The sequence below is a fragment of the Pinus tabuliformis genome, chromosome 9 (genome assembly GCF_031772625.1).
Source record: "Pinus tabuliformis cultivar Carrire ecotype Pingquan chromosome 9, CPIR1, whole genome shotgun sequence".
Taxonomy (NCBI): domain Eukaryota; kingdom Viridiplantae; phylum Streptophyta; class Pinopsida; order Pinales; family Pinaceae; genus Pinus; species Pinus tabuliformis.
Window position 1 is genome coordinate 251,473,794 of NC_142307.1, and position 72,089 is coordinate 251,545,882.

Genomic DNA, 72,089 nt, shown 5'->3' on the forward strand with positions numbered 1-72,089 from the left:
ACTACAGATGGACAACGTCGTGGAGGAGTACGAGGACATCTTCACCTCCCCCGCAGGGGTTCCTCTACACTGTCAGGTCAAGCACTCCATCGATCTGACCCCAGGCGCGCTGGTACCCAATGGACCAATTTATCAGCGCTCCGTTCTGGAGAATGATGAAATCAAGAGGCAGATTCAGGAGCTCCTGCAGAAAGGTCACATCCGTCCGAGTTCATCGCCTTGTGGGAGCCCGATCATGTTGGTACAGAACAAGGATGGGACGTGGAGACTCTGTATTGACTATCGGGCGCTGAACAAGATCACTGTTCATAATAGGTACCCGATCCTATGGATTGATGACCTCCTGGACCAACTAAAGGGGGTCAAATATTTGAGCAAGATCGATTTGAAGTCAGGATATCACCAGGTACCAATCGAACCCTCCTGATGTGTGGAAGACTGCCTTCAAATCCAAGGAGGGCCTTTTCGAATGGTTGGTTATGCCTTTCGGATTGACGAATGCTCCTGCAACCTTCATGAGGCTAATGGATGACATCTTGCGACCATTCACCAACTCATTTGTAGTAGTATACTTGGACGACATTCTGATCTTCAGCCAGAGTTTGGAAGAGCACCTCCACCACATCCGACAGGTTCTCCAAACACTGCGGCAACACAAGCTATGTGCCAATTTGGAGAAATGCACTTTTGGCATGACCCAGGTTCAGTATCTGGGATACATCATTGATGAACAGGGGGTGCATGTGGATCCAGCCAAGATCCAAGTCATTCAGGATTGGCCATCTCCAACCACTCTAACAGATCTTCGCAACTTTCTAGGTCTTACCAACTTCTACTGCAGGTTCGTGTTGGGGTTTTCTCATATTACTTGGCCCTTGAGTCAAGTCACTGAGGGAGGGGTGAAAGCAAAGTTCTTTTTGTCTGAATCTCAACAGAAGGCATTCATAGAGTTGAAGGATCGCCTCTACGCGGCACCAGTGCTCACATTACTAGATTTACAACAACCATTTGAGGTCGAGACAGATGCCTTTGACTATGCTATTGGGGCAGTCCTTACTCAACACGGGCATCCAGTGGCATATCACAGTGAAACACTTTCAGACACAGTCCGGAAGTACCCCACTTATGATAAAGAGATGTATTCCATTGTGCAGGCCTCCTGACAACGGAAGCATTACATTTTGGGGAAGGAAACGATCATCCACACAGACCACCGACCCCTGCAGTTCATATAGACCCAAGGGAAATTGCAGAATGATCGCCATCAGAAGTGGTCTACATACCTGTAACAGTTCTAGTTGAATATCAAGTATAAGAAGGGAAGCACCAATAATGTTGCAGATTACCTTAGTCGACCACCGATCATGGCGTTAACCACCGTGCTCAACTCTTATGGGAACGAGACTTCTGATTGGCCACTTCTCTACAAAAGCAACCCAGAATTTGGCCACACATACCAGACACTCTTGCAGGGTCGACATGTTCCAGATTTTCACCTCGAGGATGCCCTATTATGCCACCTGGGTCACCTTTGTGTTCCTTCAAGAGAGCGTGCCAATATGATTTGGGAAGCACACTACAGTCGGGCTGCTGGGCATTTCAGGGTCGAGAAAATAGTGGCAGTACTGCAAAAATTATTTCTATTGGCCGAATCTTCGACAGGATGTTGGGAAGTACATCAGATCATGTACTGCCTGTGCCATTGCCAAACTGACCATCAAGAAGCACGACCTCTATACCCCGTTTCCTACCCCTAGTCGACCTTGGGAATCCATCTCCATGGATTACATGTCAGGCCTTCCTTCCACTAAGCATGGAAATGACTGTGTTTTTGTGGTCGTCGACAGGTTCTCGAAGATGGCCATTATGGTGGCCTGCAAGAAGAATATCACAGCAAAAGCCACTGCTAAACTCTTCTTTGAACGAGTGTGGGTGCACTTTGGGATCCCACAGTCTATCATCTCAGATTGGGACAATTGGTTCCTGAGCACATTTTGGTCTAGTCTCTGGTCAATGTTGGACACCAAACTCACGAAGTCCACACCCTTCCATCCTCAAACTGATGGCCAGACAGAGGTTGTCAATAGGATGATTGTGCACATTCTGCGCATGTATAACTCAAAGCATCCACGCACATGGGACGAGAGCCTCCCCTATGTTCAGCACAGCTACAACCGAGCTCTTCACAGCTCCATTGGCCATAGCCCTTTTCAGGTGGGTTTGGGATTCCAACCACTATGCCCCATTGATGTGGCCATGCCACTTGCAGCTACTCACATAAATTCAGCTCATGTCCAGTCCGAAACAGATAAGGCCACCAGCTTCATTGAGCGCATCCAACATATTTGCTAGTAGGTCCATGAAGTTCTGGAGAAATCAAATGCCAAGTACAAGCAGCGACATGATCAACATCGGGTGCCACACAAGTTTCAGGTGGGCGACAAAGTCTGGTTGCATTTGTAAAAGGAATGCCTTATTGGAGCCTATCGGAAACTGAGACCACTCCGATATGGTCCTTACACCATTACTAAGGCTATGGGAGACAACGCATTTGAGCTCAGTATTCCCCCATTCCTTGGCCTACACCCAGTGTTCAATGTGGATCGCCTTCGGCCATACTTTCCACCATTGCTAGACACATCCGACATTGCAGAACATCTCACACCCACAGAATTAAATCGAGATTGCATGGAACAAGCTACAAATGATCGGATCATGGACACACAGATCAAGAACACTCACCAACAGAATATCCAACTGTATCAAGTTGTCAAAGCAGGCCAAATCCTTCACCAGGGCAAGTGGCTCACCAGGGAACAAGTTCAGCAAAAGTTTCCTCATCTCATGGAGGAACTCAACGCAATGGGGACCATTGCTTCCTAAAGGGGGAGGAATGATCCAGGTGGATATTGGTGGCCACCTGCCAAGTCCACCTGGACCCCCACCATTGTTTCTCTCAGCATTTTCAGTTTCCTTAATTGTAGCACAACTTACTATATCTAGCAGTTTTTTGGGTCCTGAACTTCCGGAGCCGTTTTGAGGCCCTAAACGACGTTTTTTGGGAAATCTGGGGAAACATGGGTCCATGGATTGATGTTGCCTCCCAAAGTGGTAGTGCTCGGATAGATCTTTCTAACGAGCTATTGTACGCGTCAAACAGAGATCGTATGCCAAAGTTACGACCACGGGAAGTTGGTGTACCAATTTACCCAAACGGGGCCCACCGTTTGGCGTTTCATCTTCTAGGGTTAGGTTTTGGAATGTTAATGGTTTTCAATTGTTTCTCAACAATAAATAGGCCTTCGAGCCTCAGTGTAACACAATTCAGAGGCATGTAGCCACCACATCTCTTCTCAGAGATAAGCTACCATCGCCCTAGCTAGTTTATTTCCATTATTGTTTGTAAGCATATTTCAGTATTTTACATTAATGAAATGAAGTATTATTTCCGCTGCATATCTGTGTTTATGGTTATCTCTGTAATTTGTTGCATTCCTGTTTAAGTCCGGATCATACTAGTCCTAGAAGCCTTGGTTGGAATAACACTTTGGAAGCCTAGTTGGGTTGAGTTACTAGTCCTAGAAGCCCTAGTTGGACAAATGCTTTGGAAGCCTGACAATAGTTGTGGGTTGAGTTACTATTCCTGGAAGCTCTGGTTGGAACAAACGCTCTAGAGCCCTGGACAACTTGGGTAGAGACCAATCTGGTGATGGTTAGCGATTTCTGACTGTGAGGTGGAATCATTCATTGTGGTCTGAGATGGCTTGGCCTCTGGTAGCCTTATTTTGGTTATGTTTGAATGGTTCCATGAGATCCCACATTCATCCTTGGAATATGGAACAAGGGTGATTGGCTAAAAGAAAGATTTGGCTCAATTGATCTATGGTCGGGTGGTTCCTCAAAGTCACTAACCTAGTCTGATTATGCATTCATTAATAATATCTATTTCTCCTTTGTATTTCATGTGTAAATGTATTGGTTTATATGTGGATTTTATGGTTGTTATATCCTTGTTATTTTTGTTGGTTATACATTGGTTATGAGGATGCTTTATGAAAAACTTCATGTATGGCTTCTCATTATGTCTTGATTAGAAAATGAATGTACAATGAATAGATGATAATGCATCTATTGTGATAGAGCAACAATGCAAGGCCTTGGTTGCATGCATTGCTTGTCATGGGGGTGGCTGAGGGTCCAGATCCGTAAATTGTCAAGTGGTCTCAAGGGTTGATCACCTGGAAGGGTTGGTTGGCTCTCGGAGGATCTGTAGCATTTGTGCAAGGTTAGTTTGGTTTCGTTATGTCCATTCCACTTCCTTAACTATTCTTGGGGAGTTGAATCACATCATAGTAGCCTCTCATCACATGTTTACCCTAGTGGACTGGTCAAATTGGGTAAATGTGGGAGGAGGGTATTATAGAGTGGTACCAGAGTCAGGATCACCCCTTAGAATGGATGGGCAGTGTGCATTGGTTGTGCATACATGTTGATTACATATGTGTTCCTTTTTCTTGTGGTCTATGTGATTATTTCATATGCATGGTGTTGGTCATAGTTACAGTGGTGTTACCATGTGAAAAATTGATGGTGTTATTGTTGGATGTGGTCGTCATTAGTGCATGTCAGTTGTGCATTGGTCTTGCATGCTAGTGCTTATATATTATTATGCATACATTGATATGGTTGTATTTATCATACATGAGTGCATGGTATTTGGTTGGTATGATTCGACATTGGTTAAATTGATATTATATGCTGATAATATTATGATTATACATTTGTTGTGTTAATCTAGTTGATCTTGTAGATGAGATATCCTCCCTAAACTAAACTGGGGTATGTTGGTAGTTTTATGATTCCGTTTAGCTGACATGATATACCTTGTAGGAAGGGAATATCAAAGATGACTAGCAATATGGTATACTACCGCTCACGAGCTTCTCCCTATCGATCAGATGAGCAACATGGTGAGGGATATTCTAGTGACATAGCAAACATTGAGAATTTTGAAGGAATAAATAAGGATTTGTAAAGAATATAATGAATGAATCATTCAATCACAAGAGATACTTGCTAGGCCATAAGAGAAACAAGTAAAGATCAATGTGGTGATTCTTCAGAGCTTGCCAAACTTGTAGGAATAGGGACCACTTGGAATCAGTCATAGACAGGAAGATACAACTAATGGAGCATATGATAGCAGGTCACATGGTGGTCACAAGTTGGATAGAGATGACAGAGTTAGAGATGGATGATTCTTGAATACAGCTGATAGACGAAGCAATGGACATGGGAATTATTCTAGTTCTGGTTCAAATAGGTATCATGGTCATCATTGTTATCATCCTTGTAGGAGGAATAATAGTGGATATTTGTTAGATGAGTTCAAGAAAGAAAAACCACTTACTTTCAATTGAGAGAAAAATAAGTCATATGATGCACAAGCATGGTTTTGTAGGATGAAAAAGTTCTTCATATTACATGATTACTCAGAGAACATGAAGGTTAGGATAGCGAAATTCAGTCTTAAAGGTAAATCATATATATATTTGGAAGATGTAAATAATTTCATAGGTATTCATGAATAGGAGTTTAATTCGAGTGAGATTGAAAGACTATTCAAGAAGAAGTATCTATTGGAGAGGTACTATGACGACAGGGAAAAAAATTATATTAGCTGAAGATGGGATCTATGACTGATGCAGAGTACACTAGCATATTCTTGGAGTTATTGAGGTATGTTCCTTACCTCAAGAAGTAAAAGGCCAAGATCCAGTGATTTATCAGTGGGTTGCTAGTATCATTCAAGGATAGGATTGAGTTTGACGAGCCTAGATCATTGGAGGAAGATATCTGAAAGCTAAAGAATTATTATGGACAATCAAAGCGCGGATATGATACTAATCCAAACTAGAAAGGTAATGCAAAGAATAAAATAAAATGGGACAAGAAGTGAACAAAACCTCAAGATACACAGTAAAAAAGAGAATGCGGCACAGTGTAACAAGTTCAATGCATCTAATAGAGGACGAGGATTTTGATCTGAGGAGCAGAACGAGGGTGTAGGTTAGAAGACTTTGCGGTGATAGACTTTTGGAGGAGATCATCATAGGAGATATTTTCCATGGGATCAGGGTGGTAGACCGCACATCTACAGTTCCCAAGAGGCACATACAATGGGGGATGTTGGAGAGAGTATTCCTTGGATTTATGTAACGATGGATAACAGGCAGGAAGATCACGGGGCGTCTATTATTGAGATGGATGGTAATATATTTGATCAAGTTGTTTCTATTTTTATTGACCCTAGATATAATTATAGTTATGTTAATCGTGACCTGGTTGATAAGTGTGGTTTGAATAAAGAAGTGCATGCAGAATCTTGTTTAGTGCAGTTGGATATAGGGACAAAGAAGAGAGCTCATCACTAGGTAAGAGCTTGTGCATTTGAGTTGAATGGTATTCCTACATCAAAACGTTGTAATGTATTTCCATTGGGATCATATAGTGTGTTGTTAGGCATGGACTGGTTGTATCTTCATAGGACGAAGGTGGATTTTTATGACAGGACTATTGAGTGCCTGGATGGAAATGGGGAAAAAGATTCTTGCAAGGTAAGAAGAAGGAAACATTAGTTAGAATGGTGATATATATGCAAGAAAAGTGTATTCACATGAATGGGTTTGTGTTATTCGTAGTGCATATTTCCAGTGAAAAAGGTAAGGAAGTTGAGGATGCAGATTTCTTGAGCAGTTACCAAGTTTTATGGCAGTTTCAAGATGTGTTTATGGAAAATATTTCAAAGTTACTGCCTCACATGGAAATGGAATTTTCTATTGAGTTGGTACAAAGGGCAACACCAACATCAAAGGCACCATACAGGATGAGCACACCGGAGTTGGTGGAGTTGATGTTGCAGTTGCAGGAGATGCTTTACAAGGGATACGTTAGGCCATGTGTATCGCCTTAGTGTGCAAAAATATTGTTTGTGAGGAAGAAGGATGGTACTTTAAGGTTATTCATTGATTACAAACAATTGAACAAGGTGACCATCAAGAATAGGTATACGTTACCAAGAATTGATGACTTGTTTGATCAGCTGAAGGGAGGAGGAATGTTCTTGAAGATTGACTGGATATCAGGATACCACCAGGTATGCATTAAGAAACAGGACATCTACAAGACTGCTTTCCCAACCAGGTATGGGAATTATGAGTTTTTTGTAGTTCCATTTTGTTTGACTAATGCTCCAACTACTTTTATGTGCTTCATGAATAGTGTATTGTGTCCTTATCTAGATAAGTTTGTTATTGTGTGCATTGATGATATATTGATATATTCTAAGAATGAGGAAGGACATGTCAAACATTTAGCAACGGTGTTGAGATTTCTAAGAGAAAATCAAATTTTTTCGAAGCTTAGTAAACATTGTTTCTTTCAAGAAGTGGTACACTACTTGGGGCATGTGGTTTCCAAGGAAGGCATAGAAGTGGATCTAGAAAAGATAAAGGCTATCATGGAGTGGGAAACTTCAAGGAATGTGGATGAGGTAAGATCACTTCAAGGGGTTAGTAGGTTATTACAAGAGGTTTATCAAGGAATTCTCACATATTTATTATCCTATTTTGTTGCAAAGGAAAGGTAAGAAATTTGCATAGATAGAGGAATGTGCAGCTAGTTTTGAGCAGTTGAACTAGTCATTGACAAATGCTCAAGTTTTAATGATTGGAGATCTAAACAAAGAGTTTGTGGTATGTAAAGATGCTTGCAAGAGAGGAATTGGTGGAGTCTCTATGGAGGAAGGATAGGTAGTATGCTATGAATCAAGGAAACTTAATGAGCACAAGCAGAATTATCCAACACATGATCTTGAGTTGGAAGCAATCATCCAATCTTTGAAGATGTGGAGGCACTATCTTATTGTAAGGTGGTTCATCTTTATGAGTGATCACAGTGGATTGAGGTATATATTTGACCAACTGAATATGAATTTCATATAATATAGATAGTTGACCATGATCAGTGGGTTCAACTTTGAGATCAGGTACATTAAAGGTAAAGAGATCAGGGTTGCAGATGATCTTAGAAAGCAGATACAGGTAAATCAAATAGCAGTTATGAGTTCTTATGGGAAAAATTTATAGGATCAGATCTTACATCCAGGAAAATAGGATTACAAGTATAGGGAGCTTATGCTCATGATACAATAGGGTACATGTGATCAGGATGGGGAATATCATATCACAATAGACCACTTGGTCAAATTTAGGGATAGGATATATGTGCCAGATAGAAGTGAGCTCAAGAAGTTTATCTTGAGGGAATTTCATGCTAATTCATATTCAAGTCATCTAGGATATCAAAAGATTATGACAACAATGAAGAAGATTTATTATTGGCCAAATCTGAAGAGGGAAGTGGTATAGTTTGTGGCTAGATGTTTAGACTATCAGTAGGTGAAAGCAGAGTGTAAGCATCTAGGTGGATTACTTCAACCTATTCTGATTCCAGAGTGGCAATGGGAGGTCATTTCCATGGATTTCATTCAGGTTTTCTGAATACATCTAGATAACATGATTCTATTATGGTTGTGGTGGACAAGTTGTCAAAGTAGTGCACTCCATCCTAGTGAAGTCTACGTATTTAGCTAGTGATGTGGCATAGATATTCATCAGAGATGTAGTGAGGTTGCATGGTGTTCCGAAGAAGAATGTGTCAAACAAGGATGCTAAGTTCACTTCTAAGTTTTGGAAAGAGTCATTTGCAGGTTTTGGTATAGTGTTGGCCTTCAGTACAACTTATCATCTGCAGATAGATGGATAGATAGAGAGGGTCAACAGGATTTTCGCAAGCATGTTCAGAATGTACTTCATGCATCAACAATAAAAGTGGGAAGAGTATCTTCCATTGGTTGAGTTTAGTTACAACAATGGGTATAAGGAGTCTTTGAGGATGGGACTATTTGAGGCATTGTATGGGTAGAGTTGTACTACTCCCATCAGTTGGAGAGATCTAGTGAAAAGGGTGTTGATTGGACCGAACATGTTGGCAAAGATGGAATAGGAAATGTAGGTAATCAATAAGATTATGAAGGAAACATAGGATAGATGTTGGGATGGGGTCCCCTTGGTTAGTTTGGGGTTAAGATAACCCAAAATTTGGTACAATTTTGTAAATAATGTAAAGTCTCCACGATTTGTGGATGAGGAGCGCGTAGATGAATATGAGTTAAAGGGGCTTAGCCCCTTTTTTTGGATAAGTTTTGAGTCGATTTTGAGATTCAACCATGGTCTGCAGACCATGGCATTGTATGAAAAAGACTATAAATAGTTGAGTCCTAGTACAAAGTAGTAGTGGGGTAGAAGAGGGTAAGATAGAAGAGTGAAAGGCTCAGGAGGACTTAGAAGAAGAAAGACTCTACAGCTAAGTGCGCAGTGGCATAGGTAGAGTCCGTAGCTGAGTGCATTGACCCTTGGAGTTGTGTGTGCAGAGAAATTTGAGTCTGTAATCTGTGAATTGAGATCAATAAAAACAATTTTCTAAAGAATTATTGAGTATTTATGTTCATGTCTATTTATGTTATATGTTGTTGATGAATGACTTATTTTATGAAATATTGATTGAATGCTATGTGATTGTTATAGACATTTTTGTGCCTCGCATCATGGAGCATGAAATGTCGATAATTACAGGGATCCTCAGTCCCTAAACATGTTGTTCTTACCCCTAAAAAAAACAAGGTCATCAAACAACAGCACTTCCAATCAGTTCTCCACCTGAAAACACTTCAAAACAGGCTTATTTTGGATCATGTCAGCTGCTCCACTGAGCTTCTGCGCTGGAATGCAACTGTCCCTCCTTGTACCTGCGCTGGAAGTCAAGATTAATGAAGGCTACCTGCGCTGGGCGAGATTGGCCAAGTGGCACAGTCATCCTGCAAGGTGTCAACTGCCCAGGAAGCTTCCAAACTGACACTTGGTTCATAAGATTCGCCCTGTGATGAGTAAGAGGTACTTGATCACCATGTGTAAGCAAGGATCTCCAAGTGGACTCAAGAACTGAAGATTAACTGAAGAGGGAGAGGACACAAGGCAGCTTCATGTCAGTCTCAAGCTGACTCATCCTCTCTTCTTCTATCCTATATATAGAGCTCTTCTATGAGGTCTATGGAGGCTGGAATTTTGTGTAAAGCAAAGAGGTGCTGTTGGATTACAGTTAGAGCTATTGGGTGATTGTTTTACTAGAGGTGAAGAGGAGAGTTCTTGCTGCTGGGGAGGTGCTGCTGGATTGGAGCCATCATTGGTTGTAACCTTCTCAGAACCCTGTTACTTCTATCAATAAAGTTTTGCATGTTCTCCTATATACTTGTATTGCATTGATGTATTGTATTTACATGTATATTTGATTCACTCTAATCCATGCATCAGTTATGAGTACTTGTATCTTGTAGTTTCCTCTCTTGTTTTGTGCAGGATCTGTGTGTAGCTGGACCGGCAAAGAGAGCAAGGAGCTGGGAACAAGAGACAAGGAGAGAGGACAAGGATCAACTAGGCGAAAGACACCAGGTTGGTTGGCCTTCTTTTCATTCTCTCTGTACTTTCATAAAGGAAATCATCAAAGCTTTACTTTCAGTTGTTGCTAAAGACTGTCACCTTTAGAGTAGGGATAGGGTCATCCGCATCGGATACTTTTCCCCACAACAAACTGGCGACACCACTGGGGACCCTAGTATCTTGTTGGTGTTTGTAGTATTTTGCTATTCATTTCTTGAAGAAAAGAGTACCAAATCGAAAAGCTTTTGACTATATCAAAAGCGAAGTAGAGGGACTGCTACTCTTGCTCATTTGTTGAGCAAATTCAAGATTTGAAGAGCTTATCTACAAAAGACTCTTTACTCTTTGTGATAGATCTTCATCCTCTTGATCATCCCTTAGCCTGTACTTGACCTATAGCTTTTTATTTCATCAAAAACAGTGCATTTTTGAGCTTTTTATGACCCGGAAAACTTTGTAGACGAAACTCTCGTGAGTCAGTGCAGGCTGTACACAGGCAGCCTGCATTACAGCGCAGGTACTCCCTTCGGGAACTGCGCTGAGAGTGAAATTGGCAGACTAGAACCTGCGCTGGTCCAGTTAGCCCTTGTCTTGCTCAGTCTTCCTATTGTGTCTTGGCCCTGTTTGCACTTGTTTTTGGCTGATTGCTTGCTGGTTATTGCACTTGCTGTAAGCCACTTCTCCTTGACATTATTCCGCCTCAGTTGTGTGATGAAACTGTGAATGTTCTTTCAGTATTTCTTGTTCCAGTTACAGTTTCCCATTGTGAAAAGCGAACCAGTATAGCTGTGGCCTCTTAGATCCTGAACTGTAAAAGTGTCTTTGGGATCTGAAGAGTTAGTTTTATTACTGTTCATGGCTGTTTGAGTTTGTTTGTTTTTCACTTTATGGTTTGAATTCATATATTTTTAGTGTTGAAACAAGTACCTGTAAAGCGTCTTTTCATTTTAGAAAAAACTGGTTTGTTTACGCTTCAAATTGAATTCGAAAGCCATACAACAGTTTTCCTTTTGTCTACATCAACATTAAAGGAAAAGAAAAGAAATACATGCATCTTGCATTTGCATTTTGATAAGTTTGGGTGTCTGATCTAGGAGAAAGTGCATTAGTTTGTGCTTGGTGCTCTGTGTGGAAAGATATTGTTTTTCTCTCCCCTCAGTAGTTAGGATTTTCAAAGCTAAAAGGATTGTGAAAGCTTGCTTATCATTTTAGCTGCATTTAGGAATTTGTACCAATACATCTCGTGGTGATCCTGAAAGACAAACTGATAAACAAGATCAACTTAAAATATATTGAATGAATCTAAAAACGCATTGTAACATAACGCTCACAGTAGAGGTCTAGGTAGAGACGTGTTCCGGCGTCGTTAAACGTAGTGACTGTCGATCTCTACGAAGGTGGGTGATTCCTCCTGAGGGACGATAGCACTAATACGGACTTGAGCTCCCGCGTACCGTCGCGTATATTGGGAGACCCCTATAGGCTTTTATCCTTTATCCTTAGGAAGCCGTGTCGACCGCCCTACTGATCGCGATGCAGTGAACACAGCATTCACGAAGATCGACCACCCGTACCGTAAAACGTATTCTGTGGTTTCGCGAAAGGTTTGGCACACCCTCTGCCTAGATCTCCAGAGCAGTTTCTTTTGGCCTTTTTCAAACTCTATAACTGAAAAGGTCCAACCGAGCATTTGTCACTTCGGGCTCGTTAATACATCGAAGGCGACTAGAGTCATCTTTAGCTTTTTCTCGACTCTTAAAACATGAAAAAGCAAAGTTGTGTCTAAAAGCGTCTAATAAAATTCATTCAATACGGAAACATAATTCCCCTTTTTGTATTTTAGTTGATCAAGTAATCCGCAACCGTGGAGGAAAGTCAATTAAAACCCCGTCGTTCAGGGAGGCTTGCGAGTCAACCGCCTTTGTCTCCGGAACCGAGAGTAGTACGGACGAAGCGAACTCGCTTGACCAGGTCAAAATCTCCTTTTAAAGTTAGAACGGAAGTTCCAACAACATCTGAGATTCTGGTCACTCCCAACATTTCTGGAATCCCTGCCTCTATTGAAGAAGTTCAACAGCAACAGAAGGACAGTTGTACTGATCCTAGTCTGAAGACAAGTACTTGCATAACTGAACCAGTTCCATCTGAAACCGGTCCACAGAGTCTTGTTGTTCAAACGACTGTCGCTGTCGAAGCAACCCCTTCTTCGGCACCAGAAATCTTTTACGGACCTGACGGTCTTCCTCTTCCTCCTGGTCTGATTGCAATAGAGGAAATCGTAGAGGACCAGCAAGCAAATACTCCAATTCATTTTGGAGTAGGTACCACTCTTTTTCCTTCTGCATCAGAAGTTTGTCCATCGCCACTGGAAGTTCCTGAAGAATCGTTAGGAAGTTTATTGGATAGACTTAAAATGTCTGAACAACCGTCGACATCTAGGATTGTGCCAAACGACACAGCGACAGCAGAAGCTCCTGCTGCCAATCCAACGATGTTTGCCGGCATACCAACCGTCCCGACTAGCTCTCATCAGCTAGAAGGAGTCCACCCAGGGACTATTATGACAACTTGGTCTGTTCCAGTTTGTTCTTCCGGTATAATACCCGGTAATTCTTATGTTGAAACTAGACAAATTGATCCCTTTGGGAATCAGTTTGGGCCATCCAGTCCTCAAAGGCCATCTATACCCTTGAGCTCCGGATTGTTACCGTATGGGGGGCAATATGCCTTTTCACTTCCCCTTCCGGGGGGATACCCATACGGCAGTTTTCAACCACATTCAGGTTTGACTGAAGTAACGACGAGTGGTTGGGTACCTATGTTACCCCAACAGCCAAGAGTTGTATATTCCATGCAACAATGTGTACCTATGTCTAGTATCCCGACGACGCCAGCAATTGTAACCGTGTCGCAAGTTCAATCGATGCCTGTTGTATGTCAACCCCAAGTTGTAATGCAACAGCCTATTGACCCCGCAACACAACCACAATCGCCAACTGCCGGGACGACACAGATACAAACGGGAACCATAACCCCGCATCTTGGTCCGTCGGTTAGTGTCGCACAGCAAAACATGGCTTCACAACCATGGATGGTGCAATACCAACAACCTCAGTTTCAACAGGTGTACCAGGGATCTGAGCAACAGATCTTTGCAAATAGTGGGCAACCCTATATTCAGAACGGGTTAAACCAACCACTTTACAGTGGCCAAGCCCACCAACCATATCAGTCATATCAACATCAGTTGCATTATGCTGGTGTGCAAAGGCCTACTGCTCAGGCGATTCCATCATATCCTGGGTACGCCTCGCCAAACCTGAATCAGCAGTTGCCATTCGTGGCGACCTTAGAATTACCAGATTTACATCGATTGACGAACGATCCAATCGCCTATGCCCATTGGTGGCCAGCGATTCCTCACAAACTTCCTTCGGACATTCCTAAATTCAATGGAAATCCGGGCGAAGACCCGTCGAATCATGTGATGACATTCCATCTATGGTGTTCGTCGAATACCTTGAATGATGATTCGATAAGGCTTCGTCTTTTCCAGAGGACATTGACTGGTCCGGCGGCCAAATGGTATATTGAATTACCTAGAGCCTCTTTCGACAATTTTAGTTCCCTAGCCACGACTTTCTTAACACACTTTCAGTTACCTATAAGGTACGAAACTGGGACAGAGATCTTGACCAATTTCAAGCAGACAACAGCCACACATATATCTGATCATATACATGAGTGGCGTCGTCGTCGCAGAATGGTAAAAACCTATGTTCCAGATCAGCTATTAGCTGAGTGGTTTATAAAGTCGCTTCTGCCGGCAATTACAGAAGATGTGGCCAAGGGAGGCGTCGTAACAGAGGAGCAGGTTATTGCTCGTGCTCAATATTTAGACTTAGTGTATACTCAGTCGGGCACGCTCTATGATAAGATACCTGACGCCCCCAGACCGGAATTTTCAATCCCTCCTCCTCCCGGATCGAACAGTGACTCTCATGCCGGTGATGGCGTGATTGGAACTGCAAACGCTAAGTCAACAAGGGATTCGAATAAGAAAGCCCGTAAGACTTCGAATCAAAAAGCAAATCAAGAGATTCTTGCTTCGGAGGTAAATGCTGTATCTACGGATAAAGACAAAAACTCCAATCAACCAGGAAGCAAGAAGAAACAAAACAAAGGGAAGAAGAAGAAACAAGGTGGATCATCCCCTCAAAAAACTTCTTCAAACCCTCCTGGGCAAAAGAAACAATTTCCTCCATGTCAAATATGTGATGAAAATCATTCAACAAAGAACTGTCCGTTCAAAGCTGAGTTAAAGAGGTTCCTAAAAAGTTCCCAAACTTCAGCTGTGTTGACTGATCCGTTTCCCACCCCAGGTCAGAATATGGTTGATAGTGGAAATGCTTCCCCGTCTCAAGTGCTTATGCTGTCGGTTTCTAAGCAAAGTGATGCTTTGATCTCGACTAGGAATAAAGATTATGGGAATCCGCCAGTGTCGAACGACAAAGGGAAAGATCAACCCAGTAGTTCGACAACGACTTCGGCAGAAGTTGTACCCCCCCTCACGCATGAATTAACAATAAAGCCGCCTAAGGGAGTAGTCCACAAATCGACATTCAACCCTCGCGCCAGAACGGCGCAACACTATAATATAGTGGAGGATTTGGCCCAATCGCCATCTGCTATGTCGACTCTTGAGGTACTACAAAATTGCCCATCCCAAAGACAGGCATTGTTATCTGCAATTGGTGGAATGGATCCTAAAGATTCCAGTCTTGTATCCTTTGATCACAAAGGATATGATCCTCAGTTACCAGCGCAATTAGCTTTCCTTATTCAAGTGAAAGCACTCAACAAAACTGTTCATAGAACGATTATTGATGAGGGAGCATCGACATGTATCATGTCGATGAGTTGCTGGAAAACTATTGGATCTCCAACCTTGTCGCGATCTTCGACGACATTGAAAGCATTTGACGGTAGATCGTACACTCCGTACGGTATCCTAAATAACTTTAAGGTTGAACTAGGAGGAAAAACAGTGGAAATTGATGTCGAAGTCATTGATGGCAATCTTGACTATAACATCCTACTGGGAAGACCATGGATATATGCCATGGCAGCTGTAGTGTCGACATATTTTAGGAAGATCGCATTCCCGTTTGAAGGGGGAATTACGATCGTCGACCAACAGAATTTCCTCCCTAATGGTTCACAAGTTACTGGAAGCATTCCCCTGATCCATGGGAGCGACCATTCGATAAAAGATATAGGAGTAGGCTTGCTAAAAGATCCCACAATGATGGGAACTTTCGCGTTGCCATCTCCTTTCCATGAAGGGAATATCCCGTTTGTAGCAACATGCAACATGATATCTTCATCGAAAGTCGCAGAAGACAAAGTCGTCATGGATCATCAAGTGGTTTTGCCTCCTAGCCCCATTGAAATATTGTAGCAATCAATGTTTCAGGCATGGGAGGCGAGCCCAAATGAACGCTCGTCAAGCGTTTGGGTAGATAGGTCCGAAGAATATGGTACCCCATTAGATCCATGGTCAAAAGTTCATGGGACTGACGAAGGAATCTTACAATCAATGATGATTGAGGGGGCACCATGGAATGATCACCACCATCGTTCCCTTCTTCCAGAGTGTGAAGAAGAAACTCATCACGACCTATACCACCCTTCAGTGTTTGAATTCCTAACAAATACTGTAAATACGGTGGATTCAGAGAGAAACCTATCCAATATTGAAGAGACAGTAGCCATAAACATCTCGACGAAATCTGGTGTTGTTGAGAATATTCATGTCGGCAAAAGTTGTTCCCCTTCAGAACTGGAAATATATAGTGCTCTCTTTCGCGAATTTAGAGATGTCTTTGCATGGTCATATGATGAAATGCCAGGCATTGACTCGAGCATAGTTGAACATGAGATTAAAATGTATCCTGATGTCAAACCAGTAAGACAACGGCTTCGGCAGGTACATCCGAAGAAACCGCTGCCATTAAGGCGGAAGTTGAAAAACTCCTCCATGCTGGATTCATCTACCCGGTTCCTCTAACCGATTGGGTATCGAATATTGTCCCTGTTATGAAAAAACAAGGGACGATAAGAGTGTGCGTCGACTATAGGGATGTGAACAAAGCTTGTCCAAAGGACAACTACCCTACACCCTTCATCGACCAGATAATTGATGAATGCGCCGGATGTGAAATCTTTTCCTTTATGGATGGATTTTCCGGGTATAATCAAATAAATATCCGCCCACAGGACCAGTCTAAGACTGCATTCATCTGTCCGTGGGGCACATTCGCTTATCGAAAATTACCCTTTGGTTTAAAGAACGCAGGGGCGACGTTTCAGAGGGCAATGAATTATGCCTTTCATGACATCAAGAACATTGTTCAACCTTATCTCGACGATCTTCCGGCTCATTCGCGAAAGCGGACTGATCATCCGCGGCATTTGAGAGCAATATTTCTACGTTGCCGACATTACAAGATAAGACTCAATCCGCATAAGTGTGTGTTTTGCGTCGGTTCTGGTCGTTTACTTGGCTTTGTTGTCTCTAAAGATGGGATTCGTCTCGACCCCTGTAAGGTTCAGGCAATCATTAATTTGCCTCCACCTTCAAATTTACTTCAGATTCAGAAACTCCAAGGGAAAGCAAACTTTCTGAGGAGGTTCATTCCAAATTACGCAGAACTTGCCAAAGGTTATACTCGTCTTTTGAAAAAGGATGTACCTTTTGTCTGGGACCAGGTTGCGCAAGCTTCCTTTGACGCTCTGAAAGATTCTCTAGTAAGAGCATCATTAATGTACGCCCCGGACTATCAAAGAGATTTTAACCTGTATCTAGCTGCAGCAGATACGACCATTGCGATGGTCTTAGTGCAAGAAGTCGATGGAATGGAACATCCTATTTATTATTTAAGTAAAAACTTAAATGATACAGAAAGTAAATATTCCTATGTTGAAAAACTAGCGCTTGCTGCTGTTCAAGCGATTCAAAGGTTTCGACATTATGTCCTCTTTAGGAAAACTACCGTTCTGTCAGATTGCAATCCCATGACATATATACTGTCGCGACAGTTGCTTGGGGGCAAATATTCAAAATGGATAGCCATCCTTCAAGAGTTTGATTTAGATTTTGTAAAATCCAAATCGAAGAAAGCTCTAGTTTTCGCGGAATTATTATGCGATCTCCCATCGTCGTCCAACGATGAAACATCAGAAGAGTCAATCGTGGATGAAAATTTGTTTCTGATATCAGTAAGCGATGAGTGGTATGGAGATATCATTGTTTATCTCCAAACCCAGAAATTTAGGCCTAATACCTCACACTCGGAACGGAAACGTATACGATACCAATCAAAAGACTACATGATCGTCGGTGATACACTTTACCGTCGTGGAGTCGATACAGTTCTGAGGAGGTGCCTTACCCATGAGGAGGCCGAAAAAGCCCTGAATGATTGTCACTCAGGCGCGTGCGGGGGGCATCAATCTGGATATGCAACAGCACAAAGAATCTTACGAGCAGGATATTTCTGGCCAACTATGTTTAAAGATTGCATAATAGCTGTCAGAAGTTGCCATGCATGTCAGATCTTTGATAGCAAAACCAGAAGACCGCCCGCACCCTTACAGCCAATAGTTGCTGTTGGGCCCTTCGCCAAGTGGGGCATCGATTTCATGCAATGTAACCCCACCTCGACCGGGGGGCATGGGTATATTATAGTCGCTGTTGACTATTTTACCAAATGGGCCGAGGCGATGCCTACATTGGATAACACTGGTGAAACAGCTGCCCTTTTCTTTTTCAATCATGTAGTCGCCAGGTTCGGCGTTCCGCAAGCTATAGTGACAGATCATGGATCGCATTTTCGCAATCACATGATGGTTGAGTTAGCTGCCAAACTAGGGCTATCACACGACAGCTCTACCCCGTATTATCCACAAGCCAACGGACAAGTTGAGGCGATCAACAAGGTCCTGAAGCGAATGTTGCAAAGGATGATCGGGGTTCACAAAAGAAGATGGCATCTAATCCTGTACTCAGCATTATGGGCTTACCGAACCTCGGTAAAGAACGCCACTGGGTTCACACCATTCCAATTGGTGTATGGCCTAGAGGCAGTCTTACCGATCCAGTGCGAAATTTCGTCTCTTAAACTCGCAATTGACCTCCTCCCCGGAACCTCAGAAGAAGAGGCTCGTTTCCTGGAATTGATCCAGTTGGATGAAAACCGTCGTGATGCCGCTTTGGCGAACGAGGCTCATAAGAAACGAGTCAAAGCACAGTTTGACAAAAATGTCAAACCGCGCAACTTCTCTGAGGGTGACTTGGTTTTGCTTTACGACCAAGAATCCGATAAATTAGGAGCAGGAAAATTTCAGTCCTTATGGATGGGTCCCTATATTGTTAAAAGGGTGTTAGCAAAAGGAGCCTACGAGTTAATGGATTATGACGGAATACCACTGGCGCAACCCCGTAACGGGTTGTACCTCAAGCGTTACTATGCCTAAATAGTAACCTGAGTGCTTTTGTTGTATTTTGTTTTCGCTAAAATGTTTGTTTCGGTAGTAATCCACCCTTCTCGTTTGTTGCAGATGTCGAATTATTCTGATACATATGTGGGATATGCCGACGGAGCGAGTCGTAGTACGCGGAATTTGTCCTCCGCTGCCTGGGCCATTTTTGATCCAAGCGGCGAGTTAGTGAGTTTCAGAGGTGTGTGTATTGGACGGTCAACAAACAATATCGCTGAGTATAGTGCGTTGAACTCCTCTCTGATACCATCGCTCATGGTATACGCCGACTAATTGTTAGGCTAGACTCACAACTTGTGATACTACAACTCACTGGTATATATTCAGTCCGCAATCCAGCTATTTATCGTATGTTTCTAAGAGTTAAGATTTTGGAAAGAGAGTTTGATTCAATTCAATACCAGCATATTTCCAGAAACTTGAACACATTAACAGATTCATTGGCAAACTATGTATTAGATAGACATTTACAACATATATAAAAAGAGATGCATCGGTGCTATGTAAGTGGATCACAATTAAACTGAAATAAACTCCGAAAATCAAAATATATAAAGCTGTTTATAGTTTGTACATAATGTGCTGTAATCAAAACAAAATTGGTCATATGACCTAGAACTCAAAAAGGTGCTAGGGGGCACCCTAGCCTAGTGGTGCTCATGAAAGTACGTCACGGTCTGTGCGATCATGCGCAAGAGACGAGTCCATCGTCTAGGCACGCCAATGGTGTGCCGCTGCAACTGTAAAGGTAACTCGTCAATCTGTACATCCGGAAGACCACGAGTAAGGCTCTCAACCTGCTCCTGCACAGCTGCAAGTATCTCAGTATCACCAAGGTCGCGAATAACAACTCTCCTAGCAGGCTCTGCTGCTAGGGCAGCAACTGGCGATCGTGGACGAGCTACTGGACGAACAGGACCAACATCTGCATGCACCCAAGAGTTTGATCAGTTTTGAACAGTAAACATCATGAATGAAAACAATAAACAGTGATATGGTCAGAGATTTTACCAATAGCGCCCCATTGCTCGCCATCCGGAAGCACCAAGTCCGGATCACCTCGGTAGTCCATACCCACATATGGATACTCAGAAAATGCCATCTCCTGACGCTCGAACCACCTAAAGAAGGACTCAGTGAATGTAATATGAGGTTGACCAGCATGCCGGGACATATGGTCAACCCACCTCTGCATGCGTGGCTCGGTCGGAGAAGGTACATCAAGCAAGATGTACTGAGGTTGCATCAATGGGATTTTCTCCAAGACAAAGGCAGTCAGAATAGAACCAAATCCAAAGTTCTTCAGCCCCCCGTCCTTTACCTTGGTCAATTGACTTTTCATCTGGATAAGTACTGCATCACACCAGTTAAACACTTTCGGTTGGAGACACTCCAAGGCGTGCTGCATATAAGATCTGTTGGCAACATGTAAAGCTGCGCTACCGGCCATCCTACCAATGGTGAACAGAATGGACCTGAGAGACCTGTCAGTAATGTCACGGATATTGATCTTGCCGTCTTTGCTCGGCTGTGAACCTTCCCGGCAATACTGACGGATATAGTCTCTGGTGGAAGTAGTCCCTCGAGCCGTACCTGACAAAGAAATGGGAGCACCCCGCCTTGACAACCCAGTCAAGAAGTACATGTCCTCTATGGTCAAGGGGAAGGACTTCCCCCTAATCTGAAATACTTGGTTAACAGGATCCCAAGCATCAAGCATATACTGCAGTAAAGAAATCTGTGCTCTCATGCTAGAGATACGGAAGAACTTCAGCAGGCCACAGTTCCGAAGCGCGTTCACCGTGACTGGGTCATGGAGTGCAACCATGTCCTCTACTTCATGTTCTCGTTCTCGCCATGTAAGGGACATTTTGTCCAAAGTTCCCTACAATCAAACAAGAGAAGGAGTAAGTTCCTGATTTTGATGAAAATCTGGCGAAAAATCATCAAAAAACTCATGCAAAATCAGCTTTTTTAGGCCCAGCGCAGGCAGAGAGTCTTCCCCCTGCTCTGGAACTCAGTCTGCCTTAAGGCTTCCTGAAATACAGCGCAGATTTCGAAAGGGGAACCTGCGCTGATGCCAGGGCGCCCTAATGAAACCCCTGGGGCCCAGAAACTCTGAAAAACATGCATGAAACTGAAAAAGGAAACCATGAAAGTGAAGGGCTAAGGTTTAGCTCCTACCTGGTCCAAACGGCGCCGAAAATCGTCCACGGAATCTCCCGGAATCAGCTGGTGAAAATCAAGGAAGAAGAGGCACCTCCAGAGCTCCAACAAGCAAAATGCAAATGAAATGGTAAATGAGAGGTAAAAACCCCTTTTTATGACTTTTTTACACAGTTTAAAGTTAAATATTAGGGTTATAATCTCGTTTTCATGCAAATATTGTCCATTTCTAACAAAATTTGTTGCAGCAATTGAAGATGAAGTACTACATTTGAAAAGAGAAAAGCTAGTAAAAAATTAAAATTTGACCATGAATCGAGCAGTTTTACCACGGAATTTATGCTCGTTAAAAAATAGAAAAGTGTGAGCAGAGTTTTTCCGCCAAAGTTCAAGCTCATTAAAAAATGAACCCATCTCGGTAAATAACCATTGCGATCGTAAATTTATAAGCCTTAAAAGCCTTGGTCGTGTTTTCATCCATCACCTCCATTTTATTTGGCCGATCGTTCACCCCCATATGTGTGTTTACCTATTTTGAGGAACAGCTGCGAAGAGTGATTTCACCTAGCCATCCTTGTGACATTACCGTGATTGGAAAATTCCAATTTGTACCTTGAATCAGTTGCTATCCCTGTTTATCACTCGTTCCTCAAAAGACGAGTCTTCTTTGAGCTCTTTTCACTGACTCGTAAAATATGAAAAGTTTGCCGAGTTTTTGGCCTTCTAGCTCGTTAAACGACCGAAAGCTATCCCTCCTCTAGATTTTAATCTTTTTGGACCTGAGAGATTATTGCACAAAAAGATCGAGCGCTTGTCTTGTTTGGCTCGTAAAAGTACCGAACAGCCATCCCTTCTGTATTGTTTTATACTTTTTTGGACTTAAGGGATTAGATGACGAAAAAGGAATCATGGAGTTGACTTTCTGTACCTTTTCAGACTCTCTAAAAATGAAAAGGACCGAGTTTTCTTTGTCGTTAGACTCGTTAAAATGATTAAATAGCGACAAACTTGTCTTTAGACGAGAACGAGTTTCCCTATCGCTAGGCTCGTTAAATCATAGCGATGGGCTTGCCCGAAGGGCAGGTTATAGAACAAGCATATGTTATCCTCCTCAAGCTTGACAAAAATAAAGAGGTACTGGTCAGAAATGACTGGGGAAAAATTGGGAGAACATCAAAATTTAATGGTAGCAAGTCACTCTTGAACATGACACTTTTCCTCCGTACCACATCGGGTTGGGTTGTCTCATTCACCGGTCTCATCACCATGGTCCTCGCCAAACCATCCACATTTGGGGTAATGCTACCGATCCATCGCATCAGTGTCGTTATATGTTCAAGAGGGGTCATTCTGAAAGTGTCAACCGTGTCCCATCCACTGCCATACATTATCCTTCATCCATTCATGATCGCCACCCTGAATCATATGTCACAGTTTGTTTTCACCTCCACTAAAGTCATTAGCTCCGTTCCGTGTCATTGATGTGGGATTCATTAAGGCCCTCCTTTGACGGATCGCTTCTTGTCGACTTCAGCTCATTATCCAAGAAATTGATCTAGGAACACCCCCATCAGTACTTTGAAGCTTGCATGCCTCAATGGCAAGTTTCTCACTTCCGGCGACAGGTATACATCAATGACCTTCGACCAGAAGATTTTGCGTGGCGTTCGACGCCAAGTCCTTTATTCACGCCACGTGAATTGTACTGCAGTACCTTGAGGGTCATCGTCATTATTGGTGATTCCTCTCGCGCTTGTTAACGGTTTTCATTATTGACCGGTAATCAAGCGATGTCTTTCCATGTTCGACTTCAGCGCAATTCTCACATGGATCGACTTGTACTTAGAGTGAAGATCGAACGAGTTTGAAGACCCCGGATCTAGTTTCATCCATCCGGGCTGCGATATATATTCAGGAAATATAAAAGCATTTGTCATGTACATTATTGCAGCAGATGATCATCCTATTCAAAGGATGATAATTTCAGCAGAAAATTATCAGTCTACCTTCAGACGATCGTCTGTCATATGTACCAAAATGTATTTATAAAAGCTGAGCATGGGAATGCCCGCCTCAGCTAGATCATGAAAATAGAATGAAAAATAATGTATTGTATTGTATTGTATTACAGGGCTCCTCCTCAGCACTGGAACGAACTTCGGACCCTCTAGATAAAGCATTTCACCCGATAAACGGCCTCATACTTTAGGGGGCAACTGTTATAGACATTTTTGTGCCTCGCATCATGGAGCATGAAATGTCGATAATTACAGGGATCCTCAGTCCCTAAACATGTTGTTCTTACCCCTAAAAAAAACAAGGTCATCAAACAACAGCACTTCCAATCAGTTCTCCACCTGAAAACACTTCAAAACAGGCTTATTTTGGATCATGTCAGCTGCTCCACTGAGCTTCTGCGCTGGAATGCAACTGTCCCTCCTTGTACCTGCGCTGGAAGTCAAGATTAATGAAGGCTACCTGCGCTGGGCGAGATTGGCCAAGTGGCACAGTCATCCTGCAAGGTGTCAACTGCCCAGGAAGCTTCCAAACTGACACTTGGTTCATAAGATTCGCCCTGTGATGAGTAAGAGGTACTTGATCACCATGTGTAAGCAAGGATCTCCAAGTGGACTCAAGAACTGAAGATTAACTGAAGAGGGAGAGGACACAAGGTAGCTTCATGTCAGTCTCAAGCTGACTCATCCTCTCTTCTTCTATCCTATATATAGAGCTCTTCTATGAGGTCTATGGAGGCTGGAATTTTGTGTAAAGCAAAGAGGTGCTGTTGGATTACAGTTAGAGCTATTGGGTGATTGTTTTACTAGAGGTGAAGAGGAGAGTTCTTGCTGCTGGGGAGGTGCTGCTGGATTGGAGCCATCATTGGTTGTAACCTTCTCAGAACCCTGTTACTTCTATCAATAAAGTTTTGCATGTTCTCCTATATACTTGTATTGCATTGATGTATTGTATTTACATGTATATTTGATTCACTCTAATCCATGCATCAGTTATGAGTACTTGTATCTTGTAGTTTCCTCTCTTGTTTTGTGTAGGATCTGTGTGTAGCTGGACCGGCAAAGAGAGCAAGGAGCTGGGAACAAGAGACAAGGAGAGAGGACAAGGATCAACTAAGCGAAAGACACTAGGTTGGTTGGCCTTCTTTTCATTCTCTCTGTACTTTCATAAAGGAAATCATCAAAGCTTTACTTTCAGTTGTTGCTAAAGACTGTCACCTTTAGAGTAGGGATAGGGTCATCCGCATCGGATACTTTTCCCCACAACAGTGATTCTCTTGAATAAGTCTCAATAATGTATGAAATGCATGTTTAAACACTTCCATGAAGACTCTGATGATTTCTCTTATGTTTACTAATGACTTAAGTAGATCTGCGCGAACACCAATTTAGGATTACTTTCTGATGCGCGTACGTAGGTAGATCGATTAATAAAGGTCCGCAAGGATTGATCGCGGCCCTTCGCAAAGGTCTAAATTCCATTTTAATAGAGTTACAGTGACAAACACTAAGATATCATCGATTTGTGTGAAGGTAGATCCAAGGCGTTGAAAGACATCACACTAGTCTCTAGATACAGAAACTTGGTTCTTGCATCCCCCCATACTGCTTTGGGTGAGACTATAGCCTGCACTACGCAGGTTGTTTCCAAAAGGGCCAATAGTGTAGGGTTTTTTTGGTTGGCACAACTAACTCTGAACCTGGGTTAGGACACCCTAAGCCAGCAAATGGTCCCATTTCCTGGACTTGGATCTAATTGAAAGAGAGGTGTGATGTCGCATCACTGGAATCCAACTAAGAAAGAAATTGAAAAGTGGTTGGATCGGAAAATTAACGAATTCATGGCGCAAGAAAACAGGAGTTTGCGCTTATCAAAGGAAGAGTGGCTAAACAGGTATCTGTACGCAGAGATACATGAGATCTTCTTTTACACCTTCCCCATTGAACTATATGAGTGGTTAGCTAAATTGACAGACATTCAAGGAAGGTGGAAGCTCGATAGTCCTATAGTGTGGACTCCAGAATTAGTGTGACAACTAGAAGCCTATGAAAAAAAGATCGTGTGGGCTGTTGATCATTGGCTCGATCAGATTCTGGGAGGATTTGTTACATAATTTGCAATTGATACCTCAGTTAGCTATAGCGAAGCAGAGTGGCAATTTTCAAAAGGACCGCGAGGTAAGTTTTAAGATCATTGAATACCTAGATTAAAATGTTTTTATGTGAAAAAAGGATGATTCCATTACCTTGATGTTTAGAGCTACGTGAAGTGGATGATTCTTTACAAATCACGAAGGATCGGGACCAGAGTATAGTCCATTGATTAGACCTCCTTCAAGTAACGATGACGGGGCGGGGTAGACTATGTTGCAAAACACTGTTCATCTAATCACTCAGGCAATTCCTTGAGGAAATCACCCTTCCACTCCACCTCCACCTCCACCTCCACCACATACACCTTCGCCCACACCTCCACCTCCACCACCACCATTCAACATGGAAAACGCAATGAAGATGTCGATATTCAAGGGCATAGGAAGTGAAGATACAAAGAATTTTTGGTTTGATCCAAATGTTGTTTGGACAACGCAACAGATTACTGATGACAATATAAAGAAGACACATTTGGTTACCACTTTGCAGGATCGTGGGCTAACTTGGTACATTAATTATTTTTCTGATAATCCTCTTGCAACGGTATCAGAGACTAAGACATATTTAAACAAAGAGTTTACTAAGCCTAAGTCTGACTCACAGTCAGTGATTGGATTTAAATAGATCACAATGAGGGTCAATGAGATAGCTTGGGAATTTGATCAAAGGGTGAAGTGTCAGATCAGAGAGGCTAACATCTAGATCATAGATAGTCAAAATTGCGATTGGTTTATAGCGTCACTTTTGCCCCACTTGAGAATTTCTCTGCACAACAGAAGATAGAAACACAGGAAAAAGCCTTGGAGATCGCAATGAGGCTACAGGCATCACTTATTCAGGATATGAACCTGGTAGTAAAACAAATCCAGTCACAATCAGGCAACTTACACCTAGAGTTATAGAGTCTGAAGAAAGGCAAGGAGACTAAACCAAGAGTGTGTGCATAAGTCTAGTGTTTGAAGTGCAAGGGACATGGACACGATAAATATCATTGTCCCATGTACGCAAATTATATTTCAGGAGGGGCGACAATTCCCCTTAAGTCAAAAGCCCTAGCAAGGTCGAGCGTGGGGGTTGCACATGGTGTTCTATTTGTTAGGTCGTTGGATAACATGTGATGGATAATTTCCATTTACTTCAAAAGTTCGTCTAGACACCCCAACAATTTTTCTGTAACTTCTTCAAATCTAAGGGCCATGATGAGCACCACTGTCAAAGCTATGAGTTAATGATGGAGAGAACCCCTACTTACCGTATGCAAGCAAAAACTCGGCCTTCAGATCAAGGTGTAGGAGGGGCACACATAGGTTTTCAAGGTAGAGGACAAGGTCGAGGAGGAGGAGGACCTGGTAGGGGTCGTGGTCAAATTATCTGCTACAACTGTGGACAGTTGGGGCACTATGCGCGAGAGTGCTATAATCCTACTCATCCATCATGTCAATACTGTAGATAGTTTGACCATACCATAGAAGAATTCCCAGTGCTAATAGCCAAAATTCAAGCAAATAAAACACAACCTCAGTAGCTGACACAAAATTTACAAATGATGAGGGCTGATCCCCATGAAGAAGATCAAAGCATTAATATTGTGCTAAGAAGTGAAATGACGACTGGCACTGATAAAGGTAAACAGTCTGAAGAAGAAGGATGGGTCTGCAAAGCACCAGATAAAGAAGCCGACTTTGATTTGGATCATGCTATGGAAACATTAATGGAAGCCAAGAAGAGCTTTGCTAAGGCCTCCACCTTAGGAAGTCGGGACAAGATGTAAGAAATCAACATGCTTGCAGAGGTTGATCCTTCTGTACTCACTATGTTTTTTGAAACTTGCATAAAGCTTCTGCGAGATAGAAAGGCTCTGGAAGGCCTGTAGGAATTAATAAATAAATGCACCAGCAAATAGAAAGTCCCTGATGGACACCACGTGGTTAGAAAAATTGGCAAGCATAAGGCACGAACAGGGCAAGAGATGAGGCTAATCGTGCAGATAGGTGATTGTGAAATGGATTAGGTCATCTTGGATCTAGGGTCTGATGAGAAAATTTTACAGAAATAGACATGGGAAAGGATGGGGAGACATGTGCTATAGTGGTCTCTAATTCAACTTAGAATAGTGAATGAGGAGTAAATCATCCCCATGGGGCAATTATATGGAGTAACAGTTGGTATTGAAGGTGTGAGTGCGGTAGTAGACTTTGAAGTTACAGAAATTGTCGATGATTGTATTCCCTACACTGCGCTCCTAAGAATTGACTGGGCTATTGATATGAATGGGGTCATTAATCTGAAGAAGAGGAAAATATCATTTGAAAGGAAGTCCCTTCAGGTTATAGTATTGTTGGACCCTGTAGAAGGAGCATGCTATACTGAACGAGTTTGTGATTATGAGTAAAGTGACAATGAACTAGATTAAATATACAAAATAACATCGTGAGATTAGGAATGGATCAATTCGACAATAGATGGATGGATTGCATGGGATTGAGAGAGTTCCTGCACCTCTAATTTAGATGACGAGTTAGAACATTGGCATAATCTCTTACATGAAGTTTCTACATTGTGATGCAATATGAGGATGAAGGCGCTGCACTGTGTTTCGTCGGAGGTAAGAAAATTACCTTATTATGATAGTTTAATTTACATAGATGTGTTTTTGGATGAATTTGAGCACAAAGCCCCTGAAGACCACTGCTTCTAAGCATTAGAAATGGTGCTACGCCTACACGATGGTGGGGTATGCATAAGGATAGTTTTGCTAGATGGTTGGATTACCGAATAATGATGAAGTTATGGTTTGGGCACGCTAATACGAGATTGATTGAGATGTACAATGGAAGGGACGATCTACATGATAACCTAGTGAAGTGGACTAAAGCATGGGGAACAAAACCATAGCCATAGTGGGTACACATATTTTGTCATACCTTGGACACAATTCCCATGAACTGGTATCTGGAAACAAAGCTCTGCCATGGCACTGCAGAGTGGGATTTATTGAAGGAAGGTTTCTTATTGACTTTTAGCTTTGAAGATGGCTTTACAAGCATCGATGAATCACTGCAAGAGATTAAGGTGGTTATCTTCAGAACATCGAAGGAACCTATGGAATGAAACCAACCAGACTGGAACACCCAACTGCGCCATGCATTGGAATTTTATAATGTGACCACTGAAGCGGAATATGATGACCCAATGAACATAAATATTCTAGAGGCCTAAGGGCATCGAGCAGTCGAGGGACCACAAATAGAAAACTTGGAAATCTCTGCACCTTTGAAGACAAAGCAAGTAAACATTGGCACTAAATAAGAACCAAAGTTCGCGAAAATTGGAGATTTTTGGGACAGCACTAGAATGGATAAAGTTGTTGAATTACGTTGCGAATCCCAGGATCTATTCCCCAACAAGTTTTCAAATTTAAAGGGCATCGTTGGCGATTTGGGCATTATGAACATCACACTAGAGCCGGACGTGAAACCTGTTAAACATAGATTGTATCGTCTTAATCCTATGTACAAGGTGTTAGTGTCAGTCTTTGCAGCTTTCCTCCAGTGATCAAACATGCTCTTACAAAGTGATTTTAAGGTGTTAAGGTCAAATTTTGTCATTTCAGTGAGTCTTCAAGTAAAATTTGGTCACTAGGCATTAGGTCTAGGGTTTGCTTTTACTCCTGTCAAAGTTGTACAAATGTCGGTCCATGTCACCATTCAGCTGAGTGTACCATCATTCAGAGATTTTTCATCATCATGTCAAGTTCCAATGGGTCATTTTACACCTTGTTCATGCTTCAGTTGCGCCTAGGTAAGGTTCATTTCCCTCTCCTAGGGTTTTGAATGTAATTTATCTTGGATGGTCAAATCGTCAGCAAAACTTGTATCTTGATGTTCATACACCTTCCCCTATCCTTAATGTACCTTATTAAACACTTCCCATCATTGATATCCCTCAAATTCCTCATTTTCGCACAAACCCTAGTTTCTTGCTACAACTTGACAATTTTCTAGGCTAGGCTTGTGTTTTGCCCTTTTGGACCTCTTCCCCTCACTTGATCTCTGAAATTCCACTTTCCCCTGCTTCCTAATATAGCTCCCTCCTTCCCAAAATTTTCTCAAGAATTTATAAGCCCCTTATCCCATTCATTTCACTTCATTTCGACAAATCCCCTGTTCCACACATCGGGATAGGTTTTACTCCAATGATGTTTCTGAGCAAGAAAAGATGAATCTTGGAAAACGGAAAGAGGTTTTTGTCCATAATAGGCCAAGGAAGAAAAACCTCCTTTACTTTTTACACAGGTTTCATATTTTTATAGAAATGTCAAAAATACAGTTTCCTCAGGAGAATTGATGCACCTCTGAAGTGACCTTGGGAAAAGCAAGTTTTCTCCTAGATTGGTTGGCCAAATGACTTTCTTGATGAGTCAAATGATAACTAGACAGAAAGATATTTTCAGGTAGCTATCATGAGCTCAATTTGGAGTTGAGGAAGACTTTCAAAAGTTGGCTGCAACAACACTCTGCCTTCAGGAAGCCTCATTTTGCACATTTTGACCAGTCTTGGGAGATTTGATTTTTGGCAGAGCAAATGAACTCCAAATTGAAAACTTCTAGTTGGGTTGGAAAGCAGACTCAATAAAATTTCCAACGAGCTATTCCGTGCCCAATTTATACATCGGGAAGGCCTCCAAAAGTGGGTCCAAACAGGCGTTATGCATAGAGAATCAGGCGCGGCGCATAGAGGAAATTTTGCTAGTTTGACCAAGTATACTCTGTTTTTCACCTAGCTTTGGCCAGTTTGACTTTTTCACCTTCTTAATGTCAAATTTATGATGTAATTTAATGTACATTGATGGATCATGATGTAAATATGTCAAATTTCACTTGTGGAGGTAGATTCGTTTGTTTAAATGTTGTTTGAAACTGAATGAATCAGTTCCCTAGTTTATAGAGGCAAGCAGTTCCATTGCCTAATTTCTAGTTCTCAGTTTAGAATTGGTTGGAACAGCTCATAAACTAGTGAGCTCGACCCCTAGAGGCTAGGATGAGTTATGCTTTGTCTATATCTTGTGATCTTTCAGTCATTAGCATGGTTGGACTTTTGAGAAAGAAAAGAGCTTCATTGTACACTCATAATTTCATTTTGGCTAAGGAATTGAGGCTAGGATTTACAGCACTCTTTGGGATCCATGTGGCAATTTTTCTTGGTACAGTGCTTTTCTTTGTATTTTTGAATTTTATTATGTGTTATGTATGCCATTCTCTATCTTGTTTCTTCTGAACTAAACAAACAAGAGTGTAAGTAGAATCCATTGAAATTGCAGTGCGCTACTTGAAGTTTTCTTTAGTTTCTTGATGTTTTCAGCTATTTGGAGAGGATCCATGGTTTCTCTTGCCCTCTTCAAGACCTCACCTGTCTAGTCCTTCCATCACATTCAATTTTAAGTGCCAAAAACAATTGCCTACCTTGCCCCATTGAGATCTCTGCAGGACTGAGCCTCAATCCCCGCACCCAAAACCTATCTTTCCATCTGAGCCAACAAATCATCATTTTATTAAATGAAAATCTCTCTTTCACGTATACCTAGCCTAAGATGAGTATTTCTATCAATCATATCAAGCCCTCATCGATCATAATTTGCTGAGATTGACCCAGAGAGAGCCCTCTCCCGACCTGGTAGGGCTAGCTACCAAGCTGAGCGTGGTTCGATGTTGGCCTTGGATCTTACCTTTTCAGCCTGAGGTAAATTTAGGCTCTAACACAAGGAAAAGGTTCGCCAAGAGCTCGATAAGGTCTTGGAGAAAAGAATCATAGAACTTGTTGAAGAATCTGATTGCGTGAGCCCAATGGTTGTCCAAGAGAAGAAACAGAAGGGCGAAATAAGGATTTGTGTAGATCTATGGAAGCTTAATGATGCATGTGTTCACAACCCATTCCCAACACCTTTTACGGATAAAGTATTAGAAAATGTTGGAGGGAAAGAGGCCTATTCCTTTACTGATGGGTTTCTAGGGTACCATCAAATGAAGATCGTGCTAGAGGATAGGAGAAAAATGACCTTCACGATGGAGTGGGGTTGTTTTCAATACACTGTGATGTCATTTGGACTCAAGAGTACACCCACGATATTTTCCTACGTAGTCATAGTAGTGTTCAAGGAGTTCATTCATAAGTTCTTGGAAGTATACTTTGATGATTGGATAGTGTTTGGATTAGTAAAGTGCCATATAGCAAGTCTGCGCATGATGTTGGATACATGTCATAGATACCATATCATGCTGAATTTGAAAAAATGTATATTGTGTGTTCCTTTTGGGATCTTGTTAGGTCATGTTGTGTGCAAGCAAGGATTGATGGTGGACCCTGCAAAGATCGCAGTAATTGTAAACTTGGAGGCCCCGAGGAATATCAAGCAGTTGTGCGTGACACTAGGACATACATGATACTATAGAAAATTTATCAAAGCTCATGCTCAAATTACTATGACCATGGAAAAACTATGAAAGAAGGATGTGACATTCTGTTGGGATGAAGAATGTGAGCGCAGCTTAGATGTGTTGAAATAAAATATGGTCACTGCGTCGATCTTAATATTCCACAATTAGAAAAAGGAGTTTCACATACATGTGGATGCTTGTTGCATTGCACTAGGTGTAGTGCTAACATAGGCCAGTAAAGGAGAAATGGACCATCCTATAGCCTTTGCAATTAGGAAGTTATCAAAGGCTGAGAAAAGTAACTCAACGACTGAGCGCGAAGGGTTGGCCATGGTCTACGCACTCCAAAAATTCAGGCATTATTTGTTACGACGAAATTTCAAGATGTACACAGATCATTATTCCTTGAAATACTTGGTCAACAACCCTGTGTTGGGGGGCAAGATCTACAGATGGTTGCTATTATTTCAAGAGTATGATTTTGAAGTCATTGTGAAGCTAGGGAGGTTAAATGTTGGACCTGAAAAAATGTCACAAATTGAAACAGGAGAAGAACCTAATAATTTGGAGGAAGGGTTGCTAGATGCACAGCTCTTTGCGGTGCGCGTAGCGGACAACCATTTTGCAGACATCATTCACTTCTTGACTACAGGGATGGCACCAAAAGGATATACAAGTCAGCAGAAGAAGGAATTAGTAATGCGCATAGCCGATTTTTCAGTTATTGCAGGACATTTGTATAAACTGGGTGCAGATGAAATATTGTGAAGATATGTGCCAGACTTTGAGCGAGACAACATTCTCGCTGAAGCTTATGGAGGAGCTACGGGAGGACATTATGTAGGCAAAGCAACTGCGCAGAAGATTTTGTGCGTAGCTCTATAGTGGCCAACATTGCATAAATATTCCAAAGCATATTGTAAGGTGTGCGATGCATGTCAAATAATTGGTAGACCATCGTGAAGGGATGAGTTACAACTACATCCTCAGGTGTCCTTAAAGGAATTTGAGAAGTGGGAGATTGATTTTTTTGGGCCAATTTAGCCCCCTGGAAAGAAAACAATTTCATGTTATATTATCATTACGACAAAATACCTTACCAGATGGCGAAAGTTGTTATACACGAAAATGACCTCCTCATCAACTAAGAGGACGAAGACATGATGACTGAAGGACTGACCACATTTATGTATAAATTTTGAATAATAAACACTTATTCAACAGAGATTATCCCAATTATACACTATTGCGGAAAACATGCATAATACATAACCTCCTCTACGTTTATCATCAATTTACAGAAGCAGAAACAATAACATGCACACATAGAAGCATCAATCACACATATCAACACAGTATTTTCCCGGGGAAAGCATCTTGCTAAAAACCCAAACTATCTATATATTATATTGATTGAGAACATGTAAAAAACATAGTACAATACTCCTCTCAAGTACTCAGTACTATCTCCACCTGTTACACACAAACTAGCTCAGATCCAAACAAGTCACAGGTTCAAATCTCCTCCCCTGCTTTGCCTGCCTCCACTCCACAATCCTACAAGAGAATGAATAAGAATGGCTGATCCAAACTCCTATTTACCTTGTGAAAGTAACCCACACTAGAAATCACGTGAGCACAAGCTATATTTCACTTGGTATTGGCCCACACTACGCAATCTTCATTGGCATTACTCAATCCATGCATGTGCACAATCTCATGCACAACTGATAGCAATTTCAACCTCTAACACCTGTCTCCACTGAACTGTACATGCACTGAGTTAACTGATGTATTCTTCAGTTGCATTATGAGTTAATAATTAGTGAATTAATTAATAAATAATTCACCCAACTCATCACTTAGTCTATTGATCAGTTAGACTAAATACAACTAGTTCAACTAAGTCAAACTGAACACAACTCCATTAACTGCTCATCCAACTCCACAGAACTCAACCACATGAGTTCTAATTGATGTCCTACATGCAATAGCTCAACTAACTCATAAAGAAAGCGTATTTCCTTCTGACAGCTGCATGTGCCACATCTGTAGCTCAAACTGAAGTGCTCCAAGAGAATAAGATAAAGTTTATATTCTAAATATTATTACGAGACAATAATATTTGACTTTTCTATTTTTGACTAGCAGTCTAAAAATAGACTCTGATCACTCCTGCTGTGATCACTCCTACTGTGATCACTCCTGCTGTGATCAATCCTGCTGTGATCACTCCTACTGTGATCACTCCTACTGTGATCCAAAAATATACTTTGCGCCATAATTTTCCTGCGGGCCGACTTAGTGAAGGTGAATCCTTTCCACTAAGCTCCATCATCTTGTTGCATTCTCAACAAGCATTTCTTGTTGCACACTTTTCAACACTCCCTATCAACAAGAAAGGCTTCCTCTCAAACCCGATCCTGTAACTCTATAATGTTCTGCATGCAACACATCTGCCTCCTTCACTTTGCTCCAACAACACTTGGAACAAAAACACTCCCAACTGACCACTCTGTTGGGCTAGGAACATACTCTGATTCTGAAGCTCTAGTTGCTGCTGACAAGTGCTCCATCTCTGACATTTGCGCTACTGCAACATCTCCATGCATCTCGCACCATTGCACACCTCTCTGTTCCACCTAGCACTGTGAAAAACACTTGTGCCTCTCGCATTGCTGCAGCCTGCTAGCTATGCGATGTCCTAGGATTCCCTACACTCTCGCTCTCTCTGCCGCTCCATCCACATCTGTCTCTACCCAATCAGTCAGTTCCTGCTACTCCACATCAGGGTTCCCATAGCAAGGTCTCATCCAAGAGGTTGGGTACCTCAAGGATCCTGCCCCTCCTCCTTGGGACGATCACTCTATATTGCCCCACCTCCTACCTGGAGGTATGGCTGCATGTGATCCCTCAGCCCACCTGGCTCGAAGTTTCCCCCTACTGGAGGTCTCTGCATGAGTAGATGTCCTTACTCGATCTCCTCTCATCTTCCCTTGTTGTGGCTGCTCCACAACCTCCTAAAGCTGCTGCACCAATCGTGGCTCCTCCAAAATCGTCTGAGACTTCTTTTGGCTCTGCATGTTGAGAGGTAATATATGCTCCCTCTCAACCACCAAGTCTCCATCAATTGCCTTGCTGCTCAAGGCTTTGCATGCATCTTGAACCTCAAGAGCATACAGGTTCTTGACCCGTGAATCAATCTGCTTCACCTGTCTAGTGATGATGTGTCTAAGGAAAACCTTTCCCTTACTGAAGACTACATCACAGCCTCTGTCTTCCAGCATCGCGATCGACACCAAGTTTCTCTTCAGTCCTGTTACATACTTGACATCGGTCAAGGTAAGGCGAGCTCCATGCTCCCTCTAAAAAATAACCGTTCCTACACTTGAGACACTATACTTCTCATCACTACCCATTGCTATGAGTATCTGGAGATCTTTCTCCTCCAAAGTACTGAAAAAAATCTTATCGCCGGTCATGTGGAAAGAAGCTCCACTGTCAAGAAACCAACCACTTCCCACCATGGATGAAACCATGCATGTGAAGAGTGTGAAATCCAACTCGAACTATGAAGTAAGTGCCTCACCTTCAGATCCTTCCCCAGATCCCTTCTTGGATTTCTTCTTTAGGCAATTAGTAGCATAATGGCCCAACTCATGACAACAAAAGCATCTCACCTTCGACTTGTCAACCTTCTTCCCATCACTGGAAGAACTAGATTCGGAAAGAGAAACCTTCTCCTTCCCCTTCTTCGCCTTACTCACTAAGGCACAGTTCTCCTCATCATGCATAGATGAAGAACTATCTTTGGTGCACCGTCTAACTCCTCTTGCAAAAGATCCGACCAAAGTCTCTCCCATCCTGGCAATTTCTCCCTTCCATTCACCGAGTCCTGGTAGCTATGCCAACTCTTAGGAATGCCAAGAAGTGCTAGACTCACCATATCCTCATCCTCAACAGTTACCCCCACACCTCCCAGCTCATCCCGGCATTGGGTGAACTTTGTGAGATACTAGGTCATACTGTCTCCATTCTCAGCTTTGATGTTTCTGAGTTTATCCTTGAGCGCCATTCCACCAGCTCGAAACTCAACCGCTTCTAATCTAAAATTCGTGAGAACAAAGTATTTCTTGTAAAGAGATCAACTGTATGGGCATTCACCGGATATCTCACCTTCCAAAAGAAGGATGAATCCAGAGTCTACCTGGCCCGATTACAGACTCTGCCTAAAGAAATAGAATGTAAACACTTCCTGAATAGTAGATCTGATGATCAACAACTCTGATACCATGTAGAAATTTTGAATAATAAACACTTATTCAACAGAGATTATACACTATTGCAGAAAACATGCATAATACATAACCTCCTCTATGTTGATCATCAATTTACAGAAGCAGAAACAATAACATGCGCACATAGAAGCATCAATCACACATATCAACACAGTATTTTCCCGGGGAAAGCATCTCGCTAAAAACCCCAACTATCTGTATATTATATTGATTGAGAACATGTAACAAACATAGTACAATACTCCTCTCAAGTACTCAGTACTATCTCCACCTGTTACACACAAAACTAGCTCAGATCCAAACAAGTCACAGGTTCAAATCTCCTCCCCTGCTTTGCCTGCCTCCACTGCACAATCCCGCAAGAGAATGAATAAGAAGGGCTGATCCAAACTCCTATTTACCTTGTGAAAGTCACCCACACTAGAAATCACGTGAGCACAAGATATATTTCACTTGGTATTGGCCCACACTGTGCAATCTTCATTGGCATTACTCAATCCATGCATGTGCACAATCTCATGCACAACTGATAGCAATCTCAACCTCTAACACATGTCTCCACTGAACTGTACATGCACTGAGTTAACTGATGTATTCTTCAATTGCATTATGAGTTAATAATTAGTGAATTAATTAATAACTAATTCAGACAACTCATCACTTAGTCTATTGATCAATTAGACTAAATACAACTAGTTCAACTAAGTCAAACTGAACACAACTCCATTAACTACTCATCCAACTCCACAGAACTCAACCACATGAGTTCTAACTGATGTCCTGCATGCAATAGCTCAATTGACTCATAAAGAAAGCGTATTTCCTTCTGACGGCTGCATGTGCCACATCTGTAGCTCAAACTGAAGTGCTCCAAGAGAATAAGATAAAGTTTATAGTCTAAATATTATTATGAGACAATAATATTTGACTTTTCTATTTTTGACTGGCAGTCTAAAAATAGACTCTGATCACTCCTGCTGTGATCACTCCTGCTGTGATCACTCTTGCTGTGATCACTTCTGCTGTGATCACTCTTGCTGTGATCCAAAAATAGACTTTGCGCCATAATTTGCCTATGGGCCCACTTAGTGAAGGCGACTCCTTTCCACTAAGCTCCATCATCTTGTTGCATTCTCAACAAGCATTTCTTTTTGTACACTTTTCAACAATTTACAGGCCAGTTGTCAAGCTAACGTTGTCTAGACACTAGCAACCTGCTTTATAAATCTTCTCAACAAGCTTAGGGGTGCGTTAGTGCCTAGGGTAACTCTAGCTGCTACCTCAGGAACAATGTTAGTGAACCTACATCAAGTTCTATGGGTTAAAGGAGCGAATTGACTGAGAAAATATCCCTATATTCTCTCCTATGTTAGCTCATAAAAGTAGGGAACCATCTGAACTCAACCGTTTTTGGGGAATTACTAATTCCTAATGGAGTATGCAAACGCGAAAGAGCACCAAAGCAAGAAACATCAAGGCTTTTTCCTAATGGAAATCATGGAGGACTTGGCAACCCTAAACCTAGATGCTATATATGCAAGGCTTAGGCCATTATGAAAGAGGTCAAATCATTTGAAAGGATTGCCTATTTGACTATCAACCAAAGTCTTAGACTAAGGCATCATAAGAGGTTAAGAAGGGAGAGAGAGAGAGGAGCTGGAGGGGCAAGGGAAGGATGATACAACTGATTGTTGTAATCAATCTTTCTACATTAATATAGAATTGTAATTGTGTTGTCCACTCTGTGATGTTGGTAGTATAAACTTGTTTATATGTTGATCTAATATCTTCTAGCATGAGTGGCTTAATTATATGCGACTAGATATCTTTTATATGTTCATGCATTTGTTTATCAAGGTTTTATGCTATGATATTATGCTTGTCTTTGCTTTGTGCAGGTTTTTATCTGGAGCCGGCTCAGGGGTCCTTTTCCTAGCTGCATTGTGCTCTCCAGCAACACCACACTAAGACTCGAGGTAATAATTCCTTCTCACTTTGATATTTGTTTGTTAAACATAGATATGCATGTATCTTTGTGACAGTTGCAGCTAATTTGACTATCTGTCGAGGACCCTGGGAAGATCCTTGAGGGTTTCCTACATCACCAAACACCCATGCATTAATCCCTATAGTAGAAGTAGAGTCAGTTAAGGATTGTACAAGAGCTACAACAACAAAATTCTTGTTTGAATATGTATTAACCAGATTTGGTTGCCCGAAAGTGTTGATGAGTGACAGGGGTATGCACTTTCTGCATGAAATGATCAGTGTGTTGACTGAGGAATTCCAAGTCTACCATCATAAGAGTACACCATACCACCTGTTGGAAAATGGAATAGTTGAAGCTTTCAACAAAATTTTGGAGAACGCACTGGCGAAGATCTATAACACGCAATGGAATGACTGGGATGTACATGTACCTGCAGTACTCTAGGCTTATAGGACTACTTGTAAGAAGCTGACAGGGAAAATGTCGTTTAGATTAGTATATGGGGTCGAAGCCATAATGCCAATGGAATACATTGTGCCTAGTCAGTGCATACCAGCTTTGACGGATATGGTGAATCACGAGGCCTTGAAGGGACGGCTCGCACAATTCATGGAGCTCAAAGAAGATCAATTTTTGGCAGGATTCCATCAACAAGTACAGAAGGAACGTGAAAAAGCATGGCATGATCGCCATATCAAGCTTCGCACATTCAAGGTAAACGATCTTGTCCTATTATACGATAGTAAATTCACTAAATTTCCTGGTAAATTCCAGATGCATTGGTTAGGGCCATATATTGTCAAAGAAATTACAGATGGAGGCGTAGTTTAGCTCACGAAGCTGAATGGGGAACCCTTCCTGGGAAGAGTGAATGGGAGTAGGTTGAAGTTGTATACAGGGGATCCTGTGCAATGACTATATGGTAGCATGATAGTCTTAGTTCTCCAGGCAATTGCAAGGGAGTGAGGGACTATAAACTACATTGTCGAGCTTGGAGGACAATGCAGGAAGTAGGTTACACGGAGAGAGATGAATATGGAACCAATAAAGTTGTGCCATGGGGGAAGGTACCTCGAAAACCAACAGGAAAATGAGTGTTGGAGTTACTATTCATGACTTGACAGCTAGAAAACGGTTAAGTGGAGTGGGGTGGTGGAAATTAAGGCCAAAATATTTGAAGATGTTCCGCCAAAACAACATTTATTATCAGAATTTGGGGGGAACAGTCGGATTTGAATTTAAAACCCCCTGTAAATTGCGCGTGCCAGTCCAACAAAGAACACTTTGTGCTCTAAGACTTGTTGCTGAATTTCTCTTTTTTTTCACCTATGAGCCGAGCGTTTGGGAAGATTTAGTTGCGAGTGCAGTGTTTGCCAAATTTCCTGAGATAAACCAAAAGCTTATTCTTGATCAAATATTTGCACCAAGCCCTACTAAAATAGTTAGTGCTAGTGATGTTGTCTCTAACGCAGCAACCCCGGAAGTTGTAAGTATGGAAGCTCCAACTACTGTGCCTATAGCGCTGAGGTCGACTAGGCCGAAGCACACCCCTACCAGAGGAAAACAATCAGCCAACCCAAAACAATCCATGATGTATAAGAAGAAGAAGGTGTCGGTGCATGCATCACCAAAAAAAAATACTGAAACACAGGAAAAGCATAAGAAAGATAAGGAGCCAGAGAAAGTAGTGGATCTAGAGGCAGAAGAACTCCAGGGAATGGAGGATATTGATGCTGAAGGGGTGGAACCCATGATGAGGCTACCAAAGTATGTCCCTCCATGGAAGGGAAAAGCAAAGATAATGAAGGACCCTCATACTGGGAATTTTACAGTATCCACGCCCCTGCTACTTGAGCAGCTGCCCTTTGAAGGTCCTTAGCTTGTGTGGATCCCATTGTTAAAAATGGAGGATTGGGACCTCGCGGGCCACACTAAGTTTCCACATTTGGCAACGAACAAATATATGAGAAATATTTATTATGAAGAAATGGGTGTTACAACGTTGGATCCGATGGCATGGGTCTGTGGAGTTGAGTAGTTGGGATTGTTGAACATGCTACTAGTGCTGCATTATCACTGCTCTAAGATCAATACCATGTGTGTGCGCCATCTCCTCACGCTGGTGCATGATTGGAGCTTATGGCTAGGAGAGCCTATCCCCATCACGTACATGTTGATTAACAAAATCACGAGGTTGCCTTACAAAGGCGTGAACCTTGCCAAGGAGTTTAGAGGGAAGACTAGGGAGAAAGAGCTTGCAGAAAAGATGAAGAAGGAATACGACCTCCTCAAGAAGTCACGAGGGTATTCCATTCTCTCTATTACAGGCTACGCAGTTCAATTTGCTACCCATATTTTAGCAGGAAATATTATGAGAAAATTTTGTGTGGATGAAGTTCCAGCGCCAGTAGTTTCTCTTGTTGTGTAGTGCATGAAAGGCGTACAATTTAATTAGGCCATGTACCTTTGTTAGGAGTTCCTAGCGAACTATCGTGAGGCCCAGGAGGAAACCAAGTCATTCCACTATGCTTGGTTGTTGCTATCAATTGTTCTTGTTCCATGGAGATTGTTGGAGGATAGCCAATTTCCTCCTCTCGAGGAAGGATTGCCAGAGGCCGCACAATTTGCCTCTTTATGGTCTACGAAGGATGTCGCATGGATTACAGAAACAAAGATATTTTGGACTTTTATGGAAATGGATCTCCATATGGAAATCAATCAGCATCCAAGGTTGTTCCCAACCTTTTTCACGCAACTGTCAGCCTACGCGGTGTTCAAGGCTGACTTTCAGAGAGTCTATATCAAAGCGCGAAAATATCCAGAGGAGAAATGGCAATAGTTTCCCTATTTGGTGTTAGAAATAGACGTGCAGGAGATTGTAGGGTTATGGCCTACAGAGTGGTGCGGCCCATCAAAGTTGGATTTTGGAACAAGCATGGGTGCGGAAAGTTATGTTGTGTAGAAAAGAAAGGAGGCTGCTAAGAAAGTTGCACGTACCCTAGAAAAACAAAAAAAGAAGGAGGTTGGAGAAAAGGATCGCATAGAGCAAGAATGCACTGCTAAGGAGCAGGAAGAAAAAGAATAGCGTGAGTCACAGAAAAGTGATAAGTCACCTTCACTGGAGATAGAGGAAGAAGAGCTTTCAGACCAAGGCGATGGAGGTGATGAGGGGAATAGTACCCACTTTAATTTGAAAAGACATGGCACAGAGCAGCAGGGTGGAACATGAAAAAAGAAAAAGTTTGATTAAACGAAGGTTGATCCCACGGTATTGAAAGAATGTGATCCGACAAGATTGGTAACAAAGTAAGGTATACGAAAATAGAAGTGTTGCAGTAGTTTGAGAAGAACTACATGCAGATGCTGGGGAGCGTCCAGAAGGATATGCGTGAGGTGCAGGTCCAAACAAGTAGAATACAGGTGCATGTTGGACAAGCAAGTGCAAAGAAAGTGATCCTGACACCCAGGACAAGCCAAGAAATAGAGCTAGTAAGGAACCTTGATCTTAGAAATATACCATTGCCAGATGGATCCATTCGTGTACAGTTCGCTGAGGATCACATTGTTCTTAGTACAATCAAGGATATAGGACTGAATATAGTGGTGCTCTCCAATGAAACCCTCCACGCACTGGGGTGACAGATGAATTGAGAACCAGGGAACAACTCACCCTCAACCTCATAAGTGAGTACAAAGTCAAAAATGAACAAACTTTCACTAAAAAGATGCAAGCTCTTAAGGAAAAGGAGGTACTTTAGGCGTGTAGTTCAAGTCTGGAGTTAGCAGTAGCAGAGGCTTGTAAGATTGTGCCTGAACTTCACATCACAGAGGAAGCACAACTTCAATCCAAAATCAGAAAATTAACCGTTGGTGTGCGTGAGGCTAAAGCAAAAGTTTGACAAGTAACTTTCGAGTTCAACATGAACATCGCAGATTTGAGGTTGAAGTTGCATCCCATTACTCCACCTGAGGTTCGAGAGGAGCACGGAATCAAAATTAAGGAGGGCATGGGTACTTTAGATACCATAGTCACTGACTGTGCGGCACTGTTTTATCAAGTGATGGAGCTATTGACCAATCGGTAGGAGGATCTAGACCTACAAACATTAAACATAGAGGTAAGGGAGATGCAGCGCCAATATGATGAGGCATGGGTGACTGCATGCACCTTAGCACTAGCGCGGAGCCTTGCCAAGTTATAGGAAGGAAAGCAACTACTGGAAGCGTAGAAGAAAGAGGTCTTGCTAAAGGCCAAGTTGCAGCCTTGCTTGGATGAGGCTGGCATTCGAAGGACCAGCCACTTAAAAATTGGTCGATGAGGTTCGACAAGCAATGACATAGAGTGCTGCTGAAGCTGCAGTGATCCAGGTGGAGCTGGGAGATCTTCGCAGCAAGAACGTGGTGCCAATAGAGTGACTTGAGGGTGAGTCATGATCTTGTGTTGGGGGCCTCTTGGGATGGGGTCCCCTAGGTTATTTTGGGGTTAAGATAATCAAAATTTTGGTACAATTTTGTAAATAATGTAAAGTCTCTCTGATTTTTGGATGCGGAGCGTGTAGATGAATAGGAGTCAAAGGGGCTTAGCCCCTTTTTTTGTATAAGTTCCGAGTCAGTTTTGAGATTCACCCACGGTCCGTGCACCATGTTATTGTATGAAAATACTATAAATAGTTGAGTCTTAGTGAAAAAAAGTAGTGGGGTAGAAGAGGGTAAGATAGAACAGTGAAAGGCCCAGGAGGGCTTAGAAGAAGAAAGGCTTTGTAACTAAGTGTGAAGAGGCCTAGGTAGAGTCCATAACTGAGTGCATGGACCCCTGCAATTGTGTGTGCAGGGCAGTTTGAGTCTGTAATTTGTGAATTGAAAACAATAAAGACAAGTTTTTAAATAATTATTGAGTACTTCTGTTGATATCTATTTATGTTATATGCCACTGATGAATGACTTTTTTATGAAATATTGATTGAATTCTATGCAATTCTCTCGAATAAGTATTAATAATGTACACAATGAATGTTTAAACACTTCCATGAAGACTTTGGTGATTTCTCTTATGTTTACTAATGAATTAAGTAGATCTGCGTGAACACCAATTTAGGATTACTTTCTGATGCACATAAGTAGGTAGATCGACTGAGAAAGGTCCGCAAGGACTGATCACAAACCTCTGTGAAGGTCTAAAGGCCATTTTAACAGAGTTATAGTGACAAGCCCTAAGATTTCATCAATATGTGCGAAGGTATATCCAAAGTGGTGAAAGACATCACACTAGTCTCTAGATGTAGAAACTTGGTTCTTGCATCCCCCCATATTGCTTCGGGTGAGACTGTAACCTGTGTTACATGGGTTGTTACCGAAAGGGACAGTAGTGTAGCGTTTTGTTGGTTGGTGCAACTAACTCCAAACCTGGGTTAGGACCCCCTAAGCCAACAATAGACAGAAGATTTATGTAGATTAGAATAGGTTTTTCAAGGATTTTAAGTTTGGGAAATAGTTGTACTTGCGCATCAAGCCGAAGAATATCTCCTTGAGAATTGCATCATGGTCCAAGCTGGCACCTCGATTTTGTGGAACTTTCAAGATTCTTGAAAGGATTGGAGCAGTAGCCTATTGATTTGCACTACCTCCGACAGTGAAATTCCATGATGTTTTTGATGTGTCATTACTTAAGATGTATGTTAAATATGTTGATCATGTGATTGATTGATCTGTATTGCAGGTGGAGGTAGAAGGAGAATTTTAAACGGAACCTCAGTGCATTTTGCAAAGAAATATGCTCATGCCCCAGAACCGAGCAATCGAGTAGGTTAGAGTGAAATGGAAGCATTTGGGCTCGATGAAGCTACATGGGAGATATCAGATCAAATCCAGGCTATGTATCCTTCTCTATTCATTATTTGAGAAAATTGTTTTGGAATATGTTTTGGTATATGTATATATGTGAATGGATGAAAATACCACCATGACTTGTGTTATAAATCTCCAATAAGTAGTATTGGTTTCATGTCATTATGGTTGTCATGTGGTTATGTTTCTCATGTTGGTTTTCTCCTCAATAAGTTGATCATTGTATATATTGCATCAAGTTAAGTTATAAAGCTCCATGGGTAGTATGTTTTTCTTTTCAATAGTCTTGCAGTTGTAGGTGTCATTGAACACTAAGGACGGTGTTCCCCCAAGGGGGTGGGGTTCTATAACAACGCTGGTGAAAAACCTATCTAATAAAGTTAATAAAGGAAAAAATAATGACCATGGTCATGGGACATGTATTCCAAGCTAAATGTTGGGAAAAAACATAGTGATGGGGATTACTTGGGATTAATTAATGGCTATGGAAATTGGCAAAGGCAATGGAAAAGGATTTGGAAAGACAAAGTGGCCTTAATTGGCAATTTATTTATGAAAATAATGGAAATTAGGAGGAAAGGGATGTGAAAGGTCACAGGTTGCATGTGAGGAGGAAAATGAAGGTAATGGAAAATGAAGAAAATAGAGGCCTCATTAATAAAAGGTGTATCAGGATCATATATTAGCCTTTTTCAGTTTAGCTTTTGTCTGTTTAGTTTTTGTCAGTTTAGCTTTTTTCAGTTTAGCCTTTACCAGTTTAGATTTTTGTCAATTCAGATTTGGAGCTCTCATTTTTGACTCTCTCTCTCTCTCTCTCTCTCTCTCTCTCTCATACTCTTGGACACTTAAAGTTACATGGAGCACTCTTGGAGGAGTGTGGCATACTTGGATTTGGAGCAATAAGGAAAAGGAAGAGCAACAAAGTGCAAGAGGAAATCGGGATCAGTAGGTACAATGGGTTTTGCTTATAGGTACTGAGTTACATGTATGGTTTCCTTGCTAGTTTTGGCATGCATGGCACATGCATGTGGTTTCTTGGTTATGATCTATCATTTGCATGGAGGATTCGTTGGATTGATAGTGGTTTTTCCTAGCCTTTCCATTTCCTGTATAGTCATGGTGTTGTGGGTGTCTTTGCTTTTGTTTCTTGGTTGGTTCTCATGTTCCTTATGGTTGTGGGTTGAGTTACTAGTTCTTGGAAGCCTTGGTTGGACAAATGCTCTGAAAGCCTTGTAACAACTTGGGTTGAGTTACTAGTCCTGGAAGCCTTGGTTGGAAAAACACTCTAGAATACCTAGGTGGGTTGAGTTACTAGTCCTGGAAGCCCTAGTTAGACAAATGCTTTGGAAGCCTGATAACAGTTGTGGGTTGAGTTACTAGTCCTGGAATCCCTAGTTGGAACAAACACTTTGGGTAGAGACAAATCTGGTTATGGTTAGTGACGTCTCACCATGAGGTGGAATCATTGGTTGAGGTTCATAGTGGCTTGGCCTCTAGTAGCCCTTGTTTAGGTAAGTTTGAATGGTTCCATGAGATCCCACATTCATGATTGTAATATGAAATGGGGATGATTGGTTGAGTGAAAGATTTAGTTCAGCCAATCTATCGTCGGTTGTTTCATGGAATTCCCATACTTGGTTGGCTTATGCATTCATTAATAAGAGTTATTCCTCTCTGGTATTTCATGTGTAAATGTACTAGTTTATATGTGGATTTTATGGTTGTTATATCCTTTTTATTTCTATTGGTTATATGCTCATTATGAGGATGTCTTATGACAAACTTGATGTATGGATCTCATCATGCTTTGATTAGAAAATGAATGTACAATGAGTATATGACCTAATATATGATAATATAGATATTGTGATAGAGAAACAATGCTTCTTGACAAATCTTAGATAAGTATGAGACCCCTATGCTCAAATATGTTGTTATGACCTGTAGATTACATATTTGTGATATGTTTGATGAAATTCCTGTCATGGCTAGTGGGTGTCCAATCAAGTAATTGATAAAATGTTTGCATTAGTAATATTGTTTCAATTTTATTTATTATTTTTGAAGTTTTCATAAAGTTTTGGGTATTGGCCTAAGTCTTGGCCCTGAAAAAGTGCCATAGAATCTAGGATCACTCACTCAAAACTAGCTGAAAAATTCCACAGTCATTGTCATGCCTTGATGTGGGAGTAAATGGAATGCCTAAGTTGCATGCATGGCTTGTTCTGGGAGAGGTTAAGGGTCCAGATCAGAAAATTGTCAAGTAGTCTCAAGGGTTGATCACCTGGAAGGGTTGGTTGCCCTCTAGAGGTTTTGTAGCATTTGTGGAAGGTCAGATTGATTTCTTTATGTTAGTTCCACTTCCTTAACTATACTTGGGGAGTTGAATCACATCATGGTATCCTTTTTCATATGTTTACCCCAATGGACTGGTTAACTTGGGTAAATGTGGGAGGAGGATATTACAGTAACAATGTTATTAATCTAATGAGTGTGTGGCTACATATTTGTTTGGTAATGATGATTACTGTTGTGATGAAATCATGTATATAAAATATTGCATCTCCGAAATGACTGATTTTGTTAAATAAGTTAAGCAAGAGTGCACTTCTAGACTGGAAATGAATTTTTGTATGAAATGCTTGCTATTGTTAATTATAACACACATATACATAAGACAAATGTGTAATTCGTATATGATAACCAAGGTTATGTTGCAAACCTGAAGAAACTTTTTGTCCTATATAAATTGTTGAATAATATTGTTAACAATGTACGTATAAGTAACATGAAAAACATTATCTAATGCCACAGGTAGTGGAACAATCCATGAGAATATGGATTGAAACTAGGAAGCATTGGGATTAAAACCCTTTCTGTTAATATAAAATGATTAGATGAGAAATGGTCTCCTTAGTAGGGTCTTTGTATAAACATATATACATTTACTCACTTAGTTACAATCATGTGAATCTACACAGGTGGCATTGCAGTAATGTTAAGAATGTTATTTTCTCTTTATATTTTAAGGGTAGCCTGAAACCCTTGCATAAAGGATTACTCAGCCTTGCATCCTCAACAACCTGTAGGTCTTCAACAAGCTTCCTAACTCTATTGGCCATGCCCTAGAAGCCCCTTCATAGCACTATGCGACTGCTTATAAGCATGCTTTGGAGCCTGGAACCCTTGGCTTATGGCAGGAGAGGTGGCAACCCTTCAGGAGTTAACTACAAACCTCTAACAAGGAGTGGATGCAAGAGCACCTATGCCATCCTACATGGAACTCCCTATTCTGGTACAAGGAGTGTATTAGGGCCAGAAATTTGTTAGAGAGGATTTTTTCCAAAGGGATTGTCTGGGATGAAATTAGCTTAAATGAGTTGGCTAACATGCCAATCTTGTTGTTCTTCCCATGGTTGAAGGTATTCCTTAAAAGACATTTAGCCTGGAGTCTCAAGCCTTGAATAATTATCTTACATCATAAAAGGGTCAGTGGAATGACATTAGTTGAGATGAATTGGCTGATAAGTTAGCCCGGTGGTCCTACTATTTGCTAGAGTTGGTCCCCCTGACATGTCAACCTGTAGGAATGAACCTGAAGTTATGAGGAGTGTAGTGAGGGAAAGTTTTGGGATAGATCGAGCAGGATGACATGCACCCGAGATTCATACCATTGATGAGAAGTGTGGACCATTGACCACGTGGGCTGGAGGCTTTATCGTGAAAGAAAAGAAGGACGTGAAAAATAAAGTGTCAAGATAGAACAAGAAGGATGACATGTGCCTAACATTCATGCAATTGGATGGAAGTTAAGCAAGTGGGGTTGGGCCAAGAGGAACTCCATGTACAACTAGGCACAACATGAATGGTGTGCAGGAGGCCCACCTACTAGGTAAGACAGACGACCCCCACCCAGAGATGCAGAGGGGGCGACTAGGGAAGGAATTGGGAGGTAATGAGAAGGATGATGTAGGCATGACCTTGTGGGTAGGTGTGTTATTCTAGATACTATCACAATGGTCAGGGAACATCCCCACTATACATGCAAGGCTGACAGAGGAGTCCAAAAAATAACAAGGGAGAGCGTCGACATAAGGGCGTTGGGAGGATGTCACTGAGTGGAACCCAACAAGGTTAGTGAAAAGGCACAACAGAAGGAGTTGTTGGGATAGTGTGCTTAGGTGATCTGATCTGTGGTGATGAGGCAATGTCCCTCATGGAATAATCAGAGGAAGGGTCAGCAGAGGTAAGGACAACCAACAACGTGGTTATGACACCCTACCTTAGTGATGTCAGTAGGAGGAGGGGAAGGATGGCGCAATTTCCCTAGACCATCAGATGGAATGCCATTAACAAGGAATGTACAATGCAGGATCTGGAACCCTTAGTTGGAACCCAATTGCGCCATCATGGTCCGCTTGCCAAATTTAATATTGAGCATGTTAGTCGAGTGAAATATATCTTGCACTATCAATCTCACTTCAAGTGTGACAACTCTCAAATCAGGAAGGTAAGATATGGAACCAACTACGATGAGTCCAAGAGCTCAACTGCCATGCAGAAAAGTTGTGGACTTCCACATGGAAGTAGGATGATGTGGCAGGGATTGTTCTCTAAGAGGTCATATCTCTCAATCCGAATATCGGATTGAGGAAAACATTTATATCACTGAATTCGTCTCAATGAAATGAATGCAATGGTTATGGTTATTCTATGTTTAGAGAAGGTTAGGAAAACTGAAAATTTTTATACCCCATTTTCATAACAGTACATTGAAGTTCGTGTTTGCAAACACATATACATATACATATACATATACATATACATATACACATACATACATACATACATACATACATATATATATATATATATATATATATATATATCTATATATATATATATATATCATTTTCTCTATATAAACATATATGTATGTAGTTGATATTGAATTATACTGGATATCGAAATATTTTATTTAATACTTGTACATAAAATATAAGGATTTTTTTATTTTTTTTACCTTCAATTGATATCAATTTTTTTTTTAAGTCTATGAATTCTATTAATTCAAAAACCAGTTACATCATCAAGATATTGAGTAGCTTGAGTTCAAAACACCAACAACCTCATTCCTACTAGACTTGTTAGGAAAATGGTAAAGCCAAAAAAACATAGATAATAAAAACAGAAAGCTTGCCGCCCATATTACTAATTTCCCATAAAAACCAAAATTCCCCAAGGATCAAAAGGAAACCTACATTCATTCTTAAGTTGTTAAAATACCCAGAGCTAGATCATCCAGGTCATTGTCACGTGGAAGGTGAAAAACATCATCTACATGTTCCTCAATGTTTCTTCCTACCTTCGTAGTTGTCTATCTACTCTTATAGTCTTTTATGTCTTGGTCAAAGAGAGACCAACTACTCCATCATATGCCATCGATTATTTTGGAGGTCATTCATAAAAGAAATAACCTCTTTACGGTCCTCATGAAAATCATGAGCCAATTGCTCCAGCATTTTTGTGACTTGGTGAATTTGTGCCTTTAGAAAATTGAAGGACAGAGATATGTTGACCCATCCCGTCGAGTTAGTTATATGTTGGTCAACCCCTTCCACATCATCAAATTGTTCCAACCTGTGTGCTACCCCTTGGCCACAATTACCCCCACCTCTATGATTCTGACCATGCTGCCATTGGATGGTGCTCTAGATAGTTGTCACACACATGCCTCCAAAATTCTAACTACACCTCCCACATACCCATGGCACAACACCACCAAGCCAACCGATTTCCCTCTTGGTCACCCAACTCCTCGAATTCTCACTAGCTTAGAGGAACTTGACCTTCAAACTCCTGAAAGATCTATGCCATTTACAACTATTAACAAAACCCTCCATCTATAGTCACACCCCAAAATCACACAACAATAGACTCCCCTTTCTAGTAGTTGATGCCCCAACCTCTCCCTAGGAATAAGAAAATCAACACTAAAACCCTGCCCTTTCGAGTGTTGAAAAATGTAACTAGTGTCAGTCTTAATAATGTAATAAAACATAATTTTTATCATATTTATTGTATTAATTATTATTTTATTTTGGTCAAAGCATGTTCTTCATGCTTATAATACTCACAGAGAGACAAAAAGAAATTATTTTGAGTCAAAGAAAATTTCTTTGAGTTAAGTCCCATTTGGACTTTTTGTAAGAAAAGAAAAAAAAGGAGGTTTTATGTTGAGTCAAAGTCCACCAAAGTTGTCAAGTCGACCCTCCTTGGGAACAAGTCATCCTATGCCTCTAAGAGCCACCTATTGGACCTCCTGGATAGATAGATATAGAGGACAGTTTGATGACTTTGAAGGATATGACACACACTCATGATCCTCATACATATCTTATGCACCTAATTAGTGGAGAAATGGACGAAGAGGAAGGAGACTATTTGCAAGACAAAGAAGAAGGATGTGAACCAAATTCTTCTATAACTATTGCAGGCTCAAAATTTCATGGCGAAAATTTCAAGATAGGACAAAAAATTCAGGAAGATGATAGATTTGGACAGTTTTACCATCATTGTAGGTGACTTGGAGGAGGGTTGGACTTGAAATTTTGGTGGAAGTTTTGGGTCTTGTTCTTGGTCTTGGGTGTCTTAGTTTGATTTGATTCTATAAGATAAATATTTTTGGTTTTTCCCCCTTGTGGGGTTTCACCCTGGCTTGGAGCCTAAAATCTAGTGTCTCTTGTATCTTATGCATTATGTAATCTATATTTTTTCTAATGTGTGATTTCTTGATGACATAACTAAACAAGTAAATGATATGGAAATAATACATATTAGTAACCATTAATTATCATGTTAATAAATTATACTATCTATCTAAATTTCAACATGGTATTAGAGCTATGGTGAAGGCAGGAGCACCATTGAAGAAGCCCTAATCAAGATTAAGATGGTATATAAGAAGAAATTAAGTAGATGGAAATTATCTAAACTATCTTAGACTATGATATGAATCTTTGTGGTGGCTTGATCATTGTCTGTATCCGAACTCTATGGTGATTTAATCAAGTTCTGAAGATGATAGTTTGTTGCATAAATCCAAGTTTGTGGCCTACATCTGGAATTGAGATAGAAGTACGAGATTCGTAGAATCTATTTAAAGTATCTTAAGAAGGTCAAAGTTTTATTTTTCTCTTATGTGTATACAAATATCTTGAAGTATGTACAGTCTCCAATTTCTTATGGTATGTGAAATCTCTATAGCATTGTGACACGCAAAGGCATTGTGGTAACCCTAGATAGCGGACAAATTTTAAGACTTAAAGAAAGGCACATATTGATACAAATTTCTAATGAAATGAAAAATTATGTGGTGATATAACTTTTTGTAATACAATTTTATATGATACAAGTTCCTATATAAGCATAGATATGTATTTTATAGCCTCCAAATTGGCATCTTTGTGAGGAATCCAAACTTATATGTGTCACCCGAGTTTCTCAAATTTAATAAGCACGAATCTATGACACTGATGGAGTTCAATCCATATACGACACCATACTACTAATATGTATGATTTTTCAAGTGGAAACATTCTCTGTGGCATAAAAGTCTGAAAAATAGCCCAAGGACATCAAGTTTTATAAAATTTAAAAAATGAATAGAAGATCGAAGCAATATATCACTGTGGAATACTTATAAGTAATAAAATTTATTCCAAGCATATTTGGACGTGACATAAACATAATTGACAAATTAAAGGCATCAGAGTTTTTCAAGACACATTTTTAGGAAGAATGATGAAGAAGTCAATCTCAAGTCTCGTTCAAAATTTTGAGGCATTATGTCTCTTTGACATCAAGTTTGATGGAGTGGCTAATTTCATATATTGAAAGAATAGCTTTATATATTAAATCTACATCAAGAATTCTCAAGTGTTTACAATGGAAAAAATAAGGAGTATATATGAAAAGATCTAAACCAATGACAAATCCAAATATTTTGTGGAAGACAACTGAACCCTTGTGGACAACAATATCTGAGCTACAAATATGTGTATCTCTAAGAATGGGATTTATATGGAAATATATGTGGTACTGTGATTATATGCAACCTCCTAAGAATTTTGTGACATGCACAACAGTCACCCTACCATGAGAAAATCTAAACTATTAAAATTTGAGACCTTGCAAAATCTATGGAGACTTCTAACTAGATATCTAAAGGTTTATGAAGCTTATCTCTATGACATTAGTATATGAAGAAACTATGCCATTGAAACTTATACTTAAAGGAGGATGAATTACGCCATGAAGTTGATATTTCTACGAAGTCTGAAAGGAACCAAGACAAAGCAAGCAGACCAAAGAATTTTTTGTGGTTCATATCCTAGTACAATGGTTGAAGGATTGAGGCACATTTGTTGGAGAAAGTTGGTACATGACAACTGAAGAAAAGTCAAATAATCATATCACTACAAGGATGGATAAGGTAAGATTGAAAGAGGTGTGTATAATCTTTGTTCATTTGTAATTAATGACCTATGTCAATAGTAGTACATATTATGCTAAGATAATGATCTAGTGCTCTCGTGAAAGATAGTACTGCATTGTAAAAAAGGGTCTATGTAGATATATTTTAGAGACCATTAATTTTTTAGCATTCGAAGTTTTCCCTTGAATACAAATATTAAGTTTCTGAAATAAGGGAATAAAAGAATTCCATCCCACGTATATAGAGCTTGATAATGACATTTCTAGGTTTTGCAACTAACTCATTAGTGTGCTTGTAGAATTTGAAATTATTAAATTGAATATGGATAATATAAATGTTGTAAACCCTAGAAAATGTTTGAATTAGAAAACAATTAAACTCTAACTAATTGCTTATGTTGTAAGAAGAAGACCTAGATCCTAAGAATGACATGATTGACATTGTGGTGATATGGGAACAAGGTTGGTGAACAAGTCCAATACTAAAAGGGAGCTTAGCCCCTTCAGAAATATAATTACTATGCATCTCCTTGATTACTACTATTTCTATTAACTTTGTACTTTTCCTATATTTTTTCTTTAATAGTCTACTTGTAAAGCTTGCAGGTCGAGAAAAGAACTATATAAACTTGACTAACAGATAGAAGAATTTCTAGAACATGGCAAAGCATAAATATTAAGGAGAAACAATTAGCTTGAACTATACAACAAACAATTTTATTAGATGACAACATAAAAGGGAATAAGTTCACCTACCTCATCCAGAAAGAGGGAGCTATGATCAGTTAGATTCAATTGGATTGACAATATTGATGTTAATAGAGATATTACTAATGACTGAGAGTTGGTATTATTTATTCGAAGAGTGTGAAGCATAATTCTATTTCAATATGAAGAAAGAAGATGTGAAGGCTTTTGAAATTAGCTATGAATACTTTTGGCTCCATGACGTGTTTTATGAACTAATTAATGACATGTTGGATTCAAAACTACATGGGGATTTTCAGAAAAATAGGAAGATCAAAGTGATTTATTATTCAAGAGTATGACGGGAGATGAGAAGCTATAATATATCCCCATAGAAGAACAGGTAGATGATGCATTGATGAGTATTTATGAAAATCTTAGGCTTGTGGTTATTTCTCTCTATTTGAGAGGGAGTGAGAATCTCCTCCCTAGTTGAGGCAGAGTGATGGTGGACATCATGTTCTCCATGTGTCATGTACTATGGCTAGGAATAATAGCCACGAGTCTAGTAAAGGCACTAGTATGGAGAATGGGATCATATAAGCATCATGGACGTACATTCTTGAGTCATGTATTGTCATTGGTCAGGATTAACATCCTATGTTGGATACATAGACTTGGTAAAGAATGGTCCGGGAGACATAATTTTCCTTGTATTAGGAAATGGTATTGTGAGGTCATACCTTAGGAACAACTAGGTGGGGTATGTTCCTGAGTGTTATAGGGATTAATGCATGAGTGTTTGGTGATGGAGATACCCTCAAGGATATTCCCGGGATCCTTGTCAGACAGTCAGATTAACTGCAACTGGCCTAGAGATACGTGCACATATCCGTTTTAGTGAAATGAGAATAAAAGTGATCCAGGTTGATGTTGGTAGCCACCCACCTATCCCACTTGGACCCCCACAACTATCTCTTTCAGTTTTTAGTTTCCTTAACTGTAGCACAATTTACTATTTTTAGCAGTTTTTCAGGTCCTGAACTTCCGGAGCCGTTTTGAGGCCCTAAACAACTTTTTTTGGGAAAAATGAGAGCAACAAGTGTCCATGGACTGATGTTGATCTTCCCAAAGTTATATTCCTAGGATAGATCTTTCTAACGAGCTAGTGTGCATGTCAAATGGAGACCATATGCCAAAGTTACGACCCTGGGAAATTGATGTACCAATTTACCCAAGCGAGGTCCATATTTTGGCATTTCATCTCCTAGGGTTAGGTTTTTGGATGTTTAGGGTTTTCCATTGTTTCTCAAAAATAAATAAGCCTTCAACCCTCATTGTAACAGATTTTAGAGGCATGTAGCCACCACATCTCTTCTCAGAGATAAGCTACCATCGCCCTAGCTAGTTTATTTCCATTTTTGTTTGTTAGCATATTTCAGTATTTTACAGTAACGAAATGAGGTATTATTTTTGTTGCATCTCTGTATGTATTGTTATATCTGTAATTTTTTTCGTTCCTGTTTAAATATGGATCAGTGGTATCAGAGCAGTCTGCTCTTTCTCTATCTTTCTCTGCATGTCCCCAATGAGGTCGGGATATAAGGATTCAGGGCTTGAACTCGTCAAACCTTTGCAACACCAGCCTCAAAAATCCTGACGGCCTCCCATGGCGGATGAAAAGAAAGATGAGGGGGAAGGATATCCTATCAAAATATTGCTTGAAGAGGCTCTCGAGCGACAAAGGAATGTGATGATGGACATCTTTTCCCAAATCCTTTAGTGACTACCTAGGGGTGATGCATCGGCTTCCAATAGCTACTTTGGAAATGCCACACCCTTTAAGGTACATGTTAATTTTTAAATCCCCATATTTGAGAGTTAGATAGATACATATGCCATGCAAAAATGGTTAAATCTGTTAGAAGGGTATTTTTTTGTTCATGATTTTTCCAGTCGGGAAAAGATTATTTTCTCTCTTCTCAAAGCAGCCCCCCACGTCAAGGTCTAGTGGGAAACCTACAGTGAGCAGAAGGATGAAAGTACAAGCTCACTATTTTCAGTCACACCCACTTGGAATTCCTTCTAGGATGCCATCAAGGAGAAGTACTACCCTGTCAAAAGCTATGAGGACAAATACAAAAAGTGGACCATGCTGCGGCAGGGAAGGGATCAAGATGTGCCGGAGTTCACAAACATTTTTCATACCCTTCGCACACAATTGGGTATCAAGGATTTTGAGCTACATTTGGTACTCAAATACCACAACTACCTACATAGATACATCTAGGAAGAAATGGAGTTCCCGAACATCTCCTCGCTCGGCACGACGTACTGATACATTGTCAAAAGAAAGCATAAGTTTAAACAAAAGAAGTGATACTTTGGAACTGCGAATGTAAAGAGCAAAGGACAAAGCCAAGGCAGGGTGACCCAAGACAACCCGTCGAAGCCGTAAGAAAAGAACAATTCAACAAAGTCAAAGAAGGAGACAGGAAAGTGGTGTGAGTTCCATAATATCCCCACTCACAACACAAGTGAGTGTCGGACCAAGCAGTTGCTGGTGGCCGAGTTGAAGGCTTCAAAATCAGATGCATGTTCTGATCCTGAGTCATAACCCAACATGGGGAATGGCAAAGGTAAGCAGATCATTCACACGGAGCCCAACACCATTGTTGCCACTGCCAAGATCTAGAAGAATGAGCCCAAAGATCCAGAAGAGGGGGAGCATCTTTTCCACTCACAGATGTGGGTGAAGGGTTCGCCGCTGAAATTCATTGTTGAAAGTGGAAGCCAAAAGAACCTCATTTCAGCAGAGGTTGTGAAATGGTCGGGCCTACCGACTACACCAGACCTGCAGCCATACAGTATTAGGTGGCTTCACCACGGACGAGATCTCTGAGTCCGCCAGCAGTGTCGCCTTCCCTACAGCATCAAGCCCTTCATAGATGAGGTATTGTGTGATGTTTCACCTGTGGATGTCTGTGATGTACTATTAGGACAACTATACTTATGGATGAGACATGTTGTGTATGATTCAAGGCCTCGCGTTGTTATTATTTCTTTGGGTAATTCATTATACAGGATACCGGAGGTAGCCCCACTTATTGCCACATATTTGATCACTGATAAGAAATGTAGCAAGCTCATCTCCCAGAATCAAAAATTCATTTTCTGTCTGGTTTGCTCCCAAAGTAAGGGGAAGATCCTCACCACATCCATGACCCTCACGGACAAGCATTCATTTGATCTGACTCCCAGAGCATCATTTGATCTGACTCCCAGAGCACCTCTACCCAACGGGTCGATATATCGCCACTCCATTTTGAAAAATGACAAGTACAAGAAGCGACATGGTCCTTACACCAGTAACAACGCTGTGTGGAACAAAGATTTGGAGCACAACATTCCCCCATTCCTTCTCTTATATCGAGTGTTCAATGTGTACCACCCTCTATCGCGCTTCCCACCATTGATGGACACATAAGAGATTGTAGAACAGCTCACCAAGGACTAAGTTCAGCAAATGGAGGAACTCAACGCAATGGGGACCATTGCTTCCTAATGGGGGAGGAATGATCCAGGTAGATTTTGGCGGCCACCCACCTATCCCACTTGGACCCTCACTACTGTCTCTTTCAGTTTTTCTGTTTCCTTAATTGTAGCACAGTTTACTAATTTTAGCAGTTTTTCGGGTCATGAACTTCCGGAGCCGTTTTGAGGCCCTAAACGAAGTTTTTTGGGAAACCAAGGAGAACATGGGTTCATGGATTTATTTTTCTCTTCCGAAAGTTATAGTCCTCCGATATATCTTTCTAACGAGCTATTGTGCACTTCAAACGGAGATCGTATGCCAAAGTTACGACCCTGGGAAGTTGATGTACCAATTTACCCAAATAGGGCCCACAGTTTGGCATTTCATCTCCTAGGGATAGGTTTTTGCATGTTTATGGTTTTCCATTATTTCTCAACAAGAAATATGCCTTCAAGCCTCATTGTAACAAAGTTCAAAGGCATGTAGCTACCACATCTCTTCTCAGAGATAAGTTACCATCGCCCTAGCTAGTTTATTTCCATTTCTGTTTGTAAGAATATTCCATTATTTTACAGTAATGAAATGAAGTATTATTTCTGCTGCATCTCTGTATGTATGGCTATATTTGTAATTTATTGCATTCTTGTTTAAATCTGGATCACAAAGTAAGAAGAAGAATTGTTACCTCAGGTCATGGTGTGGTGTTGATGGAGAGCGCAAAATAGCAGAGTGGAAGACCCCTCAGCTAGCTCCAAGATTAATACCTACACAAAAACAAGACAAGGTGTAATATCACAACATATAACTTCAACAATCAATACAATAATACATAGGGATATCTAACTAGATACATCTAAGCCACTCATAGTCATTAACATTACATAAACATGTAAATAAATCACAATACCAATGCCATGGAGTGGAAAACACAATTACAGGTGTATATTAATGATAGAAAAGAGTGATTACAACCATCAATTGCATCAGTCTTCCCTTACTCCTCCAACTCCTCCCTCTTTCTCTCTCTTCTTAACCTCTTGAAGAGCCAATGTATAATACAATCTTCAACAGTCAATAGGCAATCCTTTCAATAGTTTCAACCTCTTTCACAATGGCCCTAGCCTCAAATATATAGCACGAGAGGATAAGATTTTCCAAATACTTCATGAGTTCCTTTGGGAAAAGGTAGAGATGTTTCCAAGTTTTAGCACTCTTTCCTTGTTTGTAGACTCCATTAGGAATATTAATTCCTCCAAAGAGGTCAAATCTGGATGTTTCCCTGCTTTTATGAGCTAACTTATGAGTGAATATAGGGATATTTCTCGGTCAAATTACTCCTTTCACCTCCAGAAACTCATTTAATTTGACTAACTCTCTTCCCGAGGTAACAAACAGAGTTACCCTAGGGACTAACACACCTGATGCATGGCTAGGAAGCTTTATAAAGCAGGTTGCTAGTTCCTAGAGAGACTTAGCTTGAAAAATAGGCCTGTGAACTCTTTCAGTCTTTCAGTCATCTTCCCATTCTCCTCTGAGGTGATTAGGAGGTCATTTTCCTGTGTAACAGATGCCCCCTAAAGTGTGAGATTAGAGGCAGAGACAATGGCCGAAATACTTTATATAACTATCGTTTTATTCAAAAAAGGAGAGAGAGAGGATTGGAACTTCAGGAATACGAGAAACATGATACAAATCATATATATATATAAAAATCTAAAATCATGTCCTGAGTCAGGAATTCCCATGCTCAGTAGCTTGGTCAGAGTGATTTCTCAACAAAGAGATATGATGATCGTGTCTGCCAATAAGCATAATGTGAAACTTGTATCATAATAAGATCATTATGATGAGTTGTCTCCAAAAAATAATATACACAACTTTTGAGAGGAAACAATGCTAAGTGATGTAAGCCTCTTGTTGGCTTAGTGGGCCCTGACTTAGGTTCATCGTTAACTTAGCCAAACAAATCCCTAGACTACTGGCCCTTTCGGCATCAATCCGTGGAGCACGAACTGAAGTCTCACTTGAAGCAGTATGGGGGGATGTTGGAACCAAGTTTCCGCACCTAGAGATGGTAGTGATGTTGTTTTATGCCCTAACTCTACCTTTGCTTAGATCAATAATCCTTTTAGGGCTTCTCAATATAATTCTCTTAGTTGGCCTCTAGACCTTCATGAAGGTCTACGATTGTCGTTCACGGACCCTAACCAAGTGAATTAACCACTTATGTGCTTCTGTAATTGCTCTTACATCCGTGTTTATCCAAATCGGCTTAAGTATCTCCTAACTCAATATGCATTAATATGTTCTTCGCGTAAACAGATATTATTACTTGCGTACAGATAATAATGTAAAACATATAGATTCACGCATCAATATAGCATTAAATCATGAAAACATTATTCATCTTAACATAACGACATTTATTCTTAACATAAGTAAATAGATCAACAAAATATTTCCAAAGTAATCTTCTTTATTAGTACTTCATATCTTCTTCACATACTCTAGCTACCCTGCACACTGAGCTGCAGCGGTCCGCGTACTTAGCTGCAGACTTCTACCCTAGGCCTCTACACACATAGTTGAAGAGCCTTTCTTCTATTCTAAGACTCTTTGCTCTTATCTCTTGCTAACCCAAAAACAACTTAACTCCCCAAAAGTTGTCTTAGAATCTTCTAAGACTCTCCTTTTTATACAATCCCATGGTCCACAGACCATGGGTGGATCTTCTAAAGCCAACACAACTTACATAAAAGAAGGGCGGAAACCCTTTTTTACATGTTACATCTACGCGCTCCATGACCAAAAATTGTGGAGACTTTATACTTTACATACAAAAACTTGGGCTTTCTGCCCCAAAACTTGGGCTTTTAACCCCAAAATCGACCCTAGGGGACCCTGTCCCAATAGGTGGCCAGAAAAAATATGGTGAGTCTCCCTTGAGTCACTTCGTTGGTGAGGAGATCTTGCCGTGAAGACCTCCCAGCTCCACTTGTACTACTGCAACTTTAGCTGTACACTGCGTAGCTACCTGCTTGACCTGCTCCACAAGTTGCTCCAATGTTGGTCCTGTGCTATCTGCTTTGATCTTCTATTATGACGTCTACAGGCTAGACAAATTCTCCCCAATGGTGGTAGAGAGTACATAGGCCTCCTCCAGGCAAGGCACCAGTCTGGCCTTGAGGACTGCCTCTTTTCATTGCGCTGCTTCCGCCTGTTCTTTCAGTTCCTTTGCCTCTTGTAGCTTGGTCAATCTCTATGTGATGGCGATGGTGCGCGCCGTCACTCTAGCTTCATCATAAAACTACTATAATTCTCTTGCCTCAGTATTCAACCTCTGCAAGGTTGGATCTTCCTGCAAACTTGTGAGTACCTTCGTTGAGTGCTTGAAGATCAAAGTCCATTCTGCCACTGCAACATCTACTGCAACAACTGCATTCTTGATAGCTACCTCGCACTATTCTCTGACCTCCAGTGGAGTTGAAGACTATGCCCTCAAATTGAGCTTTGTAATATTGAGGTTTAGTTCAAACTGAACCTTGGCCATCTTGGTTCGAGCATCGCGCACACCTGCAACCAAATTCCAAATCTTGGCCTCCACTAGCGCCTCTTCGGGGATGTGCACTTTCGGAATGGTTCTGCACGCTTTTGCCACCACTGCTGCGGTGTGCTCATTCTTCTCCCGGACCTTCTTCTAGGTTTCTATTGTTGCTATTTTCTCAACGAACAACTGTTCATTGCTAACCTTCTACTCACTGATCACGCTCAGCGTGCATTGCTCTCGAGCCCTAAGTTCCGCGATCACACCTGCTTGCAGCCTGTGAAGGAATTTTCTTGGGAGCGTAGCCAAGTTGATACCAATGTTCCTTAACACAACCTTGTTAGAATCTGTCTCACTGCTGAGGGCTCCATCAGGCAGTGTGACAGCCCAAGGATCCAAAGAGCGAGCCATCTCCACTACTCCAGTGGTTCCCGGTGCCAAATTAGTCGACGTCGCATTCCTCTACCCTACACCTACCTGCAGTTGAGTAGTTTGGATATGCATCTCGGGTAGACCCATATAAATGGAAACCAAGGCTTTCATCTACTACTTCTCGAACTACTACAACAGTTTCGTCGTCCTATCCCTTACTTTATCCTTGGTGTTTTCCAAGTCGCCCTCTATCAAGGTGATCAGGTCTAGTGACAACTTGGTTGCCTTGGAATTTTTTCATGGCCCTTCCTTCTCCTGCTCCGTGTTCCGCTTCACCCAGAAGGGAGTGCTTTTCATATCTACACCACCCTTCTCTCATCATTCTTCTTCTTCTATTGGTGGTGAAGAGGATTTTTGACTTCTGTCAGAATAGCATTCTTCCTCCTGTTCCTTGGCAGCACGCTCCGCTTCCACACGTGCCTTCTCCATAGCCTCCTTCTTTCTCTTTTCAGCCAAGTGCTGAATTTTCAACCGGGCCTCTTCCTTCTTCTGCTTTCCCACGACTTACTAGACCTGGTATAAAAATGTGATGCCATGGGCCACTCAGCTAGCCAATGATCAAGGACTGCTACTATGGCATCGTTCATCGCAAGATATGGGAGATCATACCACTTCTGTTCTAGGTCCTTCCGCTCCCGGATGGAGATACAATGGAAGTCCACTTTGAACTTTATGTATCCCGACAAGTGCTCGAAGATAGTTGGTGATATCCTTAGATTGTGCTTGATGGTCATATTGATTCTCATATCCATCAAAACCCAAAATACCTTGCTCTTGCGTACTTGCTCAAAATCCTTCATGGCCCATAGTGAAGCAAACTTCGTTGCTTCAGGAAAATATTTCACAATCAGAGGAAATTGAATCTCCTTCGGCAACTGCCATGCAACCAACACAATTGACAACAACAACCATGAGCAATGGAATTTTTTGTTGTGGTCCTGTCCTCCCCGTAGTTCGCGAGGAACTCGTTGCACATGTAGTGCACCCAATTGAATTGTATTCCCTCTGTGCAAAGGGCCACTATTGAAACAATTGGTACGAGCACCTCATCTGCATGACACTTCCACATTACCTTCCCAACCAAAATCTGTGTGGCCATCTTCACTGTGGGGTTTGTAATACTCGAAATTGAGTATTCGCGCGACTTCTTGACAAGCTTAAATTTGTCCTTCATTCTTTTGGCGAGGTCGCGCTCGCCCGTATTTCAACTAAATGTCTTCGCCAAATTCAACACTAAATCGGGTAGTAGGATGATCTTATGGATCAGCATATCAGTTATAGGTATTGGCTCCTCCAACCAAAGGTACCTGCCATGCACTAGGCACAACAACTGTTTGATAACTATCAAATTTATGGGAGTGGTGGTAATGCGACACCCGTAGCAGATTCAGCAATCCTACCTTCTCCACCCCATGAATCCACTTCACCGGCTCTAGCACGGTGACACCCGAATCCTTGTAGAATACCCTCTACATGAGATTATCAGTGGCAAGGTGGAGGAACCGCTCTGTGTCTGTCAAGTCCCAATATTCAAGCTTTAGATGGGGGACGTGCACCAAGTGCGTTCCTTCAAATGTGATATTCTATAGTAGCAAGGGTCTATGAAGGAGAAAATTTCCTTCATTTGGGTCCTTTAGGACCTTCACCTTAGCCTGACATGGAGAGATGTATTCTGGTAGCTTTGAGATAGGTTCTACTCTCTCAATGTCAATGTCCTCTATGCCCATACCAATTTCTTTTGTGCCCTCATCGGATTCTAGGTTTACCACCTTACTTTTCTCCTATGCAGTGGGCTTCTCTTTCTTCTGGTGCTTCCTTGGCGACTCACACATCGGCTATGTCAATTTATTTTTTTCCTTCTTCGTCTTGAAAACCTCTCTTGCCAGCGTAGGGTCATGCCTTACAATAAGCCTTGGAATCCTTATGCAGTGTCGGCCACCACAACCCAACGCGTAAAATCTTCTACGATGTTGTTTGTCTTGCATAATTTCCTTCCATAGATCCTTCATGAGCTTTAGTGAGGATCTTTTTCTATTCAAACTCAAGTACATAACGTCGCAAAATTTCATCCGAGCCCATTTTATATAAATGTCCTACAATGATAGAAACATCTGTCGCTCGCACCACCAACCCCTTCTTTTGTTGACTAGTATACCCTTCTAGAGTTGTTCCTGTCGTCAGGAAGTGTATGATATCTACAAAGTGATTGTCAGCTACACACACTGCAAAGAGCTACGCGTCCGACAGTTCTTCCTCCAAATTAGTAGGCTCCTCTCCTATTTCAATGTGCGACATATGATCTGGTCCTACATTAAGTCGTCCTAGCTTCACAATGACTTCAAAATCATATTCCTGAAATAGCAACAGCCATATGCATATCTCCCTCCCAACACGGGCTTGTTAACCATGTAATTTAATGTAGAATGGTCTATATACATCTTAAAGTGTCCGCTGAGCAAGTAGTGTCTGAACTTCTGGAGCATGTACACCATCTCCAAACCTTCGTGCTCTGTCGTTGAATAGTTCTTCTCAGCTTTAGACAACTTCCGACTTGAAAACGCTATAGGGTGATCCAACTATCCCTCACCGGCCTACGTCAGTACTGCTCCGAGCGCAATACATGACACGTCCACATGCACATGAAATTCCTTCTCCCAATTTGGGAAGACTAGGATCGGTGTGGTGACCATCTTTTCGTTTAACACATCCAGGCTTTGCTTACATTCCTCAGTCCAACAAAATGTAGCATCCTTCTTTAGCAGCTTCTCCATCAGCACGGTAATCTGGGCATAAATCTTGATGAACTTTCAATAGTATCCTATATGCCCCAACATTGCACGCAACTGTTTCACACTTCTTGGTGCCTCCAAATTAATTATAATTGTCATATTAGCTGGGTCCACCATTAATCCTTGTCTGCATACCACATGGCCCAACAATATTCTGAAAGGAACATAGAACAAAAATTTCTTCAAATTGAGCATGATCTGATACCTCCAGCATGTATCCAGCATCAAGCATAGGCTATCTGCATGGTGCTTCACTAGCCCAAACACTGTCCAATCATCAAAATACACCTCCAGAAACTTGTGAATGAAGTCCTTGAACATCGCGATGACTACACACGAAAATATCACCGACGTGTTCTTTAGTCCAAAAGGCATTATGGTATACTGAAAGCATCCCCATTTGGTTGCGAAGGTTGTCTTACTTCTATCCTATGGAGTAATCTTGATCTGATGGTACCTCAAGAATCCATCAAGAACGAATATGCTTATTGTCCTCCTACATTATCCAACACTTCATCGGTGAACGAAGTTGGAAAAGGATCATTCACGCAAGCGTCATTTAGCTTCCTCAGATCTATGTATATCCTTATTTCATCCTTCTGCTTCTTTTCCTGAACTACTATTGGGCTCAACTAGTCAGATTCTTCCATCGGTTTAATAATACCTACTGCAAGTATTTTATCCAACACTAAGTGGACATTTTCTTTATACCTTGGATTGATTCGGTAAGGCCTTTGCTTGATCGGCTTCGCGTTAGGTTTCAACATAATTTTTATAACTCACAGGTCCTTTATTATCCCCTTTAAGTCTGAGAACTTTGCAGGGAACAAGTCCTGGTATTTGCGGAGCAACTCAGGGACCTTATCCATAGTAGAATCATCCCAGTAGTCCCCTGTCTTCACAAACTTCGGTTCCACCTCTATCTCAATGTTTACTTGTCTTGTTTTCAGTGGCACAGTGATATCTGGGTTTTTTATCTGCAGTCCCTTAACTTCACGGTGTCCTTCTATTTCTGGGATATTAATGTTCCTCAGATCCTCATCTTCCTCTTCAATGGTCACATGGTAGCACCCCAATGCATGGCACAACTAGGTGGTCCAATCTAGTTGAATCAAATCCAAGGGATCCTCCAGTATTCTGAAGATCACTACTTTGACCTCCTGCAGTGCTTCATCAATGCTCTCAAATCCATCTTCAAGGCTGAACATCATCAAGAATCCTTGTCTCAAAATATCCCATTCGTCTGTGAGATGGCAGAGCTCCGTCTCCAAGTACCAATTCATAGGTATTACATCCAAGGTGTGACAGAACAGATTCACCCATTTCGGTTGTGGTTCTACTCCATAAGCATCATTCCATTTGGCTAAGTGATCGCATGGGTCACTCCTTCCATCGTATTTATCTGTCAATCATACCTTTGGGCGACCAAACCACACCCTCATCATTCTTCTATATTCACACCATCCATCGAAGTTGTCTTTATGCGTACCCCACCATCTTGCAAGCGTAGCACACAACGCCAAATCCAAGGCCTAGAAATAATTCTTCTCTGGCACTTCCCATTCAAATGCATCCAAATCTTATCAACATCAGTTAAACCATCATAGTAAGGCAAACTTCTTACCTCCAATGATACGCAACGCAGGGATTTGGTCATCATGTTACATCGTAGCATAGACACTTCGTGTAATCTATTCTTACAATGTTCCAATTCCTTGTCTGAATCTGATGTGCAAGAGGTTTTGCGGTCCCATGCAAGACCTCCATCATTTGTCAGATTCACCCAATCTTGATCTCGCATCGTTATCTTATACATCTGGTCCAAATCATCATCACTTTTGTAATTGTGGATTGGTTTTGTATAGCATGGTCCTCCTGTTGGGTCCAACGGTACTACTACGCGGAGATATTTTCTTTCAAATGACATCGTTCACTTCTTCAAATTGATCACCCTGTTCATGTTGATAGCCTAGTCAATCCCAATGAGTGCAGGGTAGGGATTTTTGTCATCCACAATCTCTATCACTTCAAAATGGGCCAATGCACTCATGCCTTCAATATCGACTGTCACTCCCTGTAACCTTCCCATGGGGATAATCTTTTGTTGATTCGCCATCCTCAATTGAATAGGAGACCACTGCAGTGTAGGTCTCCCCATTCTCTCCCATGTTTTTTTAGGTAAAACATTCGTGTCGGACCCTAGATCCAGAATAAATTGGTCCATTTCATACTCTCCTATCTACGCAGTGAGTCTCATCTCCTGCCCTGTTCTTGCCTTATGCTTACCAATTTTCCTGACCACGCGTGGCCCATCAGGAGTATTACCAACGCACTTATTGATCAACTCTTGTAATCCCTTTACATCCTTGCTATCTCGAAGCAGCTTCATAGAGGTATCCAAAAATGTAGTAAGCATGGATGGGTCCATTTCTTTAGACTTCTTATCCTAACTTCCTAATGTAGAAGCCTCAGCGAAGCTTTTCTTTGCTTCCATAAATGTTTCCCTCACATGCTCTAGATCAAACCCGACCTCCTTTTCTAGAGCTTTGTGGACCCATTCACCTTCTTCAGGATTCTTTTCCTTGTGTTTCCCAGTCATCATTCCACTTCGTAGCACAACATTCACATTAGGATCCTCTTCGTGGGGTTCAGCCCTCATCATCTGCAAATTATGGGTAGGTTTTTGTGGTTGCACCCCTTTTTCGCGTATCTTAGCTAGTAATACAGGGCAGTCTTCTGTCGCATGGTCAAACTGAGTGTAGTATCTTCACAACAGGTGCATCAGGTTCATTTATTCTCACGCGTAATGTCCTAGTCCCCCACAGTTGTAGCAAATCACCTGTCCTCGACCTCTACTAGGTCCTCCTCCACCTTGGCCTCGCCCACGCCCCTGAAATCCTCCTCGCGCTCCCCCAACGCCTTGATCCAGAGGCTGAGTTTCTACCTGTACTCTATATGTGGGTGTCCTATCCATCATTAGCTCATATCTACGCTAGTTATGCTCATCATGAACAACTAATTGACTGAAGTTGCAGAAGAGCTGTTGCGGTGTCTGTACAAATTTATGTAGTAGGTGACAATTGTCTGTCACATGTTTTCCATCTACTTAATAGATAGCACACCATAGTGCAGGCCCTATACTTGGCCCCGCTTGAGCTTCCAGCCTCAGAGGCATTGGCCCTCCTGCTACAATGTAATTCACAAAGATTGGACAATGATCTTTGTCATGCCCCTGAATTTTTCATTTTAGGCACCAAACTTCTTCGCACACCTCTGGTCGAACTTCTCTATCCTTCTTCATAGTTTGAAAATCTAGACAAAGGTTCTGCAGAAGCATGGGAATCTATTGAACTCCAAAATTAGCATCTTGCTTCGGCGTATCATGCAATCTCATCGCAATTTCCAAGGCCTCTTCCTGGGTCCCAATATTTTGTTGTGATAAAGCAACCCTCATATGAGGCAAGAGTGAGGCCACAAACCATTTGCAGTGTTGCCCATCCGTAAGATTGGCTTTGCAGATCATGCATTTCAATCTCTAATCCAGATCCTAGGGTGTCTCGCCAGGCTTCATCATGATCTTCTTGAATCCCACAATTGATTGTTCTTCAGACTTAGGCCTACTGAACTCCTTATTCAACGTGGTCTTAATCTCTGCTAATGAAGCCATCGGGTTATTAGTGTAGTACTTAATGTACCATGTCAGCGCGTGTTCTTGTAAAGTAGTGACAAATGTTTCTTTCTTCATCTAATCAACTGTTATACCCTGAGCTTCCCATACGGCTTTCTCGACAAACCAAAACTGGTACGGGTCCTCATTTTTCGAACCCTTGAAAATGGGAAACTTTATTGCATTCACCATATTGAACAATGGCGGAGGTGGTGGCGATGTGGGTGAAGGTGTATGCTGTGGAGGTGAATGTGGAGGTGGGGTGCGTGGATGGGGTATTCGTAGGAACCCTCGTCTTATTAACTGAACAATGCTCTGTGGGGAAGCCTATGTTGTGTCCTCGTCGTCACTCAGAGGAGGTTCGATCAGCGGGATATATTTAGGGCCTATTCTCCCTCTATCCCTGAAGAGATTTCCACTTCACGTAGCTCCAAACATCAAGGTAACTGCATAACCTGATTTTCACACAAGAGAATCTTAATCAAAGTATTTCGAGACCTTAAATACTTACCTCGCAGTCCCTTGAAGAAGCGACACTCTTCTTCGCTGTAATTGATTGAAGTAACGACCGCAAACTCTGTCATGAATCCTTCTATGACACGATCAAGCCAGTGATCAACAGCACATGCGATATTATCTTTCAAGGCATCCAATATCCGCACTAACTTTGGGGTCCACACTATCGGACCGTCAAGCCTCCACCTTCCTTGGCCATTTGCCAATTTAGCGATCCACTCGTATAATTCAGCCAGGAAGGAATAGAAGAAGATCTCATGTATTTATATGTATAGGTATCTGTCCAACCACTATTCTTTAATCAAACGCGGATTTCTATTTTCTTGCGCCACGAATTTGTGGATCTTTCTATCCAAGCAGTCTTCAATTTATTTCTTAGTTGGATTCTAGTCATGCATCATCACACATCTTTTTATGCAGACCCCGGTCCCGGAAACAGAACCATTTGTTGGCTTAGTGGGCCCTGCCCTAGGTTCAACGTTAACTTAGCCAAACAAATCCCTACACTACTAGCCCTTTCAGCATCAATACACAGAGTGTTGACTGAAGTCTCACTTGAAGCAGTATGGGGGGATGCTGGAACCAAGTTTCCACACCCAGAGATGGTAGTGATGACATTTTATGCCCTAAATCTACCTTCATACAGATCGATAAGCCTTTTAGGGCTTATCGATATACTTCTTTTAATCAGCCTCTAGACCTTCGCGAAGGTCTACGACTGTCGTTCATAGACCCTAACCAAGCGAATTAACCACTTATGCGCTTCTGTAATTTTTCTTATGTCTGTGTTTACCTAGATTAACTTAAGTATATGATAACTCAATATGCATTAATATGTTCTTCGTGTAAACAGATATTATTACTTGCGTACAGATAACAATGTAAAACATATAGATTCGCGCATCAATAGGGCATTAAATCATGAAACCATTATTCAGCCTAACATAACCACATTTATTCATAACAGAAGTAAATATATCAACACAGATTTTTCCAAAGTAATCTTCTTTATTAGCACTTTAGATCTTCTTTATAGACTCTAACTACACTGCACACTCAGCTACAGGGGTCCGCGCACTCAACTGTGGACTTCTACCCTAGTCCTCTGTGCATATAGCTGCAGAGCCTTTCTTCTATTATAAGACTCTTTTCTCTTAGCTCTTACTGACCCAACAACGACTTAACTCCCCAAAAATAGTCTTAGATTCTTCTAAAACTCTCCTTTTCATACAATCCCATTTTCGGGATCTTCTAAAGCCAACACAAATTACATAAAAGAAGGGCAGAAACCCTTTATGACACTTTACATCTACACGCTCCATGACCACAAATTGTGAATACTTTACACTTTACATACAAAATCTTGGGCTTTTAACCCCAAAATCAACATTAGGGGACCCTGTCGCAACTCCTCTACCCAAGGTCTTGATTTTTGCTTTAACTTAACAACATAGTTCGATACATGTGAATAAAGGCGTTGAGGTCAAACATGTACAAAATCATCTGATTACGAGTCAATAATGGAGACTGTTAACAGATGCGAGGATGGCCACCGATAATGGTGATGGTCTCCAAGATGCACAGTACAATCTAGCAAGTGTGAATAATTTTTTTGTCATCAAACACTCGTAGAATCATTTAACGAGGAGCCAATAATGAAAACCCCTGATCAAACACAAGGTAACCTGCCACTGATGTCTGCAAGTTCCAAGGAACTGAAGTGTTTCTCGGTCTGCTTCCTAGGTAGAGTGTCGAATTTGATAGGAAGAGACCTATCGAAAGGTAGGCAATAATGTGTCCTACATCAGTTGAGACGAAACAGGACAAGAATGATTGTTTTTTGAAGAATAATTTGAGCATTGGGTCAAATTGATAGAGGGCATGATGGAAGAATATGCTTGATGGTTTGATGGAGGAAACAAAATATAAAGGGTTTCTCTTGAATAGTAGAAGGCACGACACAAAGGTTTTAACCATGCATCACTAGAGTCGTGAACACCAAAGAGTGTTAGGATACAGAGATGCAATAACATTGGGGTATATAGGCTAAACTCATAGGATGGTAAGGTTCATATTGAGAGGTCGTCACAAAGAAGGTTTTGCTCAGAGGGTGCCATTTTCAAGGGAGCGACTGTTGCAAAAAAATATTTTCAAAATACTGACATAAAGAAATTGTATTGTCCACTTTCCCCATCTGATTAATTCAATGAGTCTAGACGGGTAAACTCGGTGGTCTTTTCATATTTCGAGAGTCTAAAAAGATTGTAAAGAGCAACTCGAGGGAGGTCCCTTTCTCATAGTTTTTAACTAGGTGCGAAAAAGGTTTAATAGTATACCCGAAAAGGTTCCTTTTCCATAAGTTAGTCTACTTAGTTCGGATAAAGAGATAAACCTACGCTTAATAGACGTTTGCCTCATTTTGTTACGAGTACGAGGAGACAGAGTAAACTCGATATTCATCATGAAATTTTAATGAGTCACACGACAACAAACTCAATAGATCTTCATCAAATTTTAACGAGTCAAGTGAAGAAAAATTGAGGTATATTTTTTAGTTTAATGAATGAGGAAAAAGAGATAAAGGAACTGCTCATTCCTTCTTCGTATATTTAACGAGCCCGAAGAAGGGAAAAGCTTGGGGATTTTTCAATTTAAGAGCAAGAAAGAGTCCCAAAAAAGAAAGCACTCATACTGTCATCGTAGGAGTTTAACAATCCCAGCGATGGAAACTTTTGGATTGTTCAGTTCAAGATCGAGAAAAGATCCCATAAATTAAAGCACTCATAGTGAATCGAACATGGTCATTTCTGCAATTAAGCCCTAAAAGTCCTTTCATCAAAGCATGACTAATATTTGACAATATGTCAACATGGCGCATGATAAATAGCATAGGAAATGAACTAATTCTATTTCAATGACTTTAATTAAGTTGATTCATAGCTCCAGAGTGACTATAAGGAAGTTTTTGAGCCTCCATTTTCACCATTTGCATCATTTGAGTGTTGTGAGAGTGTTTTGGAGCGAAAGAGGAGCAGATTTCCTCTGTACAAATGTGGGCAATCCGGGCGACCATTAGACTTAATGTTTGTTCTAGGTAGATGGAAAAATCCTTATCCTTCATTAGTTAACCTCTTTTAGCTACATTGGAGGTGGATTTTTGGATCTTGGGGAGGCCCTAGCACATTTAATGCGACTAACGCCCCCCTCTAGGTTTAAAGGGTTCTTAAACGCCCTTCAAGATCTAGAGGAGGAAATTAGTGCACCGTGTATGTCATAAGGGGGGGCGTTAGTGCATGAGGGCATAACCCAAAACCCTAGAAAGTGTTTTTGCAAGCATTTCTACCCCATTTTGACTGATCTTTGGGTTGATTTGTGTAGGTTTTCATCCATCATCATGCGTTTATGGAGGGAACAAGCTCATGATCATCAGGAACTACTAATGCGAAATGATCAACATTGCATATTACATTGCGCAAATGTGGTTTGATGAAATATGCAAGGCTTGAACTGATGAAAGGCCAGGAAGAACTTTTGAGCTGGATAATTCAGCGCTCGAATGAACACCAAGGGGTGTTCTGCATCGGGGGTCATGAGCTCTCAATTGACATAGATGATATCTATTTTTTGAATGGTTTTTCATGTAGAGGTGCACGAGCGAACCTGACCTCAGGCATGATAGATCCACGGTCCACCCTGTTAGATCCTAGTTTGACCTCAGGCTGAAGAAAGGCAATCCTAAGATAGCCACAAACCAAGCTTAACCTAGTAGCTAGCACTGCCACGTCGGGAGAGGGCTCTCTCCTTGTGAATCTCAATCAATATGACTGGATCAGATATGGATTTTAGGCTAGGTATAGTAGCTCTAGGGTTTTTGATTGATTTTTGGGTTTTTTGCTGGATCAAATGGAGACAGGCAGTTTTGGGTCCAAGAAATTAAGTCAGGATGCAGGGTGTTCTATGGGGCAAGGTAGGTAGGTGCTTTGGAACTTGAAATTGAGTGAGATGATAGGTCTGATACTGATGAGGAGCTTAGGAGGGCATGCAAAGATCATGTATCCTTCTCAAACAGTAGAAAACATAGAAAGTTGAATGGCTTCCCAAGGCAGAGCACTGTAAACAATGAATTCTACCTATCTATCTTGATATCATTTAGCTAGAAGAAATAAATTAGATTGTGGCATACATAAAACATGTGAAAAACTGATAACAGAAGAAGAAACTATGCAAAAACACCATAAAACAAGTATCCCATAAAAATATCCGCAAATCCTAGTTTATTTCCTTGCCAAACTGCTGATAAAGGTGTACAATGTAGCTCAGAGCATCCAAGAGAGTCCAGCCTTTGCTAATTACAGAAAAATACATAATATAGACATCAAACCACCTATTCTAGCCATCAGGGGT